This window comes from Columba livia, chromosome W (genome assembly GCF_036013475.1).
Source record: "Columba livia isolate bColLiv1 breed racing homer chromosome W, bColLiv1.pat.W.v2, whole genome shotgun sequence".
In the NCBI taxonomy this organism is placed as follows: domain Eukaryota; kingdom Metazoa; phylum Chordata; class Aves; order Columbiformes; family Columbidae; genus Columba; species Columba livia.
Window position 1 is genome coordinate 20,111,163 of NC_088641.1, and position 63,307 is coordinate 20,174,469.

The window sequence follows — 63,307 nt, forward strand, 5'->3', positions numbered from 1 at the left end:
AAAGGAGATTCTTCTACGAAGTCATTTTTGTTAATAGCACTACAGCTTGAGCTGGGTGCCTCCAAAGAGGGACCTCAAACAAAGAAATCCCTGGGCAATTATACTCTTACAGTCTGAATTCCCCACCCCTCATGCAACAGTTCAGATGGGTAATAATATTAGGGTCTGGGGTCTTTCCATTCTTCACTGGGTCCTTTCATTGCCTCTAGGCAGGTGATTTCTTTTCTTATTTCTAAGGTTGCTGTCATGGTTGAGATGGACAAACGACATAGACCAAGTTCTTCCAGGATGAAAGTAGTAGATGCCATTTATTGCCACAAGTGCATTTTTATACAGTTTTACCAATTAATGTGTCTCTTCACTATTGGTTACAAGTTACAGCAGTAACATCTCATTGGCTATTTTTGCTATCATCAATGTTACTCTTCTACTCCCTTCTCTCTCATGGGTACACCTTAATATCTCTGGATACTCCTTTACTCCCATCTTTCTCACGGGTAGGCCTTCATATCTTCAAGGCTAATTTCTGTTCCCATGCCCTCCATCAGGGAATCCACGGACCCACCGTAGTCCCCCACAATTCCCCCTTTTTGTATTTGTGATAAAAAAGTTGCCGTCATTGTCCGCTGCAGGGCCCTTTGCAGCAGAGAAATCATGCATGGCAACATTAGTAACACAACCACAACAATCATCAAAACAGTCAGTCCCATTTTCACTACTGATAACAACCACCCTGAAAGCCCCCAACCACTAAACAGTTTATTTAATGAATCCCATCAAAATCTTCATACCCATGTCCTCGAGCTAATAACAAAAAGTCTATTGCGGCTCTATTCTGCAGTGTAGCATATCTTACAGAATCTACATCTAACAAAAGTCCACTTAAAGCCTTAGAAGTTCTGTTAGTTTGCTTAGATAGCAAGCATCCTAATTTTTCTAAAGTATTTAAAACTTTAGCTGTGCCAGCACCAGGTATAAGAGATCCTAAAACCCTTAATCCCGATCCCCAAAGATCTACATTATCATCACATTTTGACTTACATATATGCAAAAAGCATTTTTTCCCATGTTGTTCTTCTGTGATCTACTGTCATGGATACATTGGGCGTTAAGAGAGTTAATAGTCCCAAACTACATGGTCCTCCAACATCATTAGAAGGAATTTCTGGTGAGGCTCTATCTCCGCAGATCAGGAATATACCATACGGGAGTTTTCAGGGTTGCTGTCCACATCGTTAACGACACCCCTTGGATTCTTCTGCGAGGCATTATGCCACTGAGTTTCATTTCTATAGTCACCAAGGGCAGCATTAACATTTTGCAGTTTTATCCATTCATGCTCTTGTATATTGTTCTGACACTTTTTACAAACCAGCTGGATACAAATGTCCATGGGCACAGATCCCAGCAATTCCAGTTCCTGTGGTTCAATATCTGCTTCCGGGAAGCAATTAATCCAAAGTGCCATGCTGGTATTAGTACAGTGTGTTGCAATGCCTCTGCACCGACCACTATTCTGAAACAATTGTGTGATGCTACTGTAGTCATCAAGGGGGATGTGTGGAATGGGTTTTTCGGAGACGCCATAGCTAGTCATATGGAGTACTGGTCAGTCATGCTGGCTAAAGTAATCCACATGTTAGTCTTTGTCTGTGCAGGCATTCAAAATGCAGCAGCTGCAGCAGTCATTGTCAGGAAGATAACAAAGGTTTCACATTTCGTGCCAGCAACCATTGTGGCCCTTGATCTGTAAAGACTCAAGCATAGCCTCTCCCCCAGGTTGTCAACTGATGTGGCCCTTTCAGTTGACCATTAACTAGTGATCTGACCATAACTAATGTAGGTTCCTTCTGATTTAGCATGTTTTTGGGTCATACTTGCAAAGTGTTTCATCACAGGGGGAATTCGGGCTGCACCACTTAGATATAAGTGATTCATCACATACAATGGTTTTGACAATCAGTTTTGTGGTGTTTCCCCTACTTCTCCCCCTTTTTGTTGGTGTTTTTTGTTGTTGTTTTTGGGTTTTTTGTTTGGTTGGTTGGTTTTTAGTTTGTTTGTTTCTTTGTTAGTTTTTTTTAAAAAAAAAAAAAACAACAAAAACAGTTCAGAATCAGATACATGCATTGGACCTTGACTACATACTCAGAATCACAAATCAAATTTAGAGGTTTCTCCTTAAAAAGCTCTAAGTAATGTAATGCTGCGCCAAGTTCTGCTAATTGGGTTGAACCTTCAATAACTGCCAATCATTATCTTCACGCCAGACCACTACAGCTTTTTGAGACTTCCCAGAACCATCAACAAAAACTGTGCAAGTATGTAGGATCAGACCAGATAGACGAATGGTCTGTGACCTGATGTTAAAGACTTGCAGGTTCTGCAGCAATTTACATTTAGGCATGCCAAAAGCTATACTGTTAAGAAAACCAGCTAGTGCAATTTACAAGGACACAGACTGCAAATAAAAAAATCAAAATTAGACTTTACAAATGGTATATATATGACAAAAGGATCATGGCCTATTAAGACTTAAATTCATTCCCTGCATTTCAGAGTAACAATCAGTATATCAGTCTGTTAGCACTCTCATCATACTGTCCCGCAATAGCCACAGGTTTTTTCTATGTTGTAGCTATAAACAGACAAATCTGCAAGTCCAATTGAATGCAGTCAGCCTGTAAGATTGTCATAAATTTATTCATCAAAATCTCTAAGTCCATTTTGGTTGTCGTATTTATTGGATATTGTTTTCCCTTACCGGATCGAAGTCGTGTTTCAGTTCTATCAGTGTAGTGTTTGCTTTACCGAAACATTGGCTGTTAGTACTAGTGGAAATACAGCATTTGAAATTTCCTCAGAGATTTCTCGCTTGAAGCAAGCAGATCTGCACCATCGAAGCAGCTTCTTGTCGGACATGCAACTAAACAGAATTCTCAGAAAACATTATTTGAGCTTACAATTTACTTAACAGATCTTGATCCAAGAGAGGGTATAGGGCTTTCTGGCAAATACAAGAATTCATATGGTAAAACTTTTTTTCCAAATTTGGCATTCCATTGGTCTCAAAAAACGGCCTTTCTTTCTTTCCCATGACCTCAAAAACTAGCACGGTGAATTTACTAAGAAGTCTCTTACAACTAGTTACCACAGAATAAGTCTCTTAAAAAAATTTTTTGCTTTAATTTCCCAGCTTCATTAGAGCTATGGATCCACTGGTGATGCCATTAAATTTCACCCTCAGACTCCTTCATGCAGTATTACAGTTCTCTAGCAGTAACACTGCTTGGGGGGGGAGGTTGGCGGGGAAATAAAGCCTCCCTCCGGCCCCCATCTGAGATGGCAAGATCTCCAGCCCAGCATGACAACAAATCAGTCCAAACTCCACATCAAACCAGCCTGGCTCCACTCCACACCCAGATTAGTACCAGTCTGACCCAGACAAGCACTCAGCACTCTGACTTCCCAAAGCTGACCAGCGCAAAAAGACCGACTTGAGCAAGGAGGTAAAATGATGAGCTTTCTCCCCAGATGTGCCAAAACTTAGGAAACAAGACTGAAGCAAAAAGGAACAGCACCAACAACCCCTGATTCAAAGCCGAGAAGCAACGCAGCGCCACAAGGATGGATAACAACACTTCAAAAAAAAAAAAAAAAAAAAAGACGGGGGATAAAGCCCCCCTTTCTCTGCTTAGCAGCAGGCGAACAGGTTTTTCCATTTTTTTTTTTTCTTTCTCTTCTTGCTGCAGTTTAGATATAGCCAAGGCCACGCAGGTGGTGTAATCGCTGGTACGAAGTGGGAGGCTCTGGCCAATTCCTTGGTTACAATGAGCTGAGTTTATGTTGCAGCTTGACACAGGCCTGAAATTTACATTAAAGTTGTACAGCACAGGCCTGGGATATTTTGCTTTTTTGTTTTCCCATTTTATTCCAAACATAATACACTTTATATGCAATTCCGATTAGCTCAACAGTCATTACATTCCTCAGCCCCATTTACAGATGTCAAAAACCAGCATATTAAACATCCATCCATTATTCCATTTTCCTAGGTCCAAATCACTTCATATTCTAGTAATTTTAAATACAGCCTCATGCAATACCAAGTTCACATCCATCATAGCACTTAAGTTTGTTTATTTGTTTGTTTGTTTGGGTTTTTTTATTTTTGCTTTTGTTTGTTTTTTTCAATGCGAATCAGAGTTTAACAATTTGAATTCATTTCTGGTCTCAAAATTAGCAAATTAGCTTACAGTACTGTACTTCATCCAATTTTTTCCAAAGTTCTGCAGAACAACATTAGTTGCAACACAGCACGAAAACCCAGAATTCCACATTTAAGCCACATTCGAGTACAATACCATTTCAAGTTTTCTTTCATCAGAATATTTCCTCAGAAGTTACTCTAATGTGTAAGGATGCATCCTAAGGGGGAGAAAGGAGGTATTTTAGTAGTGGAACCAGTTCCCATTTTGTAATTATCTCCCCAAACAAAATTCTTTTGGTACCAAATATATATATATGCAAAGTAAAATACTGAGCTCAGATATGAAAACCAAATACCAAGTTCAAATATGCAGATGGATCACAGTTACACTTATTCAAGACAATATCTCGATTTTTGCATTGCACCTTTGAACTGCTTACTGCTCAGCCAGGTGGAGGTACCGCTGGGTCTCCCTGACAAAATAGGTCAGTGCGCGCTGGAGCCCAATCAGCACCTGCCCCCCCGCTGCTCTAGTAAGCTGGACTGGGCAAGGCTTTTATTAGTGTCTCATCTGGTGTGCTACAACTGTTATCCCAAAACCAGGATTCTTTACCTGGTGTGCATACAAAAGAGACAAATTTAGTACATCGTGATGAGACACAGCCTATCACAGAGTTGCGCAAGTCTGAATGCTGGAATAAAGCTAGCATGCTAGAAAGAAAAGTAACAGCTATTACACACAAAATTTCACCATCACATTCACGCAGTAAAGAACTAAATTACTCATGGTCTTCTGTATTATCACAAAATGCACATTTTGAGTCCATGGATTCTCATTATTTAACAGTCTGTGAAATCACTGTACCACACAACACATAAAGACCTAATAAAACTGCAACACACTTAAACAGATACCCACAAAGAAAACAGGCTAACAAGGAAGACATCTACGATTGCTGTGTTATACTTAAAGATACTTAAAGGTTCTGTTCTCCAGCCAGTTTCCCTAATCATTTAACTTGTGCAGAAGCCACCACTGATTTCAGTATTTCACAAGATCCTCTTTCCTCATATTTCCAAGTGCTTTCCTATGTTTTAAAACACCTCCCAATACTGATTTCTTAGGAACACGACTGAAAACAGTCATTTCCGACCCCATCTTATAAGTAAAAAAAACGTGAGAAGGAGGAGGGAGGGAGGGGAAGCAAAGAGCTGCTTGCAGCACGAGTTGGAAAAGTGGGGAGAAGGTTTTATGGCGCACTTACACGATCAATACCACAAAGAAACAACTGTAAAAACAACTAGTAAAACAATTAACTCACATTCCTGACAAGCTGCTTGATTTTCAGAGAGGCAATACACAGAAGCACGTAATATGTACTGTAAAACTCACAGATATGCAAGGTCTGCTGACTGCCTCAGGATTTCAGGAGCTAATTGCACCTGTAATTGTGGTGTGCCAATTAGTGTCTCTTCCAAGAGTTGGGGGATACCCACACCTTTCAATGAATCCCGATCATTCCGTCTTAAATGATCTAGAGCTGTTACATTCCATAGATCTAATTTTGCTTGAGTCTTTCATGGTTTTTATCTGGTCTCGGGGCAACAGGCAACACATACTCCTTTTCCTTTTAACTTTTTAAGAAAATGCAGCGAACCCTCATCCTGATACAGGGAATTGACAATTAACTAATCAGCACTTAAAGAATTAACATTTGACACTTAAAGAACTAACCTTACCCCACATCACTAAAGAGCCAACAGAGAGCTAACCCTTTAACCCACATAGCCTTGCTTAGATTTGTGTAACTTATTGTACGAGAAACAGGAGTTCGCTGATGTCTTGCAAATATAATAATTCTTGCGTGCATCCTTGGGTGAACTAGATAACAGAAATTTGGGTACAGGACAGGAGATACGCCAGTTTTAACCAACTCAGCAGTCTGAGACCTAACCAACTCATCACACTGGACCAAAGGTGACTGTGTACAGAGAAAGAGGACCCGGGTTCACGATCACTGCACAGCTGCAACCAGGAGGAGCCGGAGGTGGAGACTATGGAAATGGTCTCCCGGAATTCATTATAATAAGAACTGCCTTCTCGGAGACAGGTTATGAATATGTATAGGCGTTCCTAAAGCTTTCATGAATATGTAACACTTTACTGCATTTAACCATAAAGCTCACAGCTACTGTAAATTTACACACATCTTGGATGGAGCTATCCCCTGTGTGTCTGGCATCAGAAATATATACCTTCTTTATAATCTCAAGGGCTGTAAGGTCAATTGCACACCTCAATCCGGGTCATCAGATAACGCAGACTTGAATAGTGCTGGAGAATCATTAGTAACAGGGGGGTTTGGAACAATGCACATTTTCATGGTATGTTTTATGTTTTTTTGTTTTTTTTTGGTTTTTTTTTTTTTTTCCAAATCTAGTCCAGGAAAGCCACCCCCCTCCGCTGTCTCTGCCTGTTGCATTTGCTCTTTTAATCCTCTCAAAGTCTCTAGCAACAAGTGCCATGTCGTTAACACTTCAGTTGTTTCTTTGGATCTTTGGGTAGTGCTTCGCCCCATAAAGTCAATTCCAGAAGGCTAATACCCTGCTTCTTCAGAAGCAATTTGCATGTATATAATATAACACCCTCTTCTTTAGATAAGTTCCCCCCCATGTTCCCTGTAGCTCACCAACTCTTGGTGTGATGTCTTTTCAAGGATCCGGATATTTGGCAGCTCCCCTTCTGCTGCTCTAACAGCTGTACCGGGCTCTGTCTCCCCAGCTCGTCTTTGGCTGTCACAGCTTCGCCGCTGTCTCTTCTTCATTTGGGATCCTCTTCATGCAGGATCACGTCAGGGTCACCATATGTCGTGGCTGAGATGGACAAACAACATAGACCAAGTTCTTCCAGGATCACGGAATCACGTGATCACAGAATGTTAGGGATTGGAAGATGCAGAGAGAAATCCCATCAGAGTTCCAGACCCGAGCGGACGGAGGAAGAAATGCAGCCGACTCAATATGAGTGATAAAGCATACTTCAACTTTATTGCCCGAGATAGCGTGCATTTATACCAAATACCATAATTATGCATACTTGTCTCTATCTAATAGGCTAAGCACATTTACTTACTCCACCTACTTGGGTTTAGCTAGCTATGCGCATCCCACATTCTTCTGACTCTTATCTCTTCAAAAATATCCTAACCCTGCCTTAGTTAGTACTTTTCCGTTCCCCCCTTTCCCACGGCCTAATAGACAAGCTAACTAAGGCCTACTTATGTCAACTAAAATGGGCTCTGCTCGTACAGTTGCTTGGTGGACTCATGTCTGTGCTCCTTGAGCCAATCCCCGACATCTCCCCCCTTTTCTTTTTTTAATGAGCAGAGCCTGCCCAAGTGTCTGCTCTAAAATCTTCTTAATACATGATATAGCACAACTCAAGCATATTAATGCAACTGCTACTATGATTAAGAGAGCCAGAGCACTCTGCAAAAGCCCTTTTACCCATCCTCCTAGTCCAAACCAGTTCATGAGGCCCTCTAAGCCAAAGAGGCCTACATCCTCTCTGATCTTCTGTGAATGGTCCGTAAGTTGTTTAATCTCCTTGTGGATGGATCTCGACTTATTCTGTAAATCCATACAGCACATTCCGTCAAATTCCTCACATCCATGGCCATGGGCTAATAACAAAAGTCTCCTGTGACTGTATTCTGCAGTGTAGCATGTCTTACAGAATCTACATCTAACAAAAGTCCACTTAAAGCCTTAGAAGTTCTGTTTATTTGCTTAACTAGCCAGCATCCTAATTTTTCTAAAGTATTTAAAGCTTTAGTTGTGCCAACACTAGATACAAGAGATCCTAAAACCCTTAACCCTGATCCTCAATAATCTACATTATCATCACATTTTGACTCATATACACGCAAAAAGTGTTTTTCTCGTCTTGCTCTTCTGTGATCTATTATCATAGATACGTTGGGCGTTAAGAGAGTTAATAGTCCCAAAATACACAGTCCTCCAACAGCGTTAGAAGGAATTCCTGGTCAGGCTCTATCTTCACAGATCAAGAATACACCATACAGGAGGTTTTAGGGTCGCTGTCAATGACATCCCTTGCATTCTTCTGTGAAGCATTACACCGTCGAGTTTCATTTCTGTAGTCACCAAGGGTAGCATTAACATTTTGTAGTTTTGTCCATTCATGTTCTTGTATACTGTTCTGACACTTTTCACAAACCGGCTGAATACAAGCATCCATGGGCATAGATGCCAGCAATTCCAGTTCCTGTGGTTCGATGTCTGCTTCCAGGTGGCAATTAATCCAAAGTGCCGTGTTAGTATTATTACAGTTCGTTGCAATGCCTCTGCATCAACCACTATTTCAAACAGTCGTGTGATGCTGCTGTAGTCATCAAGGAAGACACCAACCAAGCATGTGTGGAACGTTTTTTCCAGAGACATCGTAGTTAGGCATATAGATGGTCAGTCATGTTGGCTAAAGTAATCCACATGTTAGTCTTTGTCTGTGCAGGCATCCAAAACACAGCAGCTGCAACAATCATTGTCAGGAAGATAACACAGGTTTCACGTTTCGTGCTGGCAACCATTGCAGCTCTTGATCTGTAAAAACATAAGCATAACCTCTCCCCCAGGTTATCAATTGGTGTGGCCTTTTCCATTGAACGTTAACTAGTGATTTGACCATAACTAATGCAGGTTCTTTCTGATTTAGCATGGTTTTGGGTCATACTTACAAAGTGTTTCATCACAGGGCAAATTTAGGCTGCACCACTTAGATATAAGCGATTCATCACATACAGTCCTTTTGACAATTCCCCTTTTTGTTTAAAAAAAAAAAAACAAACCAAACAAAACAAAACAAAAACACAGTTCAGAATCAGATACGTGCGTTGGATCTTGACTACGTACTCAAAATCGCAAATCAAATTTAGAGGTTCCTCCTTAAAAATCTCTAAATAACTTAAAGCTGTGCCAAGTTCTGCTAATTGGGTTGAACTTTCAATAATTTTCACAGAATGATGCTAATCGCTATCTTCACGCTAAACCACTACAGCTTTATGAGACTTTCCAAAACCATCAACAAAAACTGTGCAAGTATGTAGGATCAGACCAAATACAAGTATGGCCTATGACCTGATGTTAAAGACTTGCAGGTTCTGCAGCAATTTACATTTTACATTTATGCATACCAAAAGCTGTGCTGTTAAGAAAACCAGCTAGAGCAATTGACAAAGACATAGATTACAAATTAAAAAAAATCAGAATTCAATTTCACAAATGGTACATATATGACAAAAGGATCATGGCCTATTAAGACTTAAATTCATTCCCTGCATTTTCTTGATCAGAGTGACAATTGGTATATTAGTCTGTTAGCATTCTCATCATACTGTCGCACAATAGCCACAGGTTGTTTCATAGACAAATCTGCAAGTCCAATCAAATGCAGTCATCCTGTAAAGTTGTCATAAATTCATCCCTCAAAGTTTCTAACTCCATTTTGGCTGTCATATTTATTGGATATTGTTTTCCCTTACCGGATTGAAGTCCTGTTTCAGATTTCTCAGTGTAGTATTTTCTTTATCAAAAACATTGGCTGTTAATACTAGTGGAAATACAGCATTCAAAAGTTCCTTGAAGATTTCTCACTTGCACAAGCAGATCTGCACCATCCAAGCACCTTCTTATAGGATATGCAACTAAACAGAATTCTCAGAAAACGTTATTTGAGCTTACAATTTACTTAACAAATCCTGACCCAAGAGAGGTATAGGACTTTTAGGCAAATACAAGAATTCATGTATTAAAACTTTGTTCCAAATCTGGCATTCCGTTTGTCTCAAAAAATGGCCTTTCTTTTGTTGTCTCCCATGCCCTCAAAAACTAGCATGGTGAATTTACTAAGAAGTCTCGTACAATTAATTACCATAGGATAAGTCTATCAACAAATTTTTGGTTTAATTTCCCAGTTTCATTAGAACTACGGGTCTGCTCAGGATGCCTTTAAACTTCACCCTCGGACTGCTCCATTCAGTATTACATCGCTGCAGTGGGGGGAGAGAGAACCCCCCTTTCACTTCTTTAAAAGCGGGCAGCCAGGTTTTTCCAGTTGTTTTTTCTTTCTGTGCAGTGTAGATATAACCAAGGTCACGCAGCTGGCACACTGGCTGGTACGAAGTAGGAGGCTCTGGGAAACTTCTCAGTTACAATGAGCTGCACACAGGCCTGGGATATTTTGCTCTTTTGTTTTCCCATTTCATTCCAGCCATAATACACTTTATATGCAATTTCAAGTAGCTCAGCAATAGTCACATTCCTTAGCTCCATTTACCTTTTACAATTTAGAGATGTCAAAAAACAGTATAAACCAGTATAATAAACATAAATCCATTATTCTATTGTCCTAGATCCAAATCAGTTCACATTCCAGCAACCTTTACATACAACTTCATAACTTCATACAATACCCCAAGTTCACATCTATCATAGTATTTTAACAATTTAAATGCTTTTCTAACAATATAAGCGATTACTTTAATGTGTAAGGATGCATCCTAAGGGGGAGCAAGGTGGAATTTTAACAGTGGAACCGGTTCCCATTTTGTAATTATCTCCCCAAACAAGATTCTTTTGGTACCGAATATGAATATACAAACTAAAATACTGAGCTCAGATACGAAAACCATATACCAAGTTCAAATAAGCAGATGGATCACACTTACACCAATTTAAGACAATATCTCAATTTTTTGCATTGCACCTTGAACCGCTTACTGCTCAGCCAGGTGGAGATACCTCTGGGTCTCCCTGACAAAATGGGTCAGTGCGCGCTGGAGGCCCATTTGGCATCCGCCCCCCACCCCTGCAGCAAGCTGGACTGGGCAAAGCCTTTTTTTTTATAGTGTCTCATCTGGTGTGCTACAACTGTTATTCTAAAACCATGATTCTTCACTTGATGTGCATACAAAAAGGCCAAATTTAGTGCACCGAGATGAGAGACAGCCTGTCACAGAGTTGCGCAAGTCTGGATATTGGAATAAAGCTAGTACACTAGAAAAAAAAAATATAACAGCTACTACACATAAAATCTTAACATCACGTTCACGCAGTAAGGAACTAAATTACTCGTGATCTTTTGTACTATCACAAAACGCACCTTTTGAGTCAACCGATTTTCATGAATCTCTGTGAACCTACTGTACCATATAACAAAGACCTACCAAAATTGCAACATGCTTAAACAGATACCCACAAAGAAAACAGGTTAATAAGGAAAGCATCCTGCAGACTTCAGCAAGTTTACTGTGACCTGTGTGTTATCAGTTAACTCTCTCTCAGCTGTCTGAAATGATTTAATGATCTCTTGTAGGGATTTATTTTGTCTTACTCTTCTCACCCTAAAAACAACATTAATTGCAATGAGGTGTTATACTTCAAGATTCTATTCCCCGGACACTTTTCCCAATCATTTAACTTATACAGCAGCCACCATTAATTACAATATTTTACAAGATCTTCTTTCCTCATATTTCCAAGTGCTTCCCTATGTTTTGAAACACCTCCCAATACCGATTTTTTATGAACACGACTGAAAACAGTAATTTCTGACCCCACGGAAAAGCACAGGGCTGCTTGCAGCGTGAGTGGGAAAAGTGGAGAGAAAGTTTTACGGTGCACTTATACAACAAAGAAACAATTCTAACAACCAGTAAAACAATTAACTCACATTCCTGACAAGCTGCTTGACTTTCAGAGAGGCAATAAACAGCAGCACATAATATGCACTGTAAAACTCGCAAATAACATGTTGATAGCAAACTTTAGCATTCTCTACTGCCAGTTCCAAAACCAGTGCTTCCTTAACTTCTAAGTTTTATACCCTGAGTCCCCAGAAGCACCCCCTTTCCCGTCACGATTATCATGACCACATTGCCGACTGTCGGATTCACTTGCTGTTAGCTGATCTAATCTGTCACACAGTTCTGTTGTCCAGTTCTATTTTCAGTGACTTCTTCTGTTCTCTTGTGGAAGTTAGAGGGTTAAAATGCAGGAAAAGCAGATTGGTAAAATTGGTAAAAGAACTGATAGTACACTTGTTTACGACTTTAGCATTCTCAGCTTTCACAGGTTCTTTGAGTAAGTTGTCTGACACCAATCCTCTGGACTTGCTGTTCTCACCAGGGTTAGATGATGGTACAGGAGGCTAACCATTTGGCATTGTTCCTTCCCCCCGCCCCGGACTGCTGAACCATCGGGGATGCTGAAAGCACAGCAGGCGATGGAATAGGGAGGGTATCGCAGACACAAACCGGGTGAACTTCACCGCAACTTTCAGGATACTTATCAGGCTGCAACGCTGCAAAAATTCCGGCAGCAGCAGACCGTTCAAGCTTCCATGTAGTTACTAATGATTTAGCTTCTGTATCTCCATTGCTGACTTTATCCCATAATTTCTGCTCTATACTGTCCCAAAGTTCAAGTTTTGAGTCACTAATGCTCGTAACAGTCTTTTCAGGTTTTAATTGCTTCACTGTAGTATTTATCAGTTTCCAGATGGTTACAAGGCCGAGAATATATCTTTCGCGGTGACTAATTGCCTTCCACAACACAGTTCCCATCATTTTCCAAGTCTCTATTTGAAAAACTCCTGACAGGTCAGCAGGATACCTATTGCCTCTGCACCAAGTTAATAGTCTTTTAAGGTTCTTCGCTGATAACGCAGATATGCCCGTTTCGATCGGCGGAGCGGAAGGCTCCATTTTGCCGAGTTTCTGTGAAGCTACCGCGGCTAAATTCTTTTCCACTTTATGACGCTTAATATTATTAATTACTTCCCTCCACGGTTTCATCAGTTTCTTAGCTGTTTTATCCTCGTCTATAACCATATCCCACAACACATCCCCCAATTTCCTCCACTCTCCTTCATCAAACAATAAATCAGGATCCTGAAAACACCCCTTAGTTTTCCCCATTGCTACTAGACCAGCTAGCTGTTTAACGCAACTATGATTAACCCCTCGCTTTTCTAAAAAGCTTTGTAATAAATCTAGGGCTACTTCTAAATCCATTTCTCTGTTATTCATCATTTTAATCCGTTTCTCCGTTATTCATAATTTTAATCCGTTTCTCCGTTATTCATCATTTTAATCCGTTTCTCTGTTATTCATCACCTTAATCTATTTCTCCGTTATTCATCATTTTAATCTATTTCTCCGTTATTCATCACTATAGTACGGTACCTCTTGCTAAATTAAGAGACCTCTTGCAGCCCTTGTTTCCTGTAGCCCAGCACTGGCGAACTTCAGTCGGTTCAGGCTTCGGAGTCGACACACCGCAGCACAGTGTTCGGTCGCTCTTACCCGCCGGTCGCTGCTCTCCCGGCGCCTTTTGCTTCTATCCGCCGCTTCAGGTCCCTGTTCGGGCGCCAATTGCAGAGAGAAATCCCATCAGAGTTCCAGACCCGAGCAGACGGAGGAAGAAATGCAGCCGACTCAATATGAGTGATAAAGCATACTTCAACTTTATTGCCCGAGATAGCGTGCATTTATACCAAATACCATAATTATGCATACTTGTCTCTATCTAATAGGCTAAGCACATTTACTTACTCCACCTACTTGGGTTTAGCTAGCTATGTGCATCCCACATTCTTCTGACTCTTATCTCTTCAAAAATATCCTGACCCTGCCTTAGTTAGTACTTTTCCGTTCCCCCCTTTCCCACGGCCTAATAGACAAGCTAACTAAGGCCTACTTATGTCAACTAAAATGGGCTCTGTTCGTACAGTTGCTTGGTGGACTCATGTCTGTGCTCCTTGAGCCAATCCCCGACAGGAAGGGACCTCGAAAGATCATCTAGTCCAATCCCCCTACTCGAGCAGGAACACTTGGATGAGGTTACACAGGAATGTGTAGAGGTGGGTTTTGAATGTCTCCGGAGTAGGAGACTCCACAACCCACCTGGGCAGCCTGTTCCAGTGTTCTGTCACCCCCAGTGAGAAGAAGTTTCTTCTCAAATTTCAGTGGAACCTCTTGTGTTCCAGTTTGAACCCATTACCCCTTGTCCTACCCTTGGTTGTCACTGAGAAGAGCCTGGCTCCATTCTCATTACACTCACCCTTTATATATTTGTAAACATTAATGAGGTCACCCCTCAGTCTCCTCTTCTCCAGGCTAAAGAGACCCAGCTCCCTCAGCCTTTCCTCATAAGGGAGATGCTCCACTCCCTTAATCAACTTTGTGGCTCTGCGCTGGACTCTCTCCAGCAGTTCCCTGTCCTTCTTGAACTGAGGGGCCCAGAAATGGACACAATATTCCAGATGTGGTCTCACCAGGGCAGAGTAGAGGGGGAGGAGAACCTCTCTCGACCTACTAACCATCCCCTTTCTAATACACTCCACGATGCCATTGGCCTTCTTGGCCACAAGGGCACAGTGCTGGCTCATGATCATCCTGCTGTCCACCAGGACCCCCAGGTCCCTTTCCTGTACACTGCACTCTAATAGGTCATTCCCCAACCTGTACTGGAACCTGGGGCTGTTCCTACCCAGATACAAGACTCTACACTTTCCCTTGTTGTATTTCATTAAATTTTTCCCTGACCAATTATCCAGCCTGTCCAGGTCTCGCTGGTTGGCAGTACAGCCTTCTGGCGTATCAGGCACTCCTCCCAGCTTGGTGTCATCAGCAAACTTGCTGATAGTACACTCTTTTCCCTCATCCAAATCATTGATAAATATATTGAATAATACCAGCCCCAGTACTGACCCTTGAGACACTACACTAGATACAGGCCTCCAACTGGACTCCGCCCCATTGACCACAACTCTCTGGCTTCTTTCCTTCAGCCAGTCCGCAGTCCACCTCACTACCTGATCATCCAGACCGCACCGTTTAGCTGTGAGGATGCTGTGGGAGACTGTGTCAAAGGCTTTACTGAAGTCAAGGTAGACCACATCCACCGCTCTGCCATCATCTGTTCACCTCATTATGTCCTCATAAAAGGCTATGAGGTTGGTCAAACATGACTTCCCCTTGGTGATGCTATGTTGACTGCCCCTAATGACCCCATTATCCTTGATATGCTTTGAGATGGCACCAAGAATAAGTTGTTCCATCACTTTCACAGGGATGGAGGTGAGGCTGACCAGACTATAGTTACCCAGGTCCTCCTTCTTGTCCTTTTTGAAGACTGGAGTGACATTTGCTTTCCTCCAGTCGTCAGGCACCTCTCCCATTTCCCAACAGTTGACAAAGATGATGGAGAGTGGTCCAGCAATGACCTCAGCCAGCTCCCTCAGCACCCACAGGTGCATCCCATCCGAACCCATGGATTTATGGATGTCCAGATTGCCTAATTGCTCCCTGACCCAGTCCTCATCAACCGAGGCAAACTCCTCCATTGTCCTTACTTCCTCTGGGGCCTCAGTGGTACGGGAGTCCTCAAGACAGCCTCCGGCAGAGTAGACAAAGAAGGCATTCAGTAACTCTGTGTTCTCTGTATCTTCTGTCACCAGGGCACCCACCTCGTTCATCAGTGGGCCTACATTGCCTCTGGTGTTAGTTTTATCTGTCACATATTTGAAGAAGCTCTTCCTGTTGTCCTTGACCCCTCTTGCCAGGTTTAATTCTAAGGAGGCCTTAGCCTTCCTAGTTGCCTCCCTACACCCTCTGACAACAGCCTTATATTCTTCCCAAGTGGCCAGCCCCTCCTTCCATTATTTATAAACTCTTCTCTTCCACTTGAGCATACCCAGCAGTTCCCCGTTTAACCACACATGTCTCCTGGCTCCCTTCCTTGACTTCCTACGTGTCAGGATGCTCTGATCTTGTGCCTGGTAGAAGCAGTCCCTGAACACTAACCAATGAATGAAAGTAGTAGATGCCGTTTATTGCCACAAGTGCAATTTTATAGAGTTTTGTCAATTCTTGTGTCTCTTCACTATTGGTTACAAGTTACAGCAGTAACATTTCATTGGCTAACTTTCCTATCATCAGTGTTACTCTTCTACTCCCTTCTCTCTCACAAGTACACCTTAATATCTCTGGATGCTCCTTTACTCTCATCTTTCTCACAGGTAGGCCTTAATATCTTCAAGGCTGATTTCTGTTCCCATGCCCTCTGTCTGGGAATCCATGGACCCACCCTAGTCCCCCACAGGTTGCAGTTTCTGTTAATCAATGTGACTTCCTTATCTTCTGGCTTGAACCAGCTCTGGGGCCTTTTTTTACTTGACTAGGTAAAAGTTCAACATATCTAGTTGAAAGTTCACAGCTTATGGCCTAAGGTTTTAGCAAATTTAGCTACTAATGCTAGGCAAGTTATCCTAAACAATTTCTATATAAGTAGTATACCAAATTGTACAGCTGGGATCAAAACAAATACATGGGGATGTTATGATTGCTGAAGGGAAATGCATGTGTTTCCTCTTCTAGATATTATTTGGAAAGTCATGTTGCTGTATTTTGTGCAAGTGTCTATGTTACTTAATGTGATGTGCCAAAATATTCTCGAAGTCTGACTGGCAGAGGGCCTGGGAGTTCTTACACTCCCAGCCCTTACCAGCATGAAGCAATACACATGATTCTCTTCAGCTCCCCTCATTGAACAAATCTTCCTCCATTACATAACCATTCTTATATGCAGGGCATGTACGAAAAAGAGAAATAAACTTAACAGTAAAGGTCATTTACACTGTTAAGCAGGCATTCTTTATTGACAGCTCTGTGGAACACTGGGAATTATTCTTCATAAGTGCTCCAACGACTGGATGCTCTAGAATTGCTTATATTTCCACAATTATTTCATATTCATGACGATTTTTTTTTTTAAGTTTTTAACATACAATACATTTGTACTAGGAAATGATTGCATAAACATCAGAATGGATTTAGTTATTTCACGGTTTTTGCTGCCATCTATCGTTTTTTTACCGGTATCACAGTCTCTTTCAGGGGGCTTCTGGGGGGTCTTTTCATGCTGATCGACCTCTACATATTGGCAGCTCTTCGCACAAGCTCAATTGGTGCTCACTTACAAAGTAATTTATTATTTTCTTACTTACAATACACCTATTAATTTCTAGTTAAACATAAGCTAAGTACTCTGCTTCTAAACAATATATTGCTTAATCTTCTGTCTCTAGCTTGTCATGCAAGAAGATATAAAATTTGAAAAATATCTCCTTGTTTAGCAGATAGTTAGAAAGCATTTATCATGTCTATTGATTAATTACGGGTATGTCCTTTGCAACTTAATCACAGTATACGTTAATGTAGCAGTTTCTCTTCAATCCCCCCCTTTTTTTGAATCTTGCAAATTCTTTTGCACTTGCAAGAAATTATCATCTTTTATTTCTGAACGAAAGTATCTCCCTGTCTCTATTTTATATCTGAGTTTATTTCTTTTCCAAAGATCATAGTTATTTGTTACTTGATTACAAGATCAAGATGAACACTGCATGATGATACAAGTGAACACTATCAACACTAGTATCAGGAGCAGGGATACAATTAAATGTTTTAGCCAAGCCGAATTGGGCAACCAAGAGGTAAGTTTGTGCCAAATTTCCTCCAAACCCCAAGATGTATCATGTTTGGTGACTTCATGTAATACTTTGGTTTGTTACCAAATCAACCTTAAATCTGCAGCTACTCTTCCTGACTGGTCTACATATACACAACAACTAGTATTAACTACCATACAAACTCCTCCTTGAGATGCTAACAATAAACCTAAAACCATTCTGTTTTGTAGTGCTATAGTGCTTAATTGAGAAACTTCTTCTTGAAGGGTTGTTATGGCATCTCTTGTTGCATTTTCTATTATTTCCAATGTTGCAGAGATATTTACTGTTGCCTTTTCTATTTTGCTAAATCCTAACCATAGTAAGAACCATCTAGCAAAGCTGTGAAATGATGAAGGTCTCTCTATCAGAGGATTACTCCTCTTGTGTATCTTCATGTATGAACGTATCCAAAAATCTTTTTCCAATTTCCTTACTACTGTTATGTTTGGAATTATAGCACCTAAAGTGCAAGTTCCTGTCCAATTAACAGGTAAGATTTTCTGTTCTGTATTTCCACAAATTCAGTTCCACCCCTTTCCATTTGGTACCAGCCAATCAACTTCTTTAATCAGTCCAGATGCACTTATTTTCAGTCCGAATGTACTTATTTTAGTTTTCTTTGTGCATTCTGGAAAATTACCTAATCTTGGGCTGTTCAACTGATAAGGACACAAGTGACACAAGTACTATAATAATTAAAGGTTGCCATTTCTCCATCCCAACTTTGATGTGCTTCACCATTTTGGCAGAATGCAAACCCCCCTCTCTCCCCCTCCCTCCTTCGGTATGGAAGGAGTAGACACAAGTCCTTCTCTCTCTGCTGTTTGAGGCTAACAGCTTCTTTTGTTTGGCCCCAGAGCACCCTGGCCAGGGCCGTTAGGAAAAGGGAGTGCCGAGGCACCAGGGAGATGCTGGGAGCCCGCGGCCAGTGTGGGGGATGTTTGGAGGCTTCAGGGGCACCCCCACAGCCAGGGTGGTGGTGCAGAGAAGCTTCTGGAATGCCCACAGTCCGATCTGATCAGCCAATAAAAAATGGGACTCTCGTGGAGATGTGCGACTTACGCACGATCTCTTGGAGTTACGAGCTTAGCCACTGCTGCCAGGAGCCACGCCCCCCCCCCCCCCCCCCCCAGACTCCGCTTGCCTTGCTGCCACGTGTGTAAGTAAAATTAACCCTCGCAGGATTGTGAGTGTATCTCCTTTCCGTGCACATTTGCATGTGTATTTATGCTTTCCATGCACATTTGCACGTGTATTTTCTGTGCTCAATACGAGCATGTGTATAAATTAATCCTCACAGAATCGTGAGTGTATTTTCTTCCCGTGCTTCCACATAAACACGTGTAATATTCTGTGCACATTTGCACATGTACTTCTCCTCACAGGTTTGCAAGTGTACTATAAATTTACCCTCGCAGAATCACGAGTGTACACTTCCCGTACTCAATACGAGTACGTGCATCCCTTTAAAATAATCCCACACCATGTTTAGGCAAGTGTGTACTCTTCCCGGACTCAGGGGCGGCTCGGGCATTGTTTTGGGTGAAGCCATGTGTATGGACACTGTGGACGGCCTGTTGTATTAGTTGCTTTCCCCTAATAATTTTCCTCAACTGATATCCGAACCTGTATTTAAATCACTTTTGGAATGCTAAAACCCTGTTTCTCACTGGTTTAATAAAAGTTGTTTTGGACCCTGTTGTCCCTTAAACTAACCTTGGGGTGCCTCCGTGACAACCATCATCATGAAAAGAAGTATTTTTCCATAACTTTAACCGAGAATAGTTACCAGGAATTGGTATACCGATCAAAGGAGTACCCTTTTCAGAACGTTATGGAAAATGTGTTTGTGTGAACCAATGCAGGCACGTTGCAAGAAGAGCCAGAGGCCACAAATGCAATTGCAAAGAGCAAGTTTTATTTTAGTTACCTCACTACCAGGGGATCGCCGAAGTAGCACCTAAGCTCCCATGCAGAGGTGACACACGCGGGGATGCAGGCGCTGCTGAGTTCAACCCTGGCAGAACATCACTGGGCCTGCTGCGTTTGCCTGTATTTCAAGGCTTCAAGCAGGTGCAGCCTCACACTCTTTCTCACAACAAAGCAGGACTCTCAGGTATAATGATAAGGTGCCTTAGAGTTTTTCACAGGCCTGTGTTACCTGCTACAGAGGTTCTACTCATCAAGCACACAAGGTCAGTAAAACAATTAGTGTGATGTATGTGCTTTTTCTACACCCCAGCTGCAGTTGCTTGAACATATTTACAGTTAGCCTCCTTGTCATTCTTGCGCAATTCCCATGCATTCCACCCCCTCACTCAAGCCACTGCTTCTGCTGGGGCTGACAAATCCAGAGTTGCTCGTTTGGGCTTGTGAGGTGTAGCACAGAGCAATTTACAGGAGCACACAATAAACACATGCAGAAAAAGGAAAAAACATATTTCTGCAATAATGCTTTAAATCAGGTGTCCCATTCATCTTGTCAAGGAATTAAACAAGTCATTCAGCCAGGCATTATCAGTAGATTGTTTCACTTGCTGCATTAGTCCCAAACATGTGAAATGTCTTCCATGCCGTCTAGTTCATCATCTATGTTGAAGCAACACATGCCTTCAGAATCAAAGCAGCATTTGCAGCCACTGCCTACTCAGAGGAAACAATAAGAAACATTAATGTTAAAAGCCCTTAGCATAGCACAATTCTGTAATACAGTTACAAGGGTTGTCATGCTAGTGAAACACATTGTTAAGAGATCTGCAGCTGTTAATTTCACCTAAACATTAAAGGCAAATGATTTGGGTGCAGTAGAGGCTGAAAAAATCTAAATTAATCAACAGGAGTGTTGTCACCTTCCAGTAATACATATGCTGTTGCTCCAGCTCCTTCAGCTGCTATTACTCTGGGTTTAACAACCTGGTGTGGGATAATTGCCCACACAGACTGGGAAGTTGTTGCCTGAGCTTTTTCAGATTGGACTTCAGTTGGATGTTGGGTCTGTGGCACCAGTAACATGGTTCCAGTCCATCTCCTCTAGATAAAACACAGGTGTTCACTGAAGATACCTGAAATACAAGAACTCAAGAATCTGATATTAGCAAAAGATGTAACATAAGAGAAGAAGTCAGGGTACAAAACCACACAGCATTCTCTGGAGTCATATGAATTTTTACAACTAGATCACTAAGCTGCAGTCCCACTTCACAATCCATTGTTGTGAATAATTCCATTTCCCCTGTAGTTAGTCCTGACACTGTACCCACAGCAGAGTATACATATTGCCACCCCCTAGATGGGGCCAGGGGGCCAATATAATTGACCTGACAGGTATTCAAGGCCCACTGACCCTGTTTTACCTTTCCTCATGCTCTTAAATGTAGCTGTGTACAAGTAGCACAATGATGTGAGCATGTTTTACAAGTACATAATAGCAAAGTGGTTTCATTGTAAGCAATGCATGCAGCATGGAGAATAAGCAGGAGTTAGAAACCTGTGTTAGGGCAGGAGATTATGACCTAGTGGTAATTACGGAGACATGGTGGGACAGCACACATGACTGGAATGTGGTCATGGATGGTGTGGCAGGATGCAAACCCCCCTCTCTCTCCCTTCCTTTTTCATCATGGAAGGAGTAGACACATCTCCCTCTCTCTCTGCTACAGATCTTTTGTTTGGCCCCAGAGCACCCTGGCCAGGGCCGTTAGGAAAAGGGAGTGCCAAGGCGCCAGGGAGCCGCTAGGTGCACGCGGCCAGTGTGGGGGATGTTTGGAGGCTTCAGGGGCACCCCAACAGCCAGGGTAGGGGTGCAGAGAAGCTTCTGAAATGCCTACAGTCAGATCTGATCAGCCAATAAAAAACGGGACTCTCATCGAGACTCCGCCCATTGTTGCAGGTCTCTCAGAGCACGAGCGAGATGCTGCCGTGGAGAGCCCCCCTCCCCAGGATGGAGACTCCACTTGCCTTGCCGCCACGTGTGTGAGTAAAATTTCTCCTCGCAGGACTGCGAGTGTATTTACTTTCCATGCACATATGCACGTGTAACTTTCCGTGCTCAATATGAGCACGTGTAAAATTAATCCTCGCATAATCGCAGGTGTATTTTCCTCCCGTGCTTCCACATAAAGCACGTGCAACTTTCCGTGCACATTTGCACGCGTACTTTCCGTGCTTAATACACGCACGTGTACTTTCCGTGCACATTTGCACGTGTAACTTTCCATGCTCAATATGAGCACGTGTATAAATTATTTCCTCGCACAATCGCGAGTGTATTTTATTCCCGTGCTTCCACATAAGCACGTGTAATATTCCGTTGTCCTGGTTTTGCTAAAAACAAGTTTCTCTTTTAGTGAATTTGCCTGTCAGCTAAAGCCTTCATATAAACTGCATTTTCCTGGAGAACCAGACACATGTTTTGGTAAACCTAGCAATGGAATGCAAACTTATTGATAAGCATGGATGAACATCTCGCGAGAGGGGCAACGAGAAACAAGTGAGCAAGAAAGTGACCAACTGTGTATAACATCCCATTCACGTGAATACTTCATATAAAGTGGGAGATCATGAGGATCTCGTCCCTTTTCCTTTTCCCTTCTGCTTATGGCCGACATTAGGAGAGGACCTTGCTAGTCGTCCCTGCAAACTGAGGCCTAGTGAGAGACTGAATCCAGCTCCGGTTGGCTGCAGAGACTAATCCAGGACTTCAGGTGCCGGCTCTGCAGTTGCTGAGACTTTCAAGATTGGTTTTGTATATTTTGTATTATTTTCTCTATTCTTATTAGTAGCATTAGTAAAACATCTTTAATTTTTTTCAACTCTCTTCACTCTGTCCTTCTTTTCCTCCCAATCGCCTCTCCTTATTGGAAAGGAGGGAGAGGGAGGGGGAAGTGGGGGGGGAGAGGGGGTTAACAATACATCTGCCAGGGTTTTATTGTCACCCCGCAATCTTAACCCTCGACATCCATGCACATTTGCATGTGTATCAACCCTCGCAGGATTGCGAGTGTATTATAAATTTACCCTCGCAGAATCGCGCATGTACACTTTCCGTACTCACTACGAGTATGTGTATCTCTTTAAAATAATCCCACACTGTGTTCAGCCAAGTGTGTACGCCTCCCGGACTCAGAGACGGCTCCAGCATTGTTTTGGGTGAAGCCACATGTATGCACTCTGTGGACCACCTGTTGTATTAGTTGCTGCCCCTTAACAATTTTCCTCAACTGATATCTGAACCTGTATTTAAGTCACTTTTGGAGTGCTAAAACCCTGTTTCTCACCGGTTTAATAAAAGTTGTTTTGGACCCTGTTGTCCCTTAAACTAAACTCGGGGTGCCTCCGTGACAGATGGCTATGTCCTTTTCAGGAAAGACAGGCCAGCCAGGCGTGGTGGTGGAGTTGCTCTTTAGTTGAGAGAGCAACTACAATGAATTGAGTATTGTCCAGGCACAGATGAGGAGCAAGTTGAGAGTCTGTGGGTGAAAGTTAAGGGGTAGGCTGGCAAGGATGATACTATTGTGGGTGTCTATTACAGGCGACCAGATCAGGGTGAGGAAGTTGATGAGGCCTTATACAGACAGCTGAGAGCAGCCTTGCAATCACAGGCCCTGGTTGTGGTGGGGGATTTTAACTTCCCTGATGTTTGCTGGAAGGACTACTCGGCCGGCCAGCTGCAGTTTAGGAGGTTCCTCCAGTGCCTTGATGATAACTTTCTGATGAAAAGGGTGGAGGAGCTCACCAGAAGAGGTGCACTGCTGGACCTCATCCTCACTAACAAGGAGAGTCTGGTTGAAGCAGTAAAGGTTGAGGGCTGCCTTGGTTGCAGCAACCATGAGGTGGTGGAGTACAGGATCTCATGTGGTAGGAGCAGGATAGCAAGCATAATTGCAACCCTGGATTTCAGCAAGGCAAACTTTGGCCTTTTCAGGCAATTGCTAAGGGAAATCCAATGGACAAGGCTGCTTGAAGGTAAAGGGGCCCAAGATAGTTGGTTAGTGTTCATGGACTGCTTCTACCGGGCACAAGATCAGAGCATCCCAACACGTAGGAAGTCAAGGAAGGGAGCCAGGAGATGTACGTGGTTAAACAGGGAGATGCTGGCTAAGCTCAAGTGGAAGAGGAGAGTTTATAGATCATGGACGGAGGGGCTGGCCACTTGGGGAGAATACAAGGCTGTTGTCAGAGGGTGCAGGGAGGCAACTAGGAAAGCTAAGGCCTCCTTAGAATTAAACCTGGCGAGAGGGGTCAAGGACAAAAGGAAGAGCTTTTTCCAATATGTGGCAGATAAAACTAACACCAGAGGAAATGTAGGCCCACTGATGAACGAGGTGTGTGCACTGGTGGCAGAAGATACAGAGAAGGCAGAGTTACTGAATGCCTTCTTTGTCTCTGTCTGTTCTGCCTGAGGCTGTCCTGAGGAGCCCCGTACCGCTGAGGCCCCAGAGGAAGGCAGGACAATGGAGGAGTCTGCCTTAGTTGATGAGGACTGGGTTAGAGAGCAATTAGGCAATATGGACATCCATAAATCCGTGGGTCCGGATGGGATGCACCCGTGGGTGCTGAGGGAGCTGGCTGAGGTCATTGCTGGACCACTCTCCATCATCTTTGTCAACTGCTGGGAAATGGGAGAGGTGCCTGAGGACTGGAGGAAAGCAAATGTCACTCCAGTCTTCAAAAAGGGCAAGAAGGAGGACCCGGGTAACTATAGACCGGTCAGCCTCACCTTCATCCCTGGGAAAGTGATGGAAGGACTTATCCTTGGTGCCATCTCAAGGCATATCAGGGATAAGAGGGCCATTAGGGGCAGTCAACATGGCTTCACCAAAGGGAAGTCATGCTTGACCAACCTCATTGACTTTTATGAGGACATAACAAGATGGATGGATGATGGCAGAGCGGTGGATGTGGTCTACCTTGACTTGAGCAAGGCATTTGACACAGTCTCCCACAGCATCCTCACAGCTAAACTGAGGGAGTGCGGTCTGGACGATCGGGTAGTGAGGTGGACTGCGAACTGGCTGAAGGGAAGAAGCCAGAGAGTCGTGGTCAATGGGTCGGAGTCGAGTTGGAGGCCTGTATCTAGTGGAGTGCCTTAAGGGTCAGTACTGGGGCCTGTATTATTCAATATATTCATTAACGATTTAGACGAGGGAATAGAGTGTACTCTCAGCAAGTTTGCTGATGACACTAAGCTAGGAGGAGTGGCTGACACGCCAGAAGGCTGTGCTGCCATCCAGCGGGATCTGGACAGGCTGGAGAGTTGCGTGGGGAATAACCTGATGAAATTTAACAAGGGAAAGTGTAGAGTCCTGCATCTGGGCAGGAACAACCCCAGGTTCCAGTATAGGTTGGGAAACTACATATTAGAGAGCAGTGTAGGGGAAAGGGACCTGGGGGTCCCGGTGGACAGCAGGATGATCATGAGCCAGCACTGTGCCCTTGTGACCAGGAAGGCCAATGGCATCCTGGGGTGTATCAGAAGGGGGATGGTTAGTAGGTCAAAAGAGGTCCTCCTTCCCTTCTACTCTGCCCTGGTGAGACCACATCTGGAATATTGTGTCCATTTCTGGGCCCCTCAGTTCCAGAAGGACAGGGAACTGCTGGAGAGGGTCCAGCGTAGGGCAACAAAGTTTATGAAGGGAGTGGAGCACCTCCCTTATGAAGAAAGGCTGAGGGAGCTGGGTCTCTTTAGTTTGGAGAAGAGGAGACTGAGGGGTGACCTCATTAATGTTTATAAATATATAAAGGGTGAGTGCCATGAGGATGGATCCAGGCTCTTCTCAGTGGCAAACAATGATAGGACAAGGGGTAATGGGATCAAGCTGGAGCACAAGAGGTTCCACTTAAATTTGAGAAAAAACTTCTTCTCACTGAGGGTGACAGAGCACTGGAACAGGCTGCCCAGGGGGGCTGTGGAGTCTCCTTCGCTGGAGACATTCAAAACCCGCCTGGACATGTTCCTGTGTGACCTCACTTAGGCGTTCCTGCTCCAGCAGGGGTATTGGACTAGATGATTTTTTGAGGTCCCTTCGAATCCCAAACATACTGTGATACTGTGGTAGGCTCTATCATGCTAAATATCAGGGAGAAGATTTGAATCAGTTAGGAGAAACATATTTACATCAGTATATGATAGCTTTAAGTGGACAGTTAAATAAAGCAGCAAAGCGGGTGCTTGAAACTAGGGCCAGAGGGTTAGACCAACCAATTCATCCTTTTAGGCCAGGAGATTGGTTTATGTCAAAGCTTTTTCAGGTCAGCTTCTGGAAGAGGAGTGGAATGGCCCATTCCAGGTGTTGCTGACAACCTTCATTGCAATCAAGATTAAAGAACAATCAGCCTGGATTCACCATTCAAAAGTGAAGAGAGCACCTGAAAGAAGAACCTGTTGGACCAACTACCTTAAGATTCTCCCGATCTTCACCATACTGATTATGGTTCGGACAGTTTTGAACTTAGAAAATTTTTGGACGCTAAATACTCATTTAGCTATGGTACAGAGGTCAATGCACATTGTTAACCAATCAGATTGCTTGGCGTGTACACTGTACACATTTGGCGTTGGTCGGCAGTCTCTAGAAACAGCCATGCTGTGGTTTGCAAAATCACCAGGAACAGGGGAAGCCTCGAGGGTGACTCCCCATATTCCAGGATGGCCCAGTATGGAGCACTGGGTGCCCGGGGCTCCTCTCCTGTCTGAATTGGCTCCGTTGGAGGCATGCCTGAGACTGATGATGGGGTGGTGGTTACCCCCCAGGTATTTGAAGTGGCTATGCTAAAGTTTCCATGGAGAGCGGCATTGACTTCTCGCAAATTAGCAGGGAGATTGGGAGAGGATTGTCAGAGGAGATGCTGTTAGGCTGCAAAAAATGATAAACGCTTTTGAACAATACTGTATTTGATTCCCTTATTCTACTTAAGTCTTTTAACCCTGTTATAGCTTTAAAAATGAACTGCTGGCCAGATCCTGAAGTCCTTATTTTTTTAATCAAGACTTTATGTGGCGCAAACTAATAACTGTAGCACTACCGTTGACAGTAGGAGGGCTTCAGAAGTTGTTCATATGTGAAAAGATAATGCTGCTAAGTCACCAGGGCTAATTAATGTGTTTTCAAAAATTTTTAAATGAAAGTGTAATTGCACACTGTTTAATACTGTGGTCTACAAAATCTTGCTTACAAAACAGTATATTATTAGCATTAACCATAATCTGATGAAAAACAGAATCGTATGCCCAAATATTTTTTATATTTTAAAGTTTTCTACAAAACTTTAAATTTAATGTGTATTTCTATATTAGTCACCATAAGAAAGTAATAGAATAACTTACTGTAAGTTTCTACAATAATTGAAAATTTCTCTGCATTTTTCTTTGGAGGTATAAAATGGGTCTGTAAAAATATTTTTTTTTCTTTTTGCTGCAAACAAAACTTATAAAACAGAAAACTCCTTTTTAAGATTGTGGCAACTACATTCCTTAGATGGGTCATCATAATTAACCTACAGTGTGTAGTGTAATAGAAAGTATTTATGTTTTTATGAATGAAATATTAAAATTTTTATATATATATAAATCAAAATGAATGCATTTGTTATTAAAACTTCTTTTGTTTTTTCACCTATATGTTCAGTTCCCAATTATTGATATAAAGATCTCTGCCAACAGCACAATTTTTACTAAATTCTTAGGCTTTAAACCACCCGATTTTTAGCTTTATCAAAAAGCATGATTTACTGTACATTAAAGATAGTCATTTCATTGTTTAGTATTACAAAAATCAACACCCACAAGAACAAGACAGTCACTGCTAGTAAAACAATCTCAAAACAAATTCATAGATAATATTTACAGAACATAATAGGAATATTTTTATTAACATTTTATGTTTCAACATTTCAGATAAAATTATAAGAACCATAAGAAATTTTTAGACTTCATTTTGGTTTCAGTATACAAGCCCAAGCTGACTCTGCTGTGAAATACTGCACACATCTAGTCAAAGAAGAGCTATGGCATGATTTTGTTCAGCTGGTTTGTGCTCACATAACCACAAGACATGTAAAATTCTTTGCCTGGCACAGGCAGTGCAGTTACATTGAGCACAAGGCCTTGTAGAGAGTGAACGATATGAATAGATGTGTAGTCTGGGACAGGCATCTCTGAACTTGGGGTTTCTGTTGTTGAAGCTCCAAGATTGATGCCAGTAGTGGTAAGGTTCTCTATGGTGAAGTAAGCGTCCTCATTACAGCTTTGCTCCTGAACATGTGGCTTATCCTCTTCGTGGGAAGTCACAGCAATACATTTTTTCATATCAGCCTCACAGAAGTAGTCCATGGTGAAGTTTTGTTCTGTGCCGCCTTCACACTGTGCTCTTCCCACCTTGGATTTCTGCCCTGGTGGAAGTACAACACTGCCTGCTGGAGTAATATCACTCACTTGTGTGTAAAAGTCAGTATTTGTCAACGAATTCTGGTTACTTAGCTGGGTATGGATCAATGGTCTAGCTGATTCAAAGCTGTCTGCAAAAGGTGGCCGCAACTGGCTATTTTTGGACTGAGCATTAGTATGCAGCTTTTGGGTGTCTGTGTCGGCAAGACTTGGAAGGGATTCATTATCTTTCCTATGAAGGCACAAGAGATCCTCTTCTTTTTTGGTTACCTTTCTGAACTGATAAATATCAGAGATGGCATCACATGTGTCACTTGCACTGAAGGCTGTCTCTGGAATATCTGGTTTGCAACAACTGGCCCGTCCAGAATCATCATTCTTCACTCCCAAGCAACTCTGCGACTTCAGATGATCTTCAATCAGGAACCTGTCGGTATCTGAGACTCTGTTCTTTTCTTTGGGGTCTTCTATGTCCAACTCAATAAATTCAACCCAATAGTCATCATTGTATAGATGTGTCTTGTAGTTGTCATGGCTGGCTAAGATGGAGTTAACTTCATCTAGCTTTCCTTTCTATTAAGCAAGAAGAAAATAATGTTATAAAGAAAAGAATAAAAATGCTTGCGCTTTTTATGGTGTTAACTTCAGGAAAGGTAACTCTAGCTGATGTAATAATTGCAAAGTGGATTTTTTTTTTTTTTTGCATTTAATGAAAACTAATTCTGTGGCAACTCCCCCATGTCATAATTTTTTCTTACAAAATTGATCTGCCTAGGACAATTGTCACCTGCTACTACTACAATCATTCTCACCGTAGATTTTAGAGCACAATATTACCTTCAAGAGATCTGGGTCAATCCCTTTAATCTTTGGAAATGGAAAAGGAGGAAAAATCAGTATTTTTAACCTGGAAGAAATAAATGATGACTTTTAATTGACAGTAGTCCTTTATGAGGAGTTTAGAAAGAAGAGAGTTTTACATTGTATTTATGCTTTTTAACTTCAAAATGGAAATGTTTGAAGATTCAATTTCAAATAGTGCTAAGGAAAAGAATTATTGTTTTCTCTCATTCCAAATAAAAACCCAGGTTTTCTGCAGCCTTCCTTGTCAAAATTGCATATGTTTATGTGGGAATCCAGTTTGGACTTCAGTCTTTGATAAATTAATGTTCTATAGAAAGAGTAAATTCCTAGAGCACTGTCAGTAGTTTCCCTTTTTACTTAATTTTCAAAGGAACCTGATACATTTATTTTTTTTTTCAGGGACAAAGTAGTCTTGCATAAGCCAAATAAATTTAAATAGGGGAACAGAAAAAAAGGAGTTGGTGAAAACTGTTAATTACTTTAGAACTAATAAATAAAACAGAAACTCAACTGCAAAAAATTAGGCTAATATTTTGCCATCTCTATGACACTTCTGTTTTCTGAATTATTAATGTAACAAGTAATATATAACAACAGGGTTTTACCCTTGTAGAGAAAGAACTAGTAACTTGCTTATGCATGTACATACTGTGGAAATAGATATTATTCTAATTCATCATAAAGTGAATTTGTAATTCTTTGAGAAAAAAAAACCCACAACCAAACAACAAGAAAGAAAAACCAAATAGGAAGATGATTTTTCCATTAATAATAATCCGACAATAATGGGTCATAACTATCTTTTCTATTTAACCTCCTTGCTTCTTTAGCAAACAGATAAACTGTATTTCCCAAAAGGAAAATTCCCTTTCTACTGGGTTATTTGCCTATTTTAGAAGGTAAGTTGTGGGAATGGTAGATCCAAATCCAAATATTAGTTTTGCTGCATTGTTAGTGACCTTGGTGAGGTCCAGGGAGGATCAGAGGGGCCTTAAGAAGTGCTGGAGAGAAATTTAGGCAACTTCTGCTTAACTGTGGCAGGCCCAAATTCCCCAGCTGTTTTTGGTTTTGGCAGACCCTCAAAGTTCTGCCCAGCAAGCCTCAATGAGAGCCAGAAATCCAGTAATTTTTCACCTAATCCCTGGAGAGACAGTATTAGTTGTGCACTGGCTGGGCTCTCAGGGTACTAGTTTAAGATTTGCACTTACAGTTGAATCCACAAATCAGCTATTCTGACACGATTGGGCACTGCTTCTAACAAAACAAACAAAGGAGGGAGAACTACGCTCTGCTCCTTTCTTAGCCTCACATAGTTCAAGACTTCATCTCTCAACTCTTTTAGAGTATGGCCTAACCCTACGGCATCTGTCCTAGGGAGCCTGGTTCAGATCTTGTGAGATCAGAGTTGAGGAAACTATGAACTGATATATTTTCAGATACAGGAGGAAACTGAGCCTGGATATTTTGCATTACTGGAAACCTATGCAGCCTGCTCTTCTGCAGAAGACATTGCCACTCCCACCACCATGTGCACCAGTTTGAAGGAAAGAGTGAAAGTCCATAGGTTCAGAAAAACTTTCCTGATGAAGATCCTCAGTGGAGAAAAACTCCTCCAGCAATCATGATTAGCATGGAAGATACTAATGAGATGGGATCAGAGACATGCTTCAGCCCTCAGGATCTTCTGTGACCAAGCCACTCCTTGCTCAGTGTGCTGATTTTAGTGAGCTCCCGGTCCCACATGCAAGTTGTTCTTGCCCCATTCTGACACATCTAGCTTTTGTCATGCATTTTATCAGGAGCCTTGCTCTTAACTCTGGGATTGAGATGCTATTGCAGGGAGTGACTTCGTTAAGTTAAACACTGCAAAAGCATAGTGCTGTATGCCTAGATTATTTTTTAGAGCTGCTCCAACTGCACCATCTTGTTTTCATTTCAGTGACTTGTCCTTATGCTGGTATGTGCAAAACACCTCAGTGTTCGTTTTCGAAGTGTATATACAAGGCCATCATGCATGTGTGCACTGGGGCTTAACGACAGTGTTGCTCCATAGTCTAGGACAGTACTGGTATGACATCCAAGCTGAATTATTCTGTCAAAACCCATCCCTGAACACACGTATTAGGGGATGAATTCACTTTGGGACCATTTTGTCATTTTTATATATGTGTCATTGTGTCATTTTTATAAATGATACAATCCTGAGCTTTGTTTTATTTTATTCCTGTTACTTATAGGAGCTGCAGTCTATCCACAGAGGCTAAACACTGCCTTATGACTCAAGGTCTTTCCCTTGGCTGGATGAAGAAATAGAGATTAGTGCAATAGTCTAAGAACAAAAACAAATATATAGACATATGTTTGTGTGAAAGTTTTAAACAGTAAGTGTGTAAAAATAGTATTTACAAAATTTGAATGGACTAATAAAAAATCCCCTTCAAAGCCTAAGTAAATTAGCTAAGTAAATACTGTAGCATAAAATGTTCTGCAATCTAAAAGGAACAGGAGCTGTCAACAATATCATATTCTCACTGCTGAAGGCCCAGTACGTACATATGCCAGCATCCATGGAGCTTAAGAGGATGGACAACAATCCTCATAATAGTTTCTAGTCCCCCAGATTTGAAAAAAATTGAAGCACTCTATTTTTTTTAAGTAAGTACACAAAATCTGACAAATAAAAACTCTCTACCTTGGTTGTTTGGACCACAGGATTAAGATCAGTGTTACAGCCAGCCCACCTGCTCCAAAGATAAGAACTAAGAACCACGGAAACTCAATTTCTGAAACAACAGAACAAAAAAATGTTAGCAGGAATCTGCATCTCTGTTGCATCTTTAATTTCATCCTTTTCTTCTGCTGCCTGAGGATTCCAGTCATAACAAATGATAGGAGAATTTTTGGTTACTTAAATGTGAAAGTTCTGTGTTAAGCAGAAATAAAAATACCCTTTTGGTCTCAACAGTTTCCATATTGAATTTCTGAGTCCACTGAGACTCCTTGCAAAGACAGACTGAGTTTTTTAATATAAACAAGATTTTAGTACAAACAACATATGTAGCAATTTGTATATAGAATTTGTATACTACCAATCTCACCAAATTATTTTCATGTAGTAGGCTGAATTATCAATCCATTCAAGCATACAACATCTAAGGTAAGAAGAACCCTCCCCCCAATACACAAAAAGACAGCAGTGGTTATAAAAACACTTTGCTGTACTTCTCTCATTTACCTTCAGCACAATGAACAAATTCAATGCCTTTTTGAGAAAAAGATACATAAAGGATTTCACTGAACTCCCCAAATTGATCGGACTCGTATCTCATAATCTCTTCCCATCTTCAGAGAGTACAGTGGAACCATTGTTGAGAGCCTGGGTTCTAACTGTAAAGACAGAAGGACTGTGATTTGTTTGAGCTGTACTGGAAATTTTATACTGCTTCTCAATTTCAGAAATAAACATTTGAAGGCCTTTTTACTACTTGGAACTTTAAGGATACCATGAGAAGAGTTCAGAGAAAATTCACACCATTTACTTTTGACTTACTAGCCATCAGGTTTTGTTGTGATTCAGGGGACCAAAAGTGGAAAATCCAAGCTCTTTGTAAATACAGTCAGTGAAGAAAGACAGCTGCTCCCAGTTACATGCCATAAGTAGGTGGTGTGAAATAGCTCCCACTGATCTTATTAAGTTGTAAATCCTTTTTACTGTTACAACACATTACTGACTTTACAATGCCAAAAACTTTGTTGAAATAACATAGAAGTCTTAAAACTAATGCAGTACCCATTGCAGAATTAATTTTAAGAAGAAAAATTATTTAAAGACCTTCTAACCTGTATTGTATCTTACAAATGTATTTATTTAGAGAAGACTGCATAGCTCCCAAAATCTTCAACTATATACAATAGGCAATAATGGATACTCTGGGAGAGCTGGTGTCAGATTATGAGTCTTGAGATTTCTATATTAAGTGTTAACTGCAACATACTTAGATACTGCTGCATATCAAAATATGTAGGAAGTCACATTGGAGGTCTTAATATGTGTAATCTCTCTTTACTTCTAATCCTCTTCTAAGAAAATGTATTTTTCTATTCTATTCTATTCTATTCTATTCTATTCTATTCTATTCTATTCTATTCTATTCTATTCTATTCTATTCTATTCTATTCTATTCTATTCTAGCTCTGTCAGCCCAACACAAGTATATAAAAATGCACAAAATAGAAATGCATGTGGCAGATGTTATATTCTACTTTTACTTCAGAATCAAGTATGATACTGGGACCACTCATCATGGGCTAAGAATTAAAACACCTGGAAAACAACAGTCATTGGGGATTTGAAAGCAGTTTGAACAATACAATCCTATAATCACTGTAGCTGCATAATCTAAACTTGAGAACATTCTGTTGGCAGCTACAATCTGTGGAGTTTTGATGATCCCCGGTGGCTCCAGACTCAAGTGTTCTGAGAACTAACCAGTCAGATTTTGGAGGAGGCAGTGATGCCAGACAGATTGCTTATCTCTGCTAGTGGTTGAGCACAAGATACTAGAGAACCATCACTGTACACCACAGAGGTTTTTAACATGAAGATAATCCAGTTGGAAAGTGTTGGGAAGGGAATACAGTTTATACTAGTCCAGTTTACTTATTTTGTGGTATGAAGCCACAAAGAAATAGTACACTAAAGTTTTACTATATATATATATATATATATATATATATATATATATATATATTAAACAATTAGTGAAAATTATTAGGAGAGGGATTCTGGACCATACAAAATTTTATGTACCCCAAATAATGGTGGCACTTGGAAAAGGTAGTATGCAAGCCAAAATAGATCCTCGAAAAACATGAAGTAGAATTACTGTAGCTGTACACCTGAAATTGCAAGAGTTGCTAAAGAGCAGATAATTGATTAGTGGGCAGGATGTCTCTAGTCTATCAATGGACTAACAAAACTTTATGTAAGATACCTGGATGGAGTAAGATGTATAGCCTGGGTAAGGTACAGCATGAAATAAATAGCATTTGTGATATGAATTAAATCAATTAGAAACCATATGAGACATGATAAAAGATAACTAATAAAATGTGGAATATCTTACAGACAGTCACCTTGAGTTACTGAAATGACCTTGACCAAAATAGAATGAAAAACCAGAATGTTTTTGTACAAGAAAATATATTTACAATGTGTTAGCCAAACTGCCAGAGCGCATGCAAGATTAAGTAAACCAATTGCAAGATAACTTTAGGCGTGTGAACAGCTAGCATAAGCCAATCAAAACAGAAAGTTAAATACATGTACAACAGCTACTAGCTATATATTTAAGTGCCTTGCTTAAATAAAGGGTCTCTTGGTTCACCTGCACCAGGAGTCTGTTTGGTCAGTGTGGCGATTAGAAACGACACACACCGGGACACAGACAGAGATGCACGCACAGACAGAGATCTTGTTCAGGAAGGAGTGCCAAGCCAAGCAGAGCAGAGAGCTAAGCTAGGCTGAGGCCTTTATTAGCCATTGACAATTTATAGGATTTACAGATATGGGCCTGGACTAAGATGTTACATAAATGTTGTTTCAATAATTGTTATTAAAAACACACCACACTCATGTTATGTTTGTTTCAGTTACGTTCCCACTCATTCACAGACCAGGCCAAAGGACATTCACACATCATACATACGGGGGCATTTTTCCAACCCAAGATATCATTCTCACTGGCCTGGGCTATCACTTCTTACACTCATAAAAAACATACTTCTGTATAATCTGTCCAAGGCCCTTTAGCTGGAACTGCTGTTCTCACAGTCGGTGTTCCACTAGACACCTGGCCTGTCCCCAAAAACAAGAGGCAGCTGGCTGGCAGTCAAAATGTGAAAAATAATTGGGACGGCTGGGTCATAGACCTACCACAAGGTGGTTTGGAACTCCAAGAAATTGAAAAATGGATTTTTGTCTATATTTCAATTATTCAGGAAAAAATACCTCTCTCGTGCAAATGATAAACACCTCATCAGCTGTATATCGCAATTAGAGGTTTTGGGGTAGTTATACCAGTCCAAATGTATCTAAGGCCACCAACACCCCTTTGAAATTGCCCCCAGGAATATTTTTAATTTGTGGCGATAGAGCCTGGCAAGGGATTCCTTCCCACATAAAAGGAGGGCTATGTTCTTTAGGGAGGTTAACCTTATTATCCCAAAACACATCAACCATTTTAATGCATAAAAGAAAAAAAAGAAGTATTCACGCCTTTGACAAAGATTGTAAGGATAATATAGAATTTTGGGGAATGGATGAAACTGTATTGGCCTCAATTTTTGCGCCCAGAGTTGCAGCAACAAACACTTTGAATACGCTTAACAAATTAGGATGTTGGTTAGCAAAACAGACTAACACCACCTCCTTAGCATTGTCTGGGCTTTTAGCAGATGTTGATTCAATTAGACATGCTACGCTTCAAAATCCTGCTGCCATAGATTTTTTGTTTGTTAGCGCAAGGACATGGTTGTGAAGATTTTGACAGCATGTGTTGTATGAACTTGTCTGATCATTCTGAATCAATTCACAAAGCAATTAGAAGGTTAGATGATATGACCAAGAAATTAACTTATGAAGACTGGGGTTTAGACAAATGGTTGAATGGTTAGGGTATTACAGGATGGATTAAGGATTTAATAAAAAATGGTCTAGTTCTATTGATGGTCATATTAGTAATATTAATGCTTGTCCCTTGTATCTTACGATGTGTACAATGTACAGCAGAAAAATCTATGAAAGGTCTATGGCTAGTTGAAAAACAAAAAGGGGGAGTTGTGGAATTTCTTACAGTCACCTTGAGTTACTGGAATGACCTTGACCAAAACAGAATGAGAAACCAGAATGTTTTTGTACAAGAAAATATATTTACAATGTGTTAGCCAAACTGCCAGAGCGCATGCAACATTAAGTAGACCAATCGCAAGATAACTTAGAGCATGTGAACAGCTAGCATGAGCCAATCAAAACAGAAAGTTAAATGTGTGTACAACAGCTACTAGCTATACATGTAAGTGCCTTGCTTAAATAAAGGGTCTCTTGGTTCACCCGCACCAGGAGTCTGTGTCGTAAATACCTCAATAAAAATTCACGGCAGCATACAGAAAACTCATTTAAAGTATGGGAAGGGGAGCTTGGAACCAGGCTGCTGGGTTGATGGACTTAGTGTATGCTGTTCAGTCAGTGTGCACAGAGTAATGCTTGTGATTGTCATACTAAAGAAATGTGCGACAAACCTGTTGACACACTAATCTGTGTGATTGCGCTGCCTATGTGAGTCTGGAGCTATAGGAGGGAGTTAGACTGTAGAGCAACTGTTTGTCACTAGTCAGCTGGAGCCACTGGGATGCTGAGTGTGTTCTCTGGGCACCCGTGGCAGAGGCTGGTCTAAGTATGACAGGCAACACAGCAACCAAAGCAATGGTTTTCACCACCTTTAACAAAAAAAATAGTGAAAACTGGGAGATGGGCAGTACCAGGGAAAGGTTCAGAGGTACCCCAGGGAAGGCATAGTGCAGGGTTGGGCACCCATACAACACAGTATACCAAATGGAGATATTAGGCTGCATATCTAATGCAGCGTAGGGAGATGAGTTTTGCTCCCCCAAACTAGTAAGCTTTGTATCTCAGCCACAGTGTTATATGGACACAATTATGGTGTTTAGTTGTGGAGTTAGTACTCCATGATTCTTTGCCCTAAGTGCACTTCATTGCAGTGTGAAATGGACCTTTTCCAGCAGAAATTCAACAAGATGAGAGCCGGCAGAGTCCTCCCTGGTCCAGCCCTTTTCACTGAGGACTGAGCTGTGATCACCAATTTCATTCCACATCAGGTGGATCTGAGCCTGTTTTGTTTTGGTGTTTTTGGTTTTTTTTTTAAGTCAAAAGACCAGACCAATTCAAAATAAGATAAACAACTAAAGGAAAATTAGACTTTAAAGATTCCCTGTCACACATACATTTTTAGGCACTTCATGGTTAGACACTTCACTACTAAGTCATCATTCTTCAATACTGCTCAGATTGTGTGTGTTTTCACACCTTATTTGAAAAAAACAGCAGCCTCATAAGGTCCATAAGGTCTGTATAGCTGTTGCTAGTCATGATTGTAAACTTGGATAGACAATAGGGGACAGAATTTTAGTCTACTGAATGTAATGGGTAACACTTCAAAAATAGAATTTTAAAAATATACCCAGCAATAGCTACTAACAATGACGAAAGTTTTTCAAACTGTGATTCAGATTAAATTTGGCTCTGTCCCATGAACAGCCACTATTTGAGTGTGGGGATTTTATTGTTTTTAGGAAAATTTTCAGAAGATAATTTTGAATCTCTTATCACTATAACTTATTGTTGTAACACTTTCCTAATTAATGTTTTAGTCCTCTTTCAATTCATAAGTTATCTATTTTCAATCAATAAATGGTTTAAAAGAATGAATGGTATACATGAAAACAAGTTCATCCCAAAACCTCTAAAAAATACAAACAAGTCTCAGCAAGGGAGAGATTTAGTACAATTTAAGTACTATGAATTCATTTTTGTATCATTTTTTCTATCAGTTATATGTACAAAGCATTATGATATTTTTAAGCAAAGATTATGGTTTGTGTATAAAACTAGTAATAACAGTATAACTGGACATCTCTCTGCTGCTTCGATACTCATTACAAAAGATATTTGTAGCAAAAAATGCTGTCATGGTTTTGTTAAAAACAAGTTTCACTTTTAGTGAATTTGCCTGTCAGCTAAAGCCTTCTTATTAGCTGCATCTTCCTGGAAAGCCAGATAAATGTTTTGGTAGACATAGCAATGGAATGCGAGGTCACTGATAAGGATCGATGCACATCTAGCGAGAGGGGCAATGAGAAACAGGTGACCAAAAACTGACCGAGTATAACATCCCATTCACATGATACTTCATATGAAAGTGGGAGATCACGAGGATCCCTTTTCCTTATGGTAAACATTAGGAGAGGACCTTGCGGGTCGTCCCTGCGAACGGAGGCCTAGTGACAGACTGAATCCAGTTCCGGTTGGCTGCAGAGTCCAGTCTAGGACTTCGGGTGCCAGCCCTTCATCTGCCGGAGCAGTTGCTGGGACTTTTAACACTGGGTTTGTATATTTTGTATTATTTTCTCTATTTTTATTAGTAGCATTAGTAAAACATTTTTAATTTTTCCAACTCTCTTCTCTCTGTCCTTCTTTCCCTCCCAATCGCCTGTCCTTAGTGGGAAGGAGGCTGAAGGGGGAAAGGGGGGAGAGGGGGTTAAAAATACATTTGCCAGGGTTTTATCGTCACCCCGTAATCAAAACCTCGACAAATGCAAAGAGTGAAATCGTTGCTCCAATGTTGTCATTAGGAGTTTTGCAATTGTCTCAGCCTGGACAAAGATTTTGTACAAAAAATTCTCTTTTGTGCTCTAACTGATGTCTCTCAAGGAATTATGCCATGTTTGTGTTTTTAAGCTGAAAGGCACAATAACATACAATATATACAGCTTCAATACAATGTAGTCTATAGTACTATTTTTCTTGAGGCAAGTATAGTATTCAGCAATTCCTTATGTTTTTTGAAAGAAGAAACACTGAACTTCAAACCTTTGCTCTCCTGAGAAGAACTATTCTCAAGGCATGCTGGAATTATTGATGGTACTGGAGCAAGAATAAAGTTTTATTAGGGTATTTATATGATTGATACCTAAGGGCTTTTAAAAAATCAAAACTGTGCATTTTTAAAGAGTTATCTGTGTTGCCACCTGCTTTTGTAAATCACATACTCCGCATATTTTCAGGTTCTTAAGGAGTATTGATATACTGTCTAAACTTGCAGGCTTTAAAATATAGAAGTTATACAGTAAGTGTAGCTTAAACTAGTATAGAAAGAAATTCAGACAAGTATTAGGAAAAAGTTTTAGACATTATAGGCCTGTTTGGCTGTAGACTTACTAATAAGGAACAGGATAAACAGAAAATGCTAACACTGAGAAGGATCAGAGGTGAGGAGGGGTCCAAGGTCTTTCATAGATTAAGGCCAACCAACCAACTTGACCATGTTTTAGTTGGTAAATTTGCCTTTTGCATATTAAGACAAATTCATAACAGTATTATCTGCCTGCCTTCTTTCAGTTAACTCACTTCATATTAATAAGAAAGTAAAGGAAGGGTTCTGCTCCGAAATGATGTTCTTATTGCATTGAACTGGTATTCAGGAAGAAGTCTCTGCAAATATTCCATGACACACTGGCACTTAGCCTATGCATTCAGGTAAGATGGGTGCAATTTTTTCCCTATAACAGGAAAAATAGCTATATGAGAACTCAGTGATTTTCAAATTGTTGTCATTAGCACTTTAAAGAATGAATCCTGTCTGCAATTGCTAACCTAAAGATGCATAAATCATTTCAGCTTTAGGTCAGTCTGACAAAGATAAGGGTGACTTGCAAAACACCTAATCACAAAGTACAAAGACTACTGACCTTGCAGCTTTAGACATTTTGAAGACTGCACAATTAGTTGATTCTTGCTTTAACACATATCTCAAGACTGCTGGATAAAGTGTCCTTTAGCTGAATGTTGCTCATTATACACTAAAATGATTATGTAACCAGTATGTAAATTTGTGACCAACTGGCTCTTTAGGACTAGCCTGAGTAGTGATAAGTTTTTGTATATAATGCCCGTTACTTTTCTTTCTGGTATGCTGGATATATTCCAGCATCCAGGCTTGTGCAACTCTGTAACAAACAATATCTTGTTTCTGTGTGCTACAATTTGTCTTTTTTTGCACACCAGGTAACAGAATCCTGGTTTTGGGACAACAAAATGAAAATGTATAAGATTTAGGGTATAAACATTTTGTCTTTTCATGGACTATCCATATAGTCACAAATATAACATTGCTGTCTGATATGAAATCTGTATGTCTTATATATGTTGCATTGTTTTTACTTGCTTATTGTATCAAATTTTAAATTATAACTCCAAGCTCTTATTTCTTTTTTTTTTTTTTTTAATCTATTGAAATGATATTTATAAGTATTATAACCTTACAGCTACCCTGAAAAATCTGGAGTGACACAGTGACATTTTCCAACCATAATATTCCTGTTCCAAATACTAAAAATACCATGAACTGTTTCAAATAGTTGAGGTTTAGGAAAACAATAGAGAAATATTTTATCCTTGATAAAACTTGTATGTATGTGACTATCGCTGTACTTCCTAATCTAACACAGGGATTTCAGGGTCTCTGTGTGCTAACTATCTTGACAAATAAAATTAAAATGTTTGCCAAAAAAAATAAGAAGAATATGGGCATATTATTTAAGATTTAAGGTATCATCTAGTTAGCAATTACAATCCTTTTGCTTTTCATAACAGCAGTACAAAAATGTTAAGGACAGAACAAACCTGCACTGTACTATGATTATTGTATAATAAAGATTTGCTTCATACCTCCTTCCATTTTGTCTCATTAACTTCTTTGTACTGCAATTCATACTCCAGAGTAATCCATCCCTTCTGAACATCAGCTGTTGGTGGTGGTTCCCATCTTACTTGGATATCCCCATGGATCCAAGTCTGACTAGTATTTAGCAGAGTCCAGTTAAGGTGGACAGGGGGATCAGGTAGCACTGTTTAAACAGAGTATTTGGAATAAACCAGACAGTTTTCAATGAGAAATGACCATTCTTACTACATGCTGTTAAATGATTTCAGGACTAAAAAAACATATTAAGCAAACATTTTCTGATTAAAGTCTAAACCTATGAATCAATAACAGCCACTACAAGTTTGGTAACAAGAAGGCACCCTGCCATTGGCAGTAGACATACTCTGAATAAATCTTACCTGAATGACTAATGAAGACTAAGAATGTATTACATATTACACTACATTTTTCAATAGCAGCTTATAAGACACTGAGACATAAACAGTTCTCCGTCAAATCTTAAATTTAGAGTTCTCACTATAAATAAAAACAATAATTGGAGTAACACAGAAAGATAAATATTTAATAAGTACTTCAGAAATAATGTAGAAATACATTGAAAAACTATGGTATCTGAAAAACTACTAATTTTGCTCAGCTGAAGAAAAGAGAAGAGTGGGTATTGTAGTCACTTGCAGGAATAAAGTGTTAATTGCCTATATAGACACCACTGCTCTGAACAAGCAATAATGTCTGGAAAATCCCAGACAGTCACAATTCATATGTAATAAATATAAATTCTAGCTTATAAATGCTAAACATCCTGATTTTGCAGATTAGTGTTGATTCAGGAACAACAACCTATTTGGTTCCAGAACTTTGCTGAATCAAAATTTTAACGCCATCCTTGCTCACGCGGAACAAAGGGATGTATTATAGCATCCATTACAAAGGGCTCAGACTGATAGCAAAGGCAAACTCATCTGCAGACATTTGAGACATCATTCATAAAGAGAAACCACGTATTTGCGTTTATCCTTTTAGCTTTCTTCCAACCTGGGCAATATTTTCTGGTGTGGATCACATTACATATGTTACAAAACCAAATCCCTTCTTACATATCCTGTGGTTTAGAAACTGATCTTTCTGAAAGGGAGAATATTTAAATACAGTATGAATAATAGGAAAGCTTATAGAATCACACCTATTGTGGTATAAAAATACAGAGACTCCGCCCCATTGACCACGACTCTCTGGCTTCTTCCCTTCAGCCAGTTCGCAGTCCACCTCACTACTCAGTCATCCAGACCACACTCCCTCAGTTTAGCTGTAAGGATGCTGTGGGAGACTGTGCCAAATGCCTTGCTGAAGCCAAGGTAGACCACATCCACCGCTCTGCCATCATCCATCCATCTTGTTATGTCCTCATAAAAGTCAATGAGGTTGGTCAAGCACGAATTCCCCTTGGTGAAGCCATGATGACTGCCCCTAATGACCCTCTTATCCCTGATATGCCTTGAGATGGCACCAAGGATAAGTCCTTCCATCACTTTCCCAGGGATGGAGGTGAGGCTGACAGGTCTATAGTTACCCGGGTCCTCCTTCTTGCCCTTTTTGAAGACTGGAGTGACATTTGCTATCCTCCAGTCCTCAGGCACCTCTCCCGTCTCCCAAGACTTGGCAAAGATGATGGAGAGTGGTCCAGCAATGACCTCAGCCAGCTCCCTCAGCACTCGCGGGTAGATCCCATCCGGACCCATGGATTTATGGATGTCCAGATTGCCTAATTGCTCCCTAACCCAGTCCTCATCAACCGAGGCAAACTCCTCCACTGTCCTGACTTCCTCTGGGGCCTCAGCGGTACGGGGCTCCTCAGGACAGCCTCCGGCAGAGTAGACAGAGACAAAGAAGGCATTCAGTAACTCTGTATCTTCTTCTCTGTATCTTCTGTCACCAGGGCACCCACCCCATTCATCAGTGGGCCTACATTGCCTCTGGTGTTAGTTTTACCTGCCACGTATTTGAAGAAGCTCTTCCTTTTGTCCTTGACCCCTCTCGCCAGGTTTAATTCTAAGGAGGCCTTAGCTTTCCTAGTTGCCTCCCTGCACCCTCTGACAACAGCCTTATATTCTCCCCAAGTGGCCAGCCCCTCCTTCCATGATCTGTAGACTCTCCTCTTCCACTTGAGCTTACCCAGCAGATCCCTGTTTAACCACACAGGTCTCCTGGCTCCCTTCCCTGACTTCCCATGTGTCGGAATGCTCTGATCTTGAGCCTGGTAAAAGCAGTCCCTGAACAATAACCAACTATCTTGGGCCCCTTTACCTTCAAGCAGCCTTGCCCATGGGATTTCCCTTAGCAGTTGCTTGAAAAGGCCAAAGTTGGCCCTACTGAAGTCCAGGGTTGCAGGTTGCTATTCTGTTCCTGCCACAGGAGATCCTGAACTCTACCATCTCATGGTCGCTGCAACCAAGGCAGCCCTCAACCTCTACTGCTTCAACCAGACCCTCCTTGTTAGTGAGGATGAGGTCCAGCAGTGCACCTCTCCTAGTCGGCTCCTCCACCCTTTGCATCAGAAAGTTATCGTCAAGGCACTGGAGGAACCTCCTAGACTGTGGCTGGCTGGCCGAGTAGTCCTTCCAGCAAACATCAGGGAAGTTAAAGTCCCCCACAAGAACCAGGGCCTGTGACTGTGAGGCTGCTCTCAGCTGACTGTATAAGGCCTCATCAACTTCCTCATCCTGATCTGATGTGGTGGCCTATAGCAGACACCCACAACGGTATCACCCTTGCCAGCCTGCCCCTTAATTTTCACCCATAGACTCTCAACTCGCCCCTCATCCGTGCCTGGACAGTGCTCAATACATTGTAGTTGCTCTCTCACCTAAAGAGCAACTCCACCACCACGCCTGGCTGGCCTGTCTTTCCTGCCTTTATTCCCATCCATAAACTGATTCATCCACTGGAGAGCCAAGGAGTCATCAGCAAGACTCGCTTACCCTTTAACAGTCCCATACGGCCAGTGCAAAAGTCTAATGGAGAGTGGAGACTAACAGTAGACTATCATGGCATGAATGAAGTCACGCCACTACTGAGTGCCACTGTGCTGGACATGCTGGAACTTCAATACCAACTGGAGTCAAAAGCAGCAAAGTGGTATGCCACAACTGATATCATTAATGCATTTTTGTCAATCCCTTTGGCAGCAGAGTGCAGGCCACAGGTTGCTTTCACTTGGAGGGGTGTCCGGTACACTTCCCCAGGGGTGGAAACACAGCCTTACCATTTGCCATGGACTGATCCAGACTGCACTGGAACAAGATGAAGCCCTGGAACACCTGCAATGCATTGATGACATCATCATGTGGGGCAATACATCAGAATAAGGTTTTGAGAAAGGGAAAAAACTAGTAAAAATCCTTCTGGAAACCAGTTTTGATAAAAGAAAGTAAGGTCAAGGGACCAGCACAGGAGATCCAGGTTTTAGGAATAAAATGGCAAGATGAATGTCTTCAGATCCAATGGATGTGATCAGCAAAATAGCAGCTATGTCTGCACCAACTAGTAAAAAGGAAACACAAGCTTTCTTGGGCATTGTGGGTTTTTGGAGAATGCATATTTCAAGCTACAGTCAGATTGTGCACCCTCTCTATCAAGAGACCTGGAAGAAAAAACATTTCAAATGGGGCCCTGAACAATGACAAGCCTTTGAACAAATTAAACAGGAGATTGTTCATACAATATCCCTTGGGCCAATCTGGGCAGGACAAGATGTAAAAAAATGTGCTCTACACTGCGGCCATGGGAGAATGGCCCTACCTGGAGCCTTTGGCAGAAAGCATCAGGTGAGACTCGAGGTCGACTCCTTGGATTTTTCCTTGTAGTCCTCTGAACCATGATACACAGTGTAAATAAGAATAAAGCCAGGGTCCTTGCTGCACTCACTGTGAACCTGATGTAGGGGAGATGTGAGAAGGGCAGGATGTGCAGTTCCAGCTAAAGGGCCTTGGACAGGTAATACAGAAGTATTTTTTTTATGAGTGTAAGGAGTGATAGCCCAGGCCAGTGAGAATGATACCTCGGGTCAGAAAACCACCCCCATATGTATGACATACAAATGTTGGGCCTGGGCATGTGAATGAGTGGGTCAGAACGCTGCCCACAAGATATGCATGGGAACATGACTGCAAACAGACACAACATGATTGTGGTGTGTTTGGAATAACAATTATTGAAAAAACATCCTGTTTAACCTCTTGGTTCAGGCCCATATCTGTAAACCTATAAATTAATAACTGTTAATAAGAGTCAGCTCTGTCTGGCTCTCTTCTCGCTGCTAACAAGAACTCTGTCTGTGCGTCTCTGTGTGCATCTGTATGCGTGATTCTCATTGCTGCAGTTTCAGATTTGCTTTTGTTTTGTGTTATCCTACTCTGATTTTATTTGAAATAAATTTCCTTTCGCCCTATTGTTTGCTACGTGGGAGAAGAGCCCAACAGCCTCCATGCTACAACGTCCTTTCAGGTAGTTGTTGAGAGCTATGAGGTCTCCCCTCAGTCTCCTTTCCTCCAGGCTAAACACATATTAGGTGAAATTATTCCTCGTGTGTCCAGCACTGTAAATACATACCTTCTTTACAATCTCAAGGGTTGTAAGGTCATTTCCGCACCTCATTTTGGTGAGCCAGCCAGGAGGGCGTTTTGCTCGGCTGCATGAACAGCTGGGAATGGACGGCTTTAGCACACCCCAAAGTATTTTTTCGGAAGACCTCCATTCCCAGCTGGTCATTTGTGGAAGCAGACAAAAGACATCAGGCTCAAATAGTGGATAAGGTATGTTGCAATAAAATTACATTTGATTGCATTTGGCGGGGAGCCAGTAAGATGTGAAGGGACGCCTTACACGTGGCCAGAGTTTCCGCAGTGGTATTTGGTGTAGAGATACCTGGGAAGTGGGAGCTGCTGTCTGAGAGTCGGCCGCTAGTGATCTTGGGAGTATATCGAGCAACCCCGAGATTTCTGCATTCCGGTTTCGGGAGCCAGGATGGACCTTTGCTAATGATATTAGCAAGGGTGAATCCTGATAAAAGAAAGTTCGAAACAATATTGTATTCACTTGTGGCTTGAATGTGGGATTGTAGCAATTGGTGGCAATTAATGTTGTTCTGCAGAATTTGGGAAAAATAGGATGAAGTACAGTACTGTAAGTTAATTTGCTCTTATTGTTATCTAATATTCTGAGACCAGGAAAGGATTTCATATTGAATTTATGTGCTAGTCGGAGATACGGAAAAAGAACAAACTAAATGTTGTGATGGATGTGAGCTTGGGAGAGGTTGTGTTTAAAAGTGGCTAGAATATGAACTGAATTGGATCTAGGAAAATGGAAATAATGGACTTATGTTTAATATGCTGTTTTTCTGACATCTGCAAAAGGTAAATGGGACTGGGGAATGTAACTATTGCTGAGCTGATTGGAATTGCATATAAAGCGTATTATGACTGGAATTAAATGGAAAAACAAAAAAAGTGAAATATCCCAGGCCTGTGTTGTAACATAAATTTCAGGCCTGTGCCAAGCTGCAAGATAAAATCAACCTCCCCCGTCCGCATGGCCTTGCCTGTGTCTAAACTGCAGCAAGGAGAGAAAGAAGAAAAAAAAAATAGAAAAACCACTGCTAGAAGTGGCGAAGGGGGCGGGGCAAGCCGTATGCCTCTCAGGGTAGCCTCTTGCACCGGAAATGGTGCAAGCTCCCCTAGAGAAATTATAGAAACTGAGTGCAACAGAAAGTAGAAATTTGGAAATGTCATAAGATGAAGCTTGGCGAGTATTTAGTAACAGGGAAGAGGAAGATTGTTGAAAGGATAAGAAAGTAGGGAACTAAAGAGGTTGGAAGGCTGTCGTGGTTGAGACAGACAAACGACATAGACCAAGTTCTTCCAGGATGAAAGTAGTAGATGCCATTTATTGCCACAAGTGCATTTTTATACAGTTTTACCAATTAATGTGTCTCTTCATTACTGGTTACAAGTTACAGCAGTAACATCTCATTGGCTACTTTTGCTATCATCAGTGTTACTCTTCTACTCCCTTCTCTCTCACGGGTACATCCTTAACATCCTTAACATTTCACCCTCAGACTCCTTCATGCAGTATTACAGTTCTCTAGCAGTAACATTGCTTGGGGGAGGGGCGCGGGGGGGAATAAAACCTCCTTCTCGCCCCCATCTGAGATGGCAAGACGTCCAGCCCAGCATGAAAACAAATCAGTTCAAACTCCACATTAAACCAGCCTGGCTGCACTCCACACCCAAATTAGTACCAGTCTGACCCAGAGAAGCACTGAGCACTCTGACCCCCCAAAGCTGACCAGTGTGAAAAGACCGACTTCAGCAAGGAGGTAAAATGATGAATTCTTTCCCCAGATGTGTCAAAACCTAGGAAACAAGACTGAAGCAAAAAGAAACAACACCAGCAACCCCTGATTCAAAGCCAAGAAGCAACGCAGTGCCACAACAAGGATGGATGACAACACTTCAGGAAAAAAAAAGACAGAGCAGGGGGAGTAAAGCCCCCCTTTCTCCGCTTAGCAGTGGGCAAACAGGTTTTCCTTTTTTTGTTTGTTTGTTTGGTTTTTGTTTGTTTGTTTGTTTGTTTGTTTTTGTTTTTTGTTTTGTTTTGTGGGGGTTTTTTGTTTGTTTGTTTGTGGTTTTTTTTCTTTTTCTTCTTGCTGCAGTTCAGATGTACCAAGGCCACGCAGCTGGCGTAATCGCTGGTACGAAGTGGGAGGCTCTGGCAAACTCCTCGGTTGCAATGAGCTGAGTTTTTCAGGCCTGTGTCAAGCTGCAAGATATTTATATACAAACTGTACAACACAGGCCTGGGATATTTTGCTCTTTTGTTTTCCCATTTCATTCCAACCATAATACACTTTATACGCAATTCCAAGTAGCTCAGCAATAGTTACATTCCTTAGCTCCATTTACCTTTTACAATTGACAGATGTCAAAAAACAGTATATTAAACATCAATCCACTCCAGTTTCCTAGATCCACATCAGTTCATATACTAGCAACTTTTAAATACAACCTCATACAATACCAAGTTCACATCCATCATAGCATTTAGGTGTTTGTTTTGTTTCTGTTTTTGTTGTTGTTGTTGTTTTTGTTGGGGGTTTTTTTGTTCTTTCTTTTTTGTGTGGTTTTTTTTTTTTTTTTTCAATGCGAATCAGATTTTAACAATTTAAATTCTTTTCTGGTCTCAAAATTGGCAAATTAACTTACAGTACCATACTTCACCAAATTTTGTCCCAAGTTCTGCAAAACAACATTAATTGCAATACAGCACTAAAACCCAGAATTCCACATTTAAGCCACATTTGAGTACAGTATCATTTCAAGTTTTCTTTTTTTCAGAATATTTCCCCAAAAGTTACTCTAACGTGTAAGGATGCATCCTACAGGGGAGCAAGGTGGTATTTTAGCAGTGGAACCGGTTCCCATTTTATAATTATCTCCCCAAACAAAATTCTTTTGGTACCAAATATATATATATGCAAACTAAAATACTGAGCTCAGATATGAAAACCAAATACCAAGTTCAAATATGCAGATGGATCACAGTTACACTTATTCAAGACAATATCTCGATTTTTGCATTGCACCTTTGAACTGCTTACTGCTCAGCCAGGCAGAGGTACTGCTGGGTCTCCCTGACAAAACAGGTCAGTGCGCGCTGGAGCCCCATCGGCACCTGCCCCCCCGCTGCCGCAGCAAGCCGGAGTGGGCAAGGCTTTTATTAGTGTCTCATCTGGTGTGCTACAACTGTTATCCCAAAAACAGGATTCTTTACCTGGTGTGCATACACAAGAGCCAAATTTAGTACATCGTGATGAGACACAGCCTATCACAGAGTTGCGCAAGTCTGAATGTCGGAATAAAGCTAGCATGCTAGAAAGAAAAATAACAGCTACCACACACAAAATTTTACCATCACATTCACGCAGTAAAGAACTAAATTGCTCATGATCTTCTGTATTATCACAAAACGCACATTTTGAGTCCATGGATTCTCATTATTTGTCTCTGAACTCACCGTACCACACAACAAAGACCTACTAAAACTGCAACATGCTTAAACAGATACCCACAAAGAAAACAGGTTAATGAGGAAAGCATCTTGCAGACTTCAGCAAGTTTACTGTGACCTGTGTGTTATCAGTTAACTCTCTCTCAGCTTGTTGAAGTTCAAACCGTTCCAGCTGTAAAACTGTCTGTAACGATCTAATGATCTCTTGTAGAGATTTATTTTGTCCTGCTCTTCTCACCTTAAAAACAACATTAATTGCAACAAAGTATTATACTTCAAGGTTCTGTCCTCCGGCCACTTTTCCCATTCATCTAACTGACACAGCAGCCACCATTTACCATAATATTTCACAAGATCTTCCTTCCTCATATTTCCAAGCGCTTTCCTATGTTTTAAAACACCTCCAAATACTGATTTCTTAGGAACACGACTGAAAACAGTCGTTTCCGACCCCATCTCATAAGCAAAAACCATGAGAAGAGGGAGGGAGGGAGGGGGGGAAGCGCAGCGTTGCTTGCAGCGTGAGTGGGAAAAGCGGGGAGAAGGTTTTACGGTGTACTTATACCACAAAGAAACAATTCTAACAACAACCAGTAAAACAATCAACTCACCTTCCTGACAAGCTGCTTGATTTTCAGAGAGGCAATACACAGAAACAGATAACATGTACTGTAAAACCCGCAGGTAACACGTTGATAGCAAATATTAGCATTCTCTACTGCTAATTTCAACACTAGTGCTTCCTTAGCTTCTAAGTTTTCAACCTGCTTATAGATGGCCTCTTGAATATGGTCAATAAATTGTGTGTAATTCTCATTGGGACCCTGATTAATAGTTGCAAATGATTTGGCTGCTTTGTTGGTTTCAGGCACCTTTATCATAGCTTGATATGCAAGGTCCGTTGACTGCCTCAGGATTTCAGAAAGTTATCGTGCCTGTAATTGTGGTGTGCCAATTAGTGTCTCTTCCAAGAGTTGGGGGATACCTGCCCCTTTCAACGAATCCCCATCGTTCCGCCCTAAATGATCTAGAGCTGTTACATTGCATAGGTCTAATTTTGCTTTGAGTCTTTCATGGTTTTTATCTGATCTCGGGGCAACTCGTACACATACTCCTTTTAACTTTTCATGAATATGCTGCAAACCCTCATCTTCAACCGAGTCATCAGATAACGTGGACTTGAACAGTGCTGGAGAATCATTAGTGACTGGGGGGTTCGGGTTTGGAACAGTGCCGTTTTGTTTTGTTTTGTTTTTTTAAATCTAGTCCAGAGAAGCCACCCCCCTCCGCTGTCTCTGCATGTTCCCGTTGCTCTTTTAATCCTCTCAAAGACTCTAGCAACAAGTGCCATGTTGTTAAAAGTTCAGTTGTTTCTTTGGATCTTTCACTAGTGCTTTGCTCCATAGTAACATAGTCCTTCGTAAAGTCAATTCCAGAAGGCTAATACCCTGCTTCTTCAGAAGCAACTTCCATGTAGATAATATAATACCCTCTTCTTTAGATAAGTTCCACCCCCGCCGTTCCCGGTAGCTCACCAACTCTTGGCGTGGTGTCTTTTCAAGGATCCGGATCTTCGGTAGCTCCCTCCTGCTGCTCTGTCAGCTGTACCGGGCTCCGTCTCCACAGCTCGTCTTCGGCTGTCACGGCTTCGCCGCTGTCTCTTCTTCATGCGAGATCCTTCTTCATGCAGGATCACGTCGGGGTCACCATATGTCATGGTTGAGATGGACAAATGACATAGACCAAGTTCTTCTAGGATGAAAGTAGTAGATGCCATTTATTGCCACAAGTGCATTTTTATACAGTTTTACCAATTAATGTGTCTCTTCATTATTGGTTACAAGTTACAGCAGTAACATCTCTTTGGCTACTTTTGCTATCATCAATGTTACTCTTCTACTCCCTTCTCTCTCACGGGTACATCCTTAACATCTCTGGATACTCCTTTACTCCCTCCCATCTTTCTCACAGGTAGGCCTTAATATCTTCAAGGCTAATTTCTGTTCCCATGCCCTCCATCAGGGAATCCATGGACCCACCGTAGTCCCCCACAGAAGGCTTTGAAAGCCTTTAGTGAGAGATTAACGTACATTGGGAACATGAATGTTGGAGAAGGTACAGAGGAAGCAGGCAGAGAGAGAAAGGCATAGCAGCAAGTTTTGAAAAAGACTGAAGAGAACCTGGAATGAACAGAAACAAGTGGAATATTTGGTAGATTGCCAATAAGTAACGATTACATAGTAAGTAAAGGGAGCCACTGGCCAAAGTGAAGGGGTGTACTTTTGTGAACCCTTGAAACACAAATTTGGTAAACAAGTAGGCATTTATAAATTTTTATATATGACAAATTCCCTGAAATCCATTTTGGGGAGAAATCTGTTGAAACAAATGAATGCAGTAATCAGATTTGAAAAAGGAGAAATTACTCTGGAGGTAAATGATCAGCAATACATGCAAATAATGGGCTTGCTTTTAGCAACTGTTCCCACAGAAGGCAAGATTAATGAAGAAGTCGTGAACCAAGTGTACCCCGGAGTATGGGCTACTGATGTACCTGGAAGGGCCAAAAATGCTCCACACATCGAGGTAAAAATCAAAGAAGGAGAAAAGCTGGTAAGGATAAAACAATACCCTTAGAAAAGGGAGGACAGGGAAGGAATTCAGCCAGTAATAGAGAAATTCCTACTAATCGGGTTATTAAAGGAATGTGAGTCCAGTTATAACAGCCCTATATTGCCCGACGGTAAGTTGGACGGGTCATATTGGGTGGTTCAGGACTTAGGAGCTATAAACAGAATAACAGAGGACCTCTAACCAGTGGTAGCAAACCCATACACCTTTCTAACTGTATTAACTCTTATTTGATCTGGTTTACTGTTTTTTGCATCCCTCTCCGTGAAGCCAGCCAGACAATATTTGCATTTGAATGGGAAAACCCTAAAAGTGGATGTAAAACCAAGCTCACGTGGACGGTGTTGCGACAGGGATTTAAGAATAGCCCGACAATATTTGGAAATCAACTTGCTAAAGATCTTGAATCCTGGGAAGCCCCCTTTGATGAAGGACAGATGCTACAATATGTGGATGACATTTTGATCGCTACCAGAAAGAACAAAGGAGATGTGCATAACCTGAACTGTAAGTTTATTGAACTTTTTTGGGCTCCAAGGATTTCAGGTATCACAGAAGAAAGCCCAGATGATACAGCAACAAGTAACTTATTTGGGCTATGAAATCAGTGCAGGGCAGAGGACCCTGGGACAGGCTTGAAAGGAGGCTGTATGCCAAACTCCAAAGCCTCAAACTGTAAAAGAATTACGGAGCCTTTTGGGGCATGACAGGGTAGTGCCGGTTGTGGATTTATAATTATGGATTGCTTGTCAAGCCATTGTATGCACTAGCAGCCACAGATCAGAAACACCTGCAATGGAATAAAGAAGCTACATGAGCCTTTGAAGGACTCAAAAGAGCTTTGATGTCAGCCCCTGCTTTAGGACTCCCAGATGTCAGTAAACCTTTTTTTCTGTTCTCTCACAAGAAGCAGGGAATAGCCTTGGGTATACTGGCACAGGATCTTGGCCCATACCAACGAGCAGTGGCCTATTTCTCCAAACAATTAGATGCAACTGCAAAGGAGTGGCCTGGATGCCTACGGGCAGTTTCAGCAGCGGTACTGAACATACAGGAGGCCCGGAAATTTACCATGGTTCAGAAAATGACTGTGCTAGTATCTCACACGGTGTCTAAAGTTTTAGAAGAAAAGGGGGGACATAGGCTTTCCCCACAAAGATTTCTCAAATATCAGGTTAAATCGTCGTCACTAACATTGTCAATGCAGCTTCTTTCATCAGTGGTACCGTTGGAGTATCAGTTCATCATCAAAGCAACATACTCCAGCCGACCAGATCTAAAGGACAATCCTATGGAAAACACTGAAAACTGCTTTATGGACGAAAGCAGCAATATCCTGAACAGTGAAAGGCGTGCTGGTTATGCTATAGCCATGAAGTGATGGAATCTGGACCTCTACCTAAAAGTACTTCAGCACAGAAGAGAGAAATAATCGCCCTTGCTTGTGCTCTGGAACTAGCTGAAGGTACAACTATGAATTTTTATATGGACTCTAAGTATGCTTTCAGGGTCGTGCATGCACACTCTGGGCAGGACAAGATGTAAAAAAATATGCTCTACACTGCGGCCATGGGAGAATGGCCCTACCTGGAGCCTTTGGCAGAAAGCATCAGGTGAGACTCGAGGTCGACTCCTTGGATGTTGGAGTCAGGGATACAGAGGATCCGAGACCTGCTATACTCCAACTAAAAAAGAGATACTGGCAGCATGTGAAGGGGTTCGAGCTGCTTCAGAAGTGGTTGGTACTGAAAAACAGCTCCTCTGTGCTGGTTTGACTGAAAATGGGTTAATTTTCTTCATGCAGTTAGAAATCTTTCTTTTACATAACTAGCACACTCATTATTTGGACTTAGTTTGAGAACAAGAAGATAACACCCCAGCACAGAGTTAATGTTTTTAATTGCTCTGGTCTGAGAGCCAAGGTCATTCTGAGTGCTCTGCCCACAGGTGTAAGGCATCGAGGAAGGGGGGCATGGATGGGGCAGAACTTGACTGACATCCAGATTGATCAATAAGAGTATTCCATCCCATTAGCATCATGCTTCAGATTTAAGAAGATTTGGGACCTTCTGGGTTCTTCTCTCTCGCTCTGGGGCTCTCTCTCTCGAGCCGGGGGGTTCTGGTTTGCGACGTTTAGTTTGGCCTTTTGCCGTTTTGCAAAGGCCTCTGGGCTTTTCTGCCTTTTTCCTCTTTTTTGCTGTTGGGGACCGGGTACCGCTCCCTGGGACTGGCTGCTCAGCGTGTTCGTGAGGAATTGCCTTGAGTATTTTTTTAATTTCTATTTTATATATATATCTACTAGTAGTGTATTAGTATTTTGTTATTTTATTAAACTGTGTTTATCTCAGTCCAAGTTTCTCCCTTCCCTTTTGATTCTCTCCCCTATTGGGGGGGGGGAGGGGGTGAGTGAGCGGCTATCATGGTTGTATTGCTAGCTGGGGTTAAACCACAACATCCTCCTGACACCCTGACTGCCGGTGTTGGGCTGGATGTTCAAAGGGAGGGTCTCCTCTACATATTTTGCAACTGATGCTCCATGGAGTAAGTGAGTCATACTGATCACACAATGGGCTCAGGAATTTTGGAAGTGATCATGGACTGGCCAGAAGGCAAAGATTTCAGAATATTGCCAGAAGAGGTGGTGGTACATTCTGAAGAGGCCCTACTGTGCAATAAATTGCCAGAAAATGAGAAGCGATATGCCCTGTTGACTGATGGATCCTGTCACATTGTAGGAAAGCATCGGAAGTGGAAACCTGCTATATGGAGTCTCATACAAGGAGTCACAGAAACTGCTGAAGGAGAAGGTGTATCGAGTCAGTCTGCAGAGGTGAAAGCCATCCATCTGGCCGTAGATATTTCTGAAGGAGGAAAATTGACAGTACTTTATGTCTATACTGATTCATGGATGGTTGGCGAATGCCCCGTGGGTGTGGCCGCAGCAATAAAATCAGAGCAACTGGCAGTGCAGAGGTAAACCCATCTGGGCTGCCCCACTGTGGCAAGATATTGGTGCCTGGGTAGAAAACCTGGTAGTAAAAGTACATCATGTAGGTACTCATGGGTCTAAAAGTCGGTCCACTGAAGAGCATCAAAACAACCAGCAAGCAGATCAGGCTGCTAAGACTGAAGTTGCTCAGGTGGAACTGGACTGGGAGCATAAGGGTGAATTATTTCTAGCTTGGTGGTCCAATGACACTTCAGACCATCAAGGAAGAGATGCAACATATAGATCGACTCGTGATCAAAGGGTGGACTTGACCATGGACATTATTGCACAGGTTACCCATGAATGTGAAACATGCACGGTGATCAAACAAGCCAAGTGATTAAAGTCTCTCTGGTATTGTCCTGGTTTTGTTAAAAACAAGTTTCTCTTTCAGTGAATTTTGTCTGTCAGCTAAAGCCTTCATATTAACTGCATTTTCCTGGAGAACCAGACACATGTTTTGGTAAACCTAGCAATGGAATGCAAACTTATTGATAAGCACAGATGGACATCTCGCGAGAGGGGCGACGAGAAACAAGAGACCAAGAAACTGACCAACTGTGTATAACATCCCATTCACGTGAATACTTCATATAAAAGTGGGAGATCACGAGGATCTCGTTTGCTTTTCCCTTTTCCCTTCTGCTTATGGCCGACATTAGGAGAGGACCTTGCTAGTCGTCCCTGCGAACTGAGGCCTAGTGAGAGACTGAATCCAGCTCCGATTGGCTGCAGAGTCCAATCCAGGACTTCAGGTGCCGGCTCTGCAGTTGCTGAGACTTTCAAGATTGGTTTTGTATATTTTGTATTATTTTCTCTATTCTTATTAGTAGCATTAGTAAAACATCTTTAATTTTTTCCAACTCTCTTCACTCTGTGCTTCTTTTCCTTCCAATCGCCTCTCCTTAGTGAAAAGGGGGGAGAGGGAGGGGGAAGTGTGGGGGGGGAGAGGGGGTTAACAATACATCTGCCAGGGTTTTATTGTCACCCCGCAATCTTAACCCTCGACAGGTATGGAGGACAATGGCTCAAATATAAATATGAGGAGGCCTGTCAGATTGATTATATTACACTTCCACAAACCCGCCAAGGCAAGTGCCATGTACTCATAATAGTGGAAGCAACCACCGGAGGACTGGAAGCATATCCCGTGCCCCATGCGACCTCTGGGAACACTCTCCCGGGCCTTGAAAAGCAAGTATTATGGCAACATGGAACCCCAGAAAGAACTGAGTCAGAACAACCTCATAGACATCTGAGCTTATTATTCTTTGCCTCCCTTGCCAAGTTCAGCTCCAGCTGCACCTTGGCTTTCCTGACCCCATCCCTACACAACCAGGCAGTGTCCCTATACTCTTCCCAGGATACCTGTCCCTGCTTCCACTGCCTGTGCATTTCCTTCTTGCCCTTTAGTTTGATCAGCAGGTCTTGACTCAGCTCTTGCCTTCCTTTCCTGATTTCTTTTGCATGGGGATTGAGAGCTCTTGTGCTCTATGGAAAGTGGCTTTAAAGATCTGCCAGCTCTGTTCTGCTCCCTTGTCCCTGAGGGCAGTTTCCCAGGGGGTCCTATTGACTAACTCCTTGAAGAGGTGTAAGATGGCTTTTCTAGATGGAAGTTGGCTTTCCTAAAATTTAGGGTCCTGACTTTACTCTTCGCCTGTCCAATGTCCCCTCAGGACTGTGAACTCCACCAGTGCATGATCACTGCAGCCCAGGCTGCCTCTAATCTTGATGCTACCTATTAACTCTCTTACATTTGTGAACAACAGATCCAGTAACACATCCCCCCTGGTAAGGCTGTCTATTACCTGGCTTAAGAAGTTACCCTTGATGCACTCCAGGAGTCTCCTGGATTGCCTGCAGCTCGCTGTGCTACTTTTCCAGTAGATGTCGGGGTGGTTGAAGTCCCCCAGCAGGATGAGAGCCTTTGAGCATGGTGCTTCCTATCGCTGGAGTAAGAAGGCTTCGTAGATAGGTTCCCCTTGATCAGGCGGCCTGTAGTAAACATCCAATACAAGGTTTCCTTTTGTTGGCTCACTCTCCAGTTCTTACCCATAAGCTTTCAACCTGCTTGTGGCTATTCTCCAGATACAGCTCTTCACAGTCTCTCCATTTCTTGATGTAGAGGGCAGCCCCTCTGCCCCTCCTTCCTAGCCTGTCCCTTCTGAACAGCTTGTAGCCATTGATAGCAGTGCTCCAGTCATGGGATTCATCCCACCAAGTTTCAGTAAAGGCAACTAGGTCATAGTTTTCTAGCAGCACGGTGGCTTCCAACTCCTCCTGTTTGTTGCCTATGCTGCGTGCATTGTTGTAGAGGCACTTCAGCTGGGCTGTCAGCCATGTCACCTTCTTAGAGGAACACACCTTAATTCCTTTGGTGTATTTCACTGGTGTTTCCCTGTTGGCTCCTATTACCTCAGGAGCCCCTGGCTCTTCTCTGTGACACTTCAAGTGTGCTCCAGTGTACCCAGCATGTCTGAGAGCAACAGGCTGAGGTGCCTTGCTAGCACCCCCTCTCTCTGAATCCCATCTGATGCCAGCAGCCCTTGTGTCACATAGACCATCTCATTATTGAAAAAAAAACAAAAATTCTGGTGATGACACCAGCCATAGAGCTGTGTATCGATAGACTGGGTCCATCTGTTTCTTCCGATGCCGCTGCCCACAACTGGAAGGATAGAGGAAAATATTACCTGTGCCCTGAATCCCCTTACTAACCATCCCAAGACCCTGAAGTCTCTTTTGATCGTCCTTGGACTATGTCTTGCAGCAGCTTCACCACCACCCACACTGAAGAGCAATAATGGGTAATAGTCCAAGGGCCATACCAGGCTAGAAAGTTTCCTAGTGATGTCCTTAACCTGGGCCTCAGGGAGGCACCAGACTTCTCTAAGAGGAGGGTCTGTCTGGCATATTGGACTCTCTGTTCCCATTAGAAGGGAGTCACCTACAACTATAACCCATCTTTTTTTTTTTCCTCATGGAGGTGGTTGTGATACAGGGGGTAGGCCTTTCTGACCTTGGCAACACTTCTGGTGTAGATGAATCATCACCCACATAATCAGCTGACTGACTTTCCAAGTCCAAAGCCTCATACCTGTTGTATAGAGGCACCCGGGAAGGCGAGGCAGGCAGGGAGGAAGTTCACCTGCCGCCCCAAGTGTAGACTTGCCTCAGTTCACTGCTTTCCTTGAAGTTACTGCCTTCTACCTGGTACTGGGAGGATACAGAATCCTCTTGCTTTTGTGTTTGTTCTGATAGATGTTCCTCTTTCTGTCTCAGGGAGGGAATTTCATCAAATGTATTTTTGCAAAAGGGCACTATTGTTCTGAACGTGCTTATGTCAAGGTACATCATTTGCAAAGTGCAGAAATTCTAATAGGATTCATTATAGCTGAGGACAGAAACTTCATTTAAGTATTTATGAATCTTGGGTGATTAGTCCTGGAAAAAATTATCCAAGCAATTTTAGACAGATGATTTTGGAGTAATAAAGTATTTTCCATGTTAATTATAAAAGCTAGACAAAATGCATTCTTGAGATTCTCAAGTTACAAAAAATTTGTGTTCTTAATAAAAACCTCTTTCTCTGTTTATGAAAGCTTTGGGGCTTGTTTGGAATTTTTTTCTCTTAAAGCCTACAGTCTTTGCAGTCTGGTGTTTATTGGGAGAAATTCTAAGTGCCTTAAGTTAGAATAATGTGCAATATTACATTAAAATTATTACAGGAGAAAGCCTGCAGAGCACATATCAACAGTTCCACCTAAATCTGAGCAATGAGTTCCTCATGCTGCAAACCAGTGTTGAACTGGAAATTCACATTGCTGTAGCTCTCTTCAGTAGATACTTTGGCGTTGCTGCTTACATTTGTGTAGAGATGAAGTAAACAAGTTGACCTGAGATGAGTGTTTTAATAAGTACCATTGCTACACTGAAAGTATAGAGATTTACATCAGTTTGTTCTTTAGAGTGTCTGCTTCTATAGCTTTTGATCACATATCTTCTGTTAGCAGGAATTTCTACTGCAAATTAGTGTGTGCTGATAGAAGACTCTATCCGATGGCTGCTTAAGGAATTTATTGTGCCTGGACAAAGAATGTGGTGCAAGACTGCAAACAAGATCTTACCCCTTTGAGAAAGATGAATCCCATCCAACACCAGCAGGCCTGGTGCTGTGTAGACCATCTCATTATTGAAAAACCCCAAATTCTGGCCATAACACCAATGACAGAGCCACTTTCTCTGGCTGCACCTCTTCTTTTCCCCAACATTCCTGCATCCCCGAATCACTTAAAGACAGAAAGCTTAAAATAGTCACTTTGTGACAACTGTATTGCTCTCTTTCATGAAACCCTCAATGAAATGTACGGTTCTAATAGAAAAAAAAAAGCAGGAGAGTTTCTAGTAATTTTTTGTTGTTGTTCTGAAAGTGAGCATGTTTAAAGATCTTTTAAGTGTTTTCTAGCTTTCTGTGATGCTTTATGTGCATGTAAGCATAAGCACCCATGCGAAAATATAATGGACAGTAGGAATTTAGTTTGCTGTTTGGCTTTTAAATTACAGAAAGTAATAGTATCATTTTTAAACTTACCAGTATTCCTGTGTTTCAACAGGGAGGGAAGTGGTATGGTCAGTCTTCATTTGTTTTGCTGTGTTGTGCAAGATAGCTGGGATGGGGCATTTAGAGTGGCTGCAGGGTTGGTGGTGGGCAGGGTGGCAGTTGCTTATGGCAGAACTGCTCCAGGGGACTCGCACAGCCTAACCAATGATCAAAACTGGTATCAGTCCTGTTCTTGATCCTGTCCCCATGACTGTGCTCCTACCCTCTTCTCCCTCTTCTGTGTTAGCTCTTGCAATAGCGTGGCTGCACCCTGAGTTGAATCTCCGCTGAAAGTGAAATGGAGTGGGGAGTGGGGAGGGAGCAAGAGGGCAGTTTTCAGCATCACAGGAGGCAGTGGCAGCATGTAGTTGGGCTGGCACTCTGTCAACGTGAGGGCACCTCCTTTGGCACCTCTGAGACTGGAACTCCAAAAACTACCTGTTCAGACCTGAGTAGCAGTCAACGTGACAGCTGCTATACCAGACAGGTAAATGATTCAATCTGGTTTAAGTGTACTGGGTTTTCGTGGCAAGGTTTTGGTACCGGGGGGCTACAGGGGTGGCTTCTCAGAAGTTGCTAGAAGCTTCCACTATGTCCAATAGAGCCAACGCCAGCTGGCTCCAAGAGGGACCCTCTGCTAATCAAAGCTGACCCAATCAGTGACAGTGGTAGCGCCTCAGTGATAACACATTTAAGAAGGGGGAAAAATCTGCTGCACAACAGCAGCCAGAAGAGAGGAGTGAGAATATGTGAGAAAAACAACTCCGCACACACCAAGGTCAGTGAAGAAGGAGGGGGAAGAGATGCTCCAGGCACCAGTGTAGAGATTCCCCTACAGCCCATGGCAAAGACCATGGTGATGATACAGGGAATTAACAATTAACTAATTAACACTTAAAGAACTAACACTTAAAGAACTAAGGAGCTAACACTTACAGAGCTAACCCTTAACCCACATCACTGTTGCCTAGCCTTGCTTAGCTTTGCATAACTTATTGTACGAGAAACAGGAGTTGGCTGACGCCTTGCAAAGATAAAAAAACTCGGGGTGCGTCCTTGGTGCATCCTTGGGTGAACCAGATAACAGAAACTTGGGCACAGGACAGGAGTCAGTTCTAACCAACTCAGCAGTCTGAGTCCTAACCAACTCATCACACTGGACCAAAGGTGACCGTGTACAGAGGAGGAGACCCGGGTTCACGATCACTGCACAGCTGCAACCAGGAGGAGCCGGAGGTGGAAACTATGGAAATGGTCTCCCGTAACTCATTGTAATAAGAACCGCCTTCTCGGGGACAGGTTATGAATATGTATAGCGTTCCTAGAACTGTCATGAATATGTAACACTTTACTGCATTTAACCAAGTTCACAGCTACTGAAAATTTAGACACGTATTAGGTGAAATGATTTCCCCCGTGTGTCCAGCACTGTAAATAAACATACCTCTTTACAATCTCACGGGTTGTAAAGTCATTTCCGCGCCTCACTTTGGCGAGCCAGCCAGGAAGGCGTTTTGCTCGGCTGCATGAACAACTGAGAACGGACGAATTTGGCACACCCGGAAGCTTCTTTTTCAGAAGACCTCTGCCCCCAGCTGGTCATTGCAGGAGCAGACAAAAGACCTCCGGCACTGACAGCGGGTAAGGTATGTTGTAATAAAATTGCATTTAATTGCATTTGGCGGGGAGCCAGTAAGACGTGGAGGGACACCCCACGCGTGGCCAGAGTTTCCGCAGTGGTATTTGGTGTAGAGGTACCTGGGAAGTGCGGGCTGCTGTCTGAGAGTCGGCCGCTAGTGATCTTGGGAGTATATCGAGCAACCCCGAGATTTCTGCGTTCCGGTTTCGGGAGCCAGGATGGACCTTTGCTAATGATTTTAGCAAGGGTGAAGGGTAATGCAGCAATCTCTCAAGTTATTTTTGCAGCTGCTGAAAAAGATAATAGTCAGTCCGTAACTGTGTGTTATCTTTTGTAAGTGCCCGGGCATTCCATGCATTCCATTCTAAATCGCAAAGTAAATTGTAAGTTGTAAAACCAACCAGCTGGGAAAAGTGTCTGTGTGAGTGTGTGCTAATTACAGTAACTACTGTTTAAATGTATGGTGGTATGCTTTAGCCTGTGATCTGTATAAAGCAGAAGACGAGCTTAAAAGACCTTGATTTAAGTCACGTGGCATGAGTTAAATTACACTGCGCGCGGTGTAAGAAAGTATATGCAGATATGTTTTTCATCCTCCAAAACCAGGGACATAATAACAAAATGGGAACCGGTTCCATTAAAATACTAAAACACCACCTTACTCCCCTTAGGATGCATCCTTACACATTAGAGTAACTTAGTGGGGAATCCTGATAAAAGAAAGTTTGAAACAATATTGTATTCACTTGTGGCTTGAATGTGGGATTGTAGCAATTAGTGGCAATTAATGTTGTTCTGCAGAACTTGGGAAAAATAGGATGAAGTACAGTACTGTAAGTTAATTTGCTCTTATTGTTATCTAATATTTTGAGACCAGGAAAGGATTTAAGTTGTTAAACTCAGATTCATATTGAATTTATGTGCTAGTCAGAGATATGGGGAAAAAAAAAAAAAAAAAAAAACAAAAAACCAAAAACAAACTAAATGTTATGATGGATGTGAGCTTGGGAGAGGTGTTTAAAAGTGGCTAGAATATGAACTGAATTGGATCTAGGAAAGTGGAAATAATGGACTTATGTTTAATATGCTGTTTTTTCTGACATCTGCAAAAGGTAAATGGGACTGGGGAATGTAACTATTGCTGAGCTGATTGGAATTGCATATAAAGCGTGTTATGACTGGAATTAAATGGAAAAACAAAAAAAGTGAAATATCCCAGGCCTGTGTTGTAACATGGATTTCAGGCCTGTGCCAAACTGCAAGATAAACTCAACCTCGCCCGTCCGCGTGGCCTTGCCTGAGTCTAAACTGCAGCAAGGAGAGAAAGAAGAAAAAAAAAAATAGAAAAACCACTGCTAGAAGTGGCGAAGGGGGCGGGGCAAGCCGTATGCCTCTCAGGGTAGCCTCTCGCACCGGGAATGGTGCAAGCTCCCCTAGAGAAGTTAGAGAAACTGAGCGCAACAGAAAGTAGAAATTTGGAAACGTTGTTAGATGAAGCTTGGAGAGTATTCAGTAACAGGGAAAGGAAGATTGTCGAAAGGATAAGAAAGTAGGGAACTAAAGAGGTTGGAAGGCTTTGAAAGCCTTTAGAGAGAGGTCAACGTACATTGGGAAAATGCATGTCAGAGGAGGTAGGCAGAGAGAGAAATGGACAGCAGCAAGTTTTGAAAAAGACTGAAGGGAACCTGGAATGAACAGAAACAAGTGGAATTTTTGGTAGATTGCCAATAAGTAACGATTACATAGTAAGTAAAGGGAGCCACTGGCCAAAGTGAAAGGGCGTATTTTTGCGAACCTTTGAAATATAAACTGGGTAAACAAGTAGGCGTTTATAAATTTTTATATATGCCCAATTCCCTAAAACCTCTTTTGGGGAGAAATCTGTTGGAACAAATGGATGCAGTAATCAGATTTGAAAAAGGAGAAATTACTCTGGAGGTAAATGATCAGCAATACATGCAAATAATGGGCTTGCTTTTAGCAACTGTTCCCACAGAAGGCAAGATTAATGAAGAAGTCGTGAACCAAGTGTACCCCGGGGTATGGGCTACTGATGTACCTGAAGGGCCAAAAATGCTCCACCTGTCGAGGTAAGGATAAAGGGAGGACAGGAAAGGAATTTGGCCAGTAATAGAGAAATTCCTACAAATCGGGTTATTAAAGGAACGTGAGTCCAGTTATAACAGCCCTATATTGCCTATCCGTAAGCTGGATGGGTCATATTGGGTCGTTCAGGACTTAGGAGCTATAAACAGAATAACAGAGGACCTCTAACCAGTGGTAGCAAACCCATACACCTTTCTAACTGTATTAACTCTGATTTGATTTGGTTTACTGTTTTAGATTTAAAAGATGCCTTTTTGCATCCCTCTCCGTGAAGCCAGCCAGACAATATTTGCATTTGAATGGGAAAACCCTAAAAGTGGACGTAAAACCCAGCTCATGTGGATGGTGTTGCCACAAGGATTTAAGAACAGTCCGACAATATTTGGAAATCAGCTTGCTAAAGATCTTGAATCTTGGGAAGCCCCCTTTGATGAAGGACAGATGCTACAATATGTGGATGACATTTTGATCGCTACCAGAACAAAGGAGACGTGCATAACCTGAACTGTAAGTTTATTGAACTTTTTGGGGCTCCAAGGATTTCAGGTATCACAGAAGACAGCAACAAGTAACTTATTTGGGCTATGAAATCAGTGCAGGGCAGAGGACCCTGGGACAGGCTCGAAAGGAGGCTATATGCCAAACTCCGAAGCCTCAAACTGTAAAAGCATTACAAACCTTTTTGGGCATGACAGGGTGGTGCC

At 41.9% G+C, this 63,307-nt stretch overlaps 1 protein-coding gene and 1 long non-coding RNA gene across 3 annotated transcripts; one reads left to right on the forward strand and one right to left on the reverse strand.

The window, feature by feature from the left end:
* Window positions 1-27,684: 27,684 nt before the first annotated feature.
* LOC135577011 (growth hormone receptor-like) lies at window positions 27,685-50,355 on the reverse strand. Its single transcript, XM_065044451.1, is given in 7 exon segments — window positions 27,685-28,755; window positions 29,020-29,089; window positions 31,739-31,829; window positions 32,282-32,355; window positions 32,357-32,433; window positions 40,571-40,749; window positions 50,247-50,355. Coding segments are annotated over 7 exon segments (1,554 nt in total). The 3' UTR covers window positions 27,685-27,801.
* A 9,777-nt stretch (window positions 50,356-60,132) lies between these two features.
* LOC135577183 (uncharacterized) lies at window positions 60,133-63,301 on the forward strand. 2 transcript variants are annotated; one of them, XR_010468754.1, is made up of 3 exons: window positions 60,133-60,499; window positions 62,479-62,587; window positions 62,841-63,301. It is a non-coding gene; the product is annotated as an uncharacterized LOC135577183 (long non-coding RNA). The 2 variants fall into 2 exon arrangements; XR_010468753.1 differs by having other exon boundaries at window positions 60,135-60,504.
* Window positions 63,302-63,307: the final 6 nt, after the last annotated feature.